This window comes from Stegodyphus dumicola, chromosome 2, assembly GCF_044657685.1.
Source record: "Stegodyphus dumicola isolate Sdum_Otavi_A_Nest chromosome 2, ASM4465768v1".
Classification (NCBI taxonomy): Eukaryota; Metazoa; Arthropoda; class Arachnida; order Araneae; family Eresidae; genus Stegodyphus; species Stegodyphus dumicola.
In genome coordinates, this window is record NC_140769.1 from 13,338,809 (window position 1) to 13,410,897 (window position 72,089).

A 72,089-nucleotide genomic window follows, 5' to 3' on the forward strand; every position below is an offset into this window, starting at 1 on the left:
AAAGGCCCAGGTGAAAGTCATAACAAATAAATGTGGGTTTTTTAGTGTTAATTATCAGTCAAAAATTAGTTCAAGTTGTGATATAGATTATAATGTAAATGCTTATTTTAATCATATTGATTCTTGTAATATTATTTTGCCTAGCACTAGTTTGAATTCTTTGAATAAGGGTAATGTTAATACACTAAAAATGTTTCGTATACTGATGCTGACAAATAAAGTTTGAATATTCAAAATCCTAGTAACCCCTTCCCTCTTTAAGTTCAAAGCTCATACTGGTAAAAGCCAGGCTAAGATATGTATTCCTGTATCACATAAGAAAATGACAAATTTAAAATCCTTGATAATAAGAATATTGACTCTAATAATCCTGCTGCTAATAGTGAACCCATGGCTAAGAATGAAGTCCCACGACGAGCGGAAGTAGTTAAGCCTAAAGTAAAACCTATAATGGTATGTAATATACCTTATAAAAATTTACTGGTTAGGTAAAAAAATTGAAAGAGGATACCAATACCACATTTAAAGTTATAATTCCTGGTGACTTCCTGAAAAATTTTCCTTCCACTCCAGATGATCATAGAATGATTTCGAAATATTTATCCGGAAACCAAGTTCAGCACTATGCATGTAGCCTCAAAAGGTAAAGCCTATTAAAGTGGTTCTATGAGGAACTTCTTCACACTGTTAGACAGAGATGAATTACTGTCAGCTGAAAGATATGTTCTTTCTCAAGACGACCCACTTGATCTGATTTAAGACACAGTACCTGTGCCTCCGTTCCAGGCTCAGTTACTCAACGATCGAGGGGAAGAGTGCATTTATCATACTGACAAAAAATTTGCTGAACTTCTACATTTCTGTGGAACCGAACAGGATCAAATGTAGTGTGACCCAGTATCATAACTGTCAATATTTCTTTCACCCCTCAGATGAGTGTAAACTCTTTTCGTGGTGTGTCAAATGTGGACTGTTTCACAAAAGAGAGGATTGGGAGGCCAAGCGTATCCCTAAGCCCACCTGTCGCTATTGCGGTAGGGAGCATTGAGCTAACTTAAAAAAATTCTTAAAGAATCCTATAAATCTCAGAAATAAGAATCGTGAACATAGTCTTGCTTCAGTGTTTAGACCACGTGGCAGAACACCGGATTTTGGCACATCTGGTCAGACTGTTCTAAATTGAAACAAGACTCCTTACAAAACTACTACTTCCGATAAACAGACCGAATCTATACTATTAAAATCTGTGTGCCTCTGTCTGTTTGTGTGTTTGTAACATCATCTCCTCGGGAACGGCTGGGTGTAGAGCTTAGCGGAAGGTACCGTTGGATTGAGAATGCCCGTGGCTCGCCGGATTGACCATCGGCATCTTCGTGCGACTTTAATTAGCCGAGATATTAATGAAAAACTGATTTTCTCCCTACATTTCCCTACGTTTTGCACTTTCTTTCACGGGTTTCCCCTATTTTAGGGATTTGGCCGAGTGCCAAATTCGTTTTTCTCGAATATCTGCGGAACGGCTTCGAGTTGCGATTCGAAACGCATATCCCCGTATTCGAAAAAAATCAACGAATCCATCGATACCGGTCCCATCTTCGTACGACAATAATCGGCGGAGTTATTAATTAAAAACTGCGAAAACGTTATTTCATTTTTCGGAGTGGCAACCGTCTCGGAATTAGCTGAGATAAAATTGCTTTTTCGAAAGCGCCGGGGGGGATGACAATTGCTTCCGCTCGAGATTTGTGCTGGCGAAAGGTCACGTGTCAATTTCTTTTTTCTTAAATATCTATGGAACGGCGCTGAGTTGGAATTCGAGGCAGGTGTCTGCGGATTCCAAAAAATTCTACGAATCCAATGATACCATTCTCATCTTCGTAGGACGTTAATCAACTGAGATATTAATTAAAAACTGTGAAAACGCTAATTTTCGGGCTCATTTTTCCGATTGCAACAGTTTCTTGAATCGCCGCAGATACAAATCAAGGTTATATTCTAAAGTTGAATAAAGCACGCGATTGCATGTTACCTAACTGTATTTTAAAAATATTTCGTTAATGTAGGCATTTTAAATAAACAGCTGCTTTTCACAATTTTTTTTTAATTTCAGGTTAGGATGATTGTCACGTTAATTCTTTTATTGATATTCAATAAAAGTTATTATATTACATTAAATTTAAATGATGACGTTCTTGAAGTTGTACAACTTTAATCAGCTGGGATATTAATTAAAAAATCTGAAAAAGCTATTTTTTAAAAATATGTTGTTATTTTTTTAATAATAAATTTGATTTTTTGGAATAATATATTTTTTTATGTTATTAGATACGTGCACTTAATTTAGATATTATCTTTTAATGCAAATGATATTTTAAATAAGTTCGCACCAATAAAAATTAAATTCAAACTTTTTTTTTTTTTTTAGATTAAAGATTTTTCTTTGCTCCTTTGAGATGGTATACGGTAACTTTCGAATCCCGGTGAGCAGGCAGGCTACACTCATGTTTTTTGTGATTTTGCGCATATCTGTTGTGTATGCAGTGTCTTCTGGATGCATAAATGAATAAAGCTGAACTCTGGTAGTTCGGTCCTAATTTCGAATCCCGGCGAACGGGCTGGGTCCATGGGTGTTTGCGTGATTTTACGCATGTGCCTCGTGTACGCAGCATCTTCTGGATGCATAAGTGAATAAAGCGGCCGAAATTGGCTCAAAACCTCTGATTACTGGTAGTTCGGTCCAACTTTCGAATCCAAGCGACCGTGTTGGCTCAATGTGTGTTTTCGGGATTTTTCGCATGTGTAACGTGTATGCGGTATCTTCTGCATGCATACTTGAATAAAGCGGGAGCAGCCCGCGCAAAACTACAGAACACTGGTAGTTCGGTCCAACTTTCGAATTCCGGGGTACTGTACATAAAATTTGGTCGCATACGTGAATACAGCGCGCGGATACCGGGTAAAACCGCTGAACACTGGTAGTTCGGTCAAACATTCGAATCTCTGCGAGCGGGCTGGCTGCATGGGTGTTTTCCTGATTTTCCGCATGTGTATAGTGTATAAAGTGATTTCTGGATGCATATGTGATAAAAGTGGGCGCAGCCTGCTCAAAACCTCTTAACGCTGGTAGTTCGATCCAACTTTCGGTGTCGGCGAACGAGCTGGCTCCCCGGGTATTTTCTTGCTTTAACTCATGTGTATCGTTTATGCAGTATCCTCTCCATGCTTATGTGTATAAAGCGGGCGCAGCCCGGTCCACAAAATCGCTGAACACTGGTATTTCGGTCCTACTTTCGAATTCCGGGGTACTGTATATAAAATTTGGATGCATACGTGAATACAGCGCGCGGATACCGGGTAAAACCGCTGAACGCTGGTAGTTCGCTCAAACTTTCGAATCTCGGCGAGCGGGCTGGCTGCATGGGTGTTTTCGTGATTGTTCGCATGTGTATCGTTTATAAAGTATCTCATGGATGCATACGTGAATAAAGCGGGCACAGAATACTGGTAATGCAATTCTGGTAATGCGGTAATTTCGAATCCCGACGAACTGGCTGGCTCCATGGGTGTTTTCGTGATTTTACGCATGTGTATAGTGTATGGAGTATCTTCTGGGTGTATATGTGAATAAAGCGGGCAGAACCCGCGCAAAGCCACATAACACTGGTAATTCGGTCCAACTTTCGAATACCGGCGAACAGGCAGGCTCCATGTTTGTTTTCGTGATTTTACGCATGTGTATCGTTTATGCACCATCTTCAGCATGCATACGTGAATAAAGCGGGCACAGCACGCGCAAAATCGCTGAAAAATTGTATTTCGGTCCAACTTTCGAATCGGCAGCGGGCTGGCTGGAGGGGTGTTTTCGTGATTTTACGCATGTGTACGGTGTACGCAGTATCTTTTGCATGCACACGTGAACACTGCTTTGGGCGGGCTCCCGCCCAAAAGCGCTGAACACTGGTATTTCGGTCCAAATTTCGAATAACCGCGAAAGGGCTGGAAGCATGGGTGTTTTCGTGATTTTCCGCATATGTATAGTGTATGCGGTAACTTCTGGATGCATAGGTGAAAAAAGCGGGGGAAGCCCGCGGAATGCCGCTAAAAAATGGTAGTTCGGTTCAACTTTTCAATACCGGCCAAATTTAACATAGGATATCTTTTAAAAACGAACAATGATAAGCGGGCTTCAGCCCGCTCAGCTGGCGGGCTTGCCCGCTAGTCTATACTATTAAAATCTGTGTGCCTCTGTCTGTTTGTGTGTTTGTAACCTCATCTTCTCAAGAACGGCTTTATGGAGAGCTTAGTGGAAGGTACCGTTGGATTCAGAATTCCCGTATCTCGCCATATTGACCATTGGCATCTTCGTGCGACTTTAATTAGCCGAGATATTAATTAAAAACTCATTTTCCCCTACGTTTTTAGCATTTCTTTCGCTTTCTTTGTTGGGTTTTCAACTATGAAAGGGATATTTCTCCGCGGCAAGGGGCGAAATTAAGGTATTGGAGCATTTTTAGGCATGCCGCTAATTAAGCGTCTAATTGGCGGATCGACTTGGGGCAAACGGCATCCGTCATTTGAAGATCCGCGAATTAGAAGTTTCGAAATTTCAAGAAAATTGGATGATTGGTTCCCAAATTACGAATTTTCCTTAATTAAACTAAATGAGTCGGAAAAATGCACAAAAAATACGTATCTCCGGATCTTACCGACCGATTTTTTTCAAATTTTGAATTTTGCACTTCTTGGATGCTCAAATGAACGTTAGCGTTGATTGTAAACTGTTTTGCTAATTAGGAGCCTAATTAGCAGGTTCATTAAAAAAGCGCTACTACCATTATCTCCCTTTCCTAACTCTTCGTTGACGGCCTTCGACTCGGAAAGCGACGGGTGTCGGGGGGGAGAGATGGTATCCTCTCGACTGTTGGAATCGTCAAGGCCATTTTGCAGGGGTTGAAATTAGCGTAGTGGCGCTTTTTTATTCATTATGCTAATTAATCATCTAATTTGCCAATCCATCTAAAACAAAGAGAATCCTTCATCTGACCATCCATCGGTTGTAAATTTCTAAATTTGGAGCCGATCGCATGATTAGTTCCCGAGATACGAATATTTAGTGCATTTTTCTTAATAAGAGAAATTGAGCCGGAAAAATGCACAAAAATACGTAACTTTTGAAAGAATTAACCGATATCGTTCAAATTTTGAATTTTGCACTTCCCGGATGCTCAAATGAAAATGCGTTGATTGTAAAAACTGTTTTGCTAATTAGGAGCGTAATTAGCAGGTTCATTAAAAAATCGCTACTACCTTCATTTCCCCTTCCAAACTCTTGGTTGACGGCCTTTGATTCGAAAGCGACAGGTGTCCGGGAGGGGAAGATGGGTGTCCGCAAGACTTTTGGAATCGTCAAGGCCATTCGCCATGGATGAAATTAACGCAGTGGAGGATTTTTATTCATTATGCTAATTAATCTTCTAATTTGCCAATCTCTCTGGAACAAAGACCAAACCTCTTTTCAAAATCTGGCAATTATAAGATTGTAAATTTCGAGCCGATCGGCCCGTTAGTTGCCGAGATACGTTAATTTTGTGCATTTTTCGAACAATTCGTGATTTTGGGATCTGAATAAGAAAAGCAACTTTGAATAATACAAATTAATATCTCTAATAGCTTAAATCAGCGTGCTCATTTGTGTTACTGAGCTACGTAATCATTCACTGCTTTTGTTATTATATATAAGTTCATTAATATATATATACTGTCGTATTTTTGGTAACAAATGTTTCTGTTCGCATAAAGCTAATATTAAATATAATTTTCATTAAGAAATTTTAATTGCAAAAAGATAAATATAAATATAAATAAACTATTTATTTAAATTCCGACTAATTATTTTTTCGTTTAGAATTTTAAATTAAATTATTGTTGCTTGAACATGGTATATGGAAAGTTTTCTTAATATAAATAATTATTGTCGATTAATTACATTAATATATATATTGATGCACTTTTGTGTGTGATTATGTTGAAGTTTATCAAAAGGAGTTTTAATAACGAATCTACTGTTTGAATATTAAACCCGAAAAGTTTTGCGGTTACACTTGGCAAAACGCCTGAGCAGTAAAATCGCTGAACACTGGTAATTCAGTCCAAATTTCGAATCCCGGCAAACGGGTTGGCTCCAGAACTGTTTTCGTAATTTTGAGTATGTGTAATGTGTATGCAGTATATTGTGAATGCATACGTAAATAAAGCGGGCGCAGCCCGCGCAAACCGCTGAACACTGGTAGTTCGGTCCAGCTTTCGAATAAAGGCGATCTGGCTGGCTGCATGGGTATTTTCGGGATTTTAAGTATGTTTATCGTGTATGCAGTATTTTCTGGACTTATATGCGAATAAAGCGGGCGCAGTCCGCGCTGAACACTGGTAGTTAGGTTCATCCTTCGAATTCCAGCGAGCGGGCTGGCTGCATGCGTACTTTCGTGATTTAACGCATGTGTATCGTGGACGCAGTATCTTCTGGACACATATGTGAATAAACCGCTGAACACTGGTTAACTGGAACACTGGTTAATCGTTAAAATCGCTGAACACTGGTAGTTGGGTCCAACTTTCGAATAGCCGTTAAAGAGCTGTATGTATGGGTATTTTCGTGATTTCACGCACGTGTATCGTGTATGCAGTATCTTCTGGATGCATACGAGAATAGAGCGGGCGAAGCCCGCGCAAATCTGCTGATCACTGGTAGTTCGATCCATCTTTCAAATCTCGGCGAACGGGCTGCCTCCATGTATGTTTCATGATTTTCCGCATGTGTAACGTGTATGCAGTATCTTTTGGATGCATACGCGAATAAAGCGGGCGCAGCCCGGGTAAAACCGCTGAACACTGGAACTTTCGAAAAAAGGCCAACGGGCTGGCTCTATGGGAGTTTTCGTGAGTTTCCGCATGTGTGTCGTGTATGCAGTATATTCTGGATGAATAATTTAATAAAGCGGGCGCAGCCCGCTCAAAACAGCTAGACACCGGTAGTTCGTTCCAACTTTCGGCAAGCGGGCTGTGTGCAAGTTCTTTTCGTGATTTTACGCATGTGTAACGTGTATGCAGTATCTTCTCTATACATACGTGAATTAAGCGGGCGCAGCCCGGGTAAAACCGGTGAACACTGGTATTTCGGTCCAACTTTCGTATACCGGGGAAATTTAACACGGGAACTCTCTTACACACGAGCAATATATAGCGGGCTTCAGCCCGCTCAGCTGGCGGGCTTGCCCGCTAGTCTATACTATTAAAATCTGTGCGCCTCTGTTTGTTTGTAACCTCATCTTCTCAAGAACGGCTTTATGGAGAGCTTAGTGGAAGGTACCGTTGGATTCAGAATTCCCGTATCTCGCCATATTGACCATTGGCATCTTCGTGCGACTTTAATTAGCCGAGATATTAATTAAAAACTCATTTTTCCCTACGTTTTTAGCATTTCTTTCGCTTTCTTTGTTGGGTTTTCCCCTATGAAAGGGATATTTCTCCGCGGCAAGGGGCGAAATTAAGGTATTGGAGCATTTTTAGGCATGCCGCTAATTAAGCGTCTAATTGGCGGATCGACTTGGGGCAAACGGCATCCGTCATTTGAAGATCCGCGAATTAAAAGTTTCGAAATTTCAAGAAAATTGGATGATTGGTTCCCAAATTACGAATTTTCCTTAATTAAACTAAATGAGTCGGAAAAATGCACAAAAAATACGTATCTCCGGATCTTACCGACCGATTTTTTTCAAATTTTGAATTTTGCACTTCTTGGATGCTCAAATGAACGTTAGCGTTGATTGTAAACTGTTTTGCTAATTAGGAGCCTAATTAGCAGGTTCATTAAAAAAGCGCTACTACCATTACCTCCCTTTCCTAACTCTTCGTTGACGGCCTTCGACTCGGAAAGCGACGGGTGTCGGGGGGGAGAGATGGTATCCTCTCGACTGTTGGAATCGTCAAGGCCATTTTGCAGGGGTTGAAATTAGCGTAGTGGCGCTTTTTTATTCATTATGCTAATTAATCATCTAATTTGCCAATCCATCTAAAACAAAGAGAATCCTTCATCTGACCATCCATCGGTTGTAAATTTCTAAATTTGGAGCCAATCGCATGATTAGTTCCCGAGATACGAATATTTAGTGCATTTTTCTTAATAAGAGAAATTGAGCCGGAAAAATGCACAAAAATACGTAACTTTTGAAAGAATTAACCGATATCGTTCAAATTTTGAATTTTGCACTTCCCGGATGCTCAAATGAACGTTAGCGTTGATTGTAAAAACTGTTTTGCTAATTAAGAGCGTAATTAGCAGGTTCATTAAAAAAGCGCTACTACCTTCATTTCCCCTTCCAAACTCTTGGTTGACGGCCTTTGATTCGAAAGCGACAGGTGTCCGGGAGGGGAAGATGGGTGTCCGCAAGACTTTTGGAATCGTCAAGGCCATTCGCCATGGATGAAATTAACGCAGTGGAGGATTTTTATTCATTATGCTAATTAATCTTCTAATTTGCCAATCTCTCTGGAACAAAGACCAAACCTCTTTTCAAAATCTGGCAATTATAAGATTGTAAATTTCGAGCCGATCGGCCCGTTAGTTGCCGAGATACGTTAATTTTGTGCATTTTTCGAACAATTCGTGATTTTGGGATCTGAATAAGAAAAGCAACTTTGAATAATACAAATTAATATCTCTAATAGCTTAAATCAGCGTGCTCATTTGTGTTACTGAGCTACGTAATCATTCACTGCTTTTGTTATTATATATAAGTTCATTAATATATATATACTGTCGTATTTTTGGTAACAAATGTTTCTGTTCGCATAAAGCTAATATTAAATATAATTTTCATTAAGAAATTTTAATTGCAAAAAGATAAATATAAATATAAATAAACTATTTATTTAAATTCCGACTAATTATTTTTTCGTTTAGAATTTTAAATTAAATTATTGTTGCTTGAACATGGTATATGGAAAGTTTTCTTAATATAAATAATTATTGTCGATTAATTACATTAATATATATATTGATGCACTTTTGTGTGTGATTATGTTGAAGTTTATCAAAAGGAGTTTTAATAACGAATCTACTGTTTGAATATTAAACCCGAAAAGTTTTGCGGTTACACTTGGCAAAACGCCTGAGCAGTAAAATCGCTGAACACTGGTAATTCAGTCCAAATTTCGAATCCCGGCAAACGGGTTGGCTCCAGAAGTGTTTTCGTAAATTTGAGTATGTGTAATGTGTATGCAGTATATTGTGAATGCATACGTAAATAAAGCGGGCGCAGCCCGCGCAAACCGCTGAACACTGGTAGTTCGGTCCAGCTTTCGAATAAAGGCGATCTGGCTGGCTGCATGGGTATTTTCGTGATTTTAGGTATGTTTATCGTGTATGCAGTATTTTCTGTACTTATATGCGAATAAAGCGGGCGCAGTCCGCGCTGAACACTGGTAGTTAGGTTCATCCTTCGAATTCCAGCGAGCGGGCTGGCTGCATGCGTACTTTCGTGATTTAACGCATGTGTATCGTGGACGCAGTATCTTCTGGACACATATGTGAATAAAGTGTGTAACATATGTGTGTAATATTAAAACCGCTGAACACTGGTAGTTTGGTCCAACTTTCGAATAGCCGTTAAAGAGCTGTCTGTATGGGTATTTTCGTGATTTCACGCACGTGTATCGTGTATGCAGTATCTTCTGGATGTATACGAGAATAGAGCGGGCGAAGCCCGCGCAAATCTGCTGATCACTGGTAGTTCGATCCATCTTTCAAATCTCGGCGAACGGGCTGCCTCCATGTATGTTTCATGATTTTCCGCATGTGTAACGTGTATGCAGTATCTTTTGGATGCACACGCGAATAAAGCGGGCGCAGCCCGGGTAAAATCGCTGAACACTGGAACTTTCGAATAAAGGCCAACGGGCTGGCTCTATGGGAGTTTTCGTGAGTTTCCGCATGTGTGTCGTGTATGCAGTATATTCTGGATGGATAATTTAATAAAGCGGGCGCAGCCCGCTCAAAACAGCTGGACACTGGTAGTTCGTTCCAACTTTCGGCAAGCGGGCTGTGTGCAAGTTCTTTTCGTGATTTTACGCATGTGTAACGTGTATGCAGTATCTTCTCTATACATACGTGAATTAAGCGGGCGCAGCCCGGGTAAAACCGGTGAACACTGGTATTTCGGTCCAACTTTCGTATACCGGGGAAATTTAACACGGGAACTCTTTTACACACGAGCAATATATAGCGGGCTTCAGCCCGCTCAGCTGGCGGGTTTGACCGCTAGTCTACTCTATACTATTAAAATCTGTGTGCCTCTGTCTGTTTGTGTGTTTGTAACATCATCTCCTCGGGAACGGCTGGGTGTAGAGCTTAGCGGAAGGTACCGTTGGATTCAGAACGCCCGTGGCTCGCCGGATTGACCATCGGCATCTTCGTGCGACTTTAATTAGCCGAGATATTAATTAAAAACTCATTTTCCCCTACGTTTTTGGCGTTTCTTTCGCTTTCTTTGTTCGGTTTTTCCCTATGAAAGGGATATTTCTCCGCGCCAAGGGGCGAAATTAAGGTACTGGAGCATTTTTAGTCATGTCGCTAATTAAGCGTCTAATTGGCCGATCGACTTGCAACAAACGGCATACGTCGTTTGAAGATCCGAGAATTAAAAATTTCGAAATTTCAAGAAAATTGGATGATTGGTTCCCAAATTACGAATTTTCCTTAATTAAACAAAATGAATCGGAAAAATGCACCAAAAATACGTATCTCCCGATCTAACCGACCGATTTTTTTCAAATTTTGAATTTTGCACTTCCCGGATGCTCAAATGAACGTTAACGTTGATTGTAAACTGTTTTGCTAATTAGGAGCCTAATTAGCAAGTTCATTAAAAAAGCTCTACTACGTTTATCTCCCCTTCCTAACTCGTGGTTGACGGCCTTCGACTCGGAAAGCGACGGGTGTCGGGGGTGGGAGATGGTATCCGCTCCACTGTTGGAATCGTCAAGGCCATTCGCTGGGAATGAAATTAGCGTAGTGGCGCTTTTTTATTCATTATGCTAATTAATGATCTAATTTTCCAATCAATCTAGAACAAAGAGCATCTTTCATCTGACCATCTATCAGTTGTAAATTTCTAAATTTGGAGCCGATCGCATGATTGGTTCCCGAGATACAAAATTTTACTGAATTTTTCTTAATTACAGAAATTGAGCCGGAAAAATGCACAAAAATACGTAACTTTTCTTCAGGGTTTTAAATTGAATTTCTATTGGTCCGTGGGTGTTTGCGGGATTTTACGCGTATGCATAATTGAATAAAGCGGTCGAACTTCGCGCAAATCCGCTGAAGACTGGTAGTTCGGTTCAACTTTCGAATCTCGGCTAACGGGCTAGCTGTATCGGTGTTTTCGTGATATTCCGCATGTGTATAGTGTAGGCAGTATTTTCTGGATGCATATGCAAGTAAAGCGGGCGCAGTCCACGCAGAACCGCTGAGCACTGGTAGTTTGGTCCTACTTTCGAATCCCGGAAAACGGGCTGGGTCCATGGGTGTTTGCGGGATTTTACGCATGTGTACCGTGTATGCAGTATCTTCTGGATGAATTGGTGAATAAAGCGGATGAATCCCGCGAAAAAACGTTGAATGCTGGTAATTCGGTCCAACTTATGAATCCCGGCTAGCGGGTTGGCTGGTTGCGTGTTTTCGTGATTTTAGGCATGTGTATCGTATACGGAGTATCTGCTGGATGAATAGGTGAATAAAGCGGGCGTAACCCGGTCAAAACCGTTGAACGATGGTAGTTCGGTCCAACTTTGAATCCCAGCCAACACGCTGAATCTATGTGTGTTTCAGTGATTTTTCGCATGTGTAACGTGTATGCATTATCTTCTGGATGCGCACGGGAATAAAGCATAGGGAACAAGCTCAAAACCCCTGAACACTGGTAGTTCGGTCCAACTTTCGAATACCGGCGAAATTACAATGGACATTGAACAATGAACGTTGAACAATGAAAAGCGGACTTCAGCCCGCTCAGCTGGCGGGCTTGCCCGCTAATATATATTAAAATCTGTCCGCGTCTGTTTGTTTGTAACCTCATCATCTCAAGAACGGCTTTATGGAGAGCTTAGTGGAAGGTACCGTTGGATTCAGAATTCCCGTATCTCGCCATATTGACCATTGGCATCTTCGTGCGACTTTAATTAGCCGAGATATTAATTAAAAACTCATTTTTCCCTACGTTTTTAGCATTTCTTTCGCTTTCTTTGTTGGGTTTTCCCCTATGAAAGGGATATTTCTCCGCGGCAAGGGGCGAAATTAAGGTACTGGAGCATTTTTAGGCATGCCGCTAATTAAGCGTCTAATTGGCGGATCGACTTGGGGCAAACGGCATCCGTCATTTGAAGATCCGCGAATCAAAAGTTTCGAAATTTCAAGAAAATTGGATGATTGGTTCCCAAATTACGAATTTTCCTTAATTAAACTAAATGAGTCGGAAAAATGCACAAAAAATACGTATCTCACGATCTAACCGACCGAGTTTTTTCAAATTTTGAATTTTGCACTTCCCGGATGCTCAAATGAACGTTAGCGTTGATTGTAAACTGTTTTGCTAATTAGGAGTCTAATTAGTAGGTTCATTAAAAAAGCGCTACTACCTCTATCTCCTCCTCCTAACTCTTCGTTGACGGCCTTCGACTCGGAAAGCGACGGGTGTCGGAGGGGGTAGATGGTATTCCCTCGAATGTTGGAATCGTCAAGGCCATTCGCGAGGGTTGAAATTAGCGTAGTGGCGCTTTTTTATTCATTATGCTAATTAATCATCTAATTTGCCAATCCATCTAGAACAAAGAGCATCCTTCGTCTGACCATCCATCGGTTGTAAATTTCTAAATTTGGAGCCGATCGCATGATTAGTTCTCGAGATACGAAGGTTTAGTGCATTTTTCTTAATTAGAGAAATTGAGCCGGAAAAATGCACAAAAATACGTAACTTTTGAAAGAATTAACCGATATCATTCAAATTTTGAATTTTGCACTTCCCGGATGATCAAATAAAGGTTAGCGTTCATTGTAAACTGTTTTGCTAATTAGGAGCCTAATTAGCAGGTTCATTAAAAAAGCGCTACTACCTTTATCTCCTCTTCGTAACTCTTGGTTGACGGCCTTTGATTCGAAATCGACGGGTGTCGGGGAGGGGAGATGGTTTCCGCACGACTTTTGGAAACGTGAGGCCATTCCACAGGGATGAAATTAAAGTAGTGGACGATTTTTATTCATTATGCTAATTAATCTTCTAATTTGCCAATCTGTCTGGAACAAAGACCAAACCTCTTTTCAAAATCTGACAATAATAAGATTGTATATTTCGAGCCGGTCAAACTGTTAGTTGCCGAGATACTTTTTTTTTATGCATTTTTCGAACAATTCGTGATTTTTGGATCTGAATAAGAAAAGCAACTCCGAATAATACAAATTAATATTTCTAATAGCTTAAATCAGCGTGCTCATTTGTGTTACTGAGCTACGTAATCATCCACTTCTTTTGTTATTATATATAAGTTCATTAATATATATATATATATATATATATATATATATATACTGTCGTATTTTTGGTAACAAAGGTTTCTGTTCGCTTAAAGCTAATATTATATTTTATTCTAAATAAGAAATTTTAATTGCAAAAAAATAAATATAAATATAAATAAACTATTTATTTAAATTCTGACTAATTATTTTTTCATTCAGGGTTTTAAATTGAATTTCTGTTGCTTGAACATGGTATATGGAAAGTTTTCTTAATATAAATAATTATGGTTGATTAATTACATTAATATATATATTGATGCACTTTTGTGTGTGATTACGTTGAAGTTTATCAAAAGGTGTTTTAATAACGAATCTACTGTTTGAATATTATACCCGAAAAGTTTTGCGGTTACACTTGGCAAAGAGCCTGAGCAGTAAAATCGCTGAACACTGGTAGTTCAGTCCAAATTTCGAATCCCGGCAAACGGGTTGGCTCCATAAGTGTTTTCGTAATTCTGAGTAAGTGTAACGTGTATGCAGTATATTGTAAATGTATACGTAAATAAAGCCGGCGCAACCCGTTAAACACTGGCAGTTCGGTCCAGCTTTCGAATAAAGGCGATCGGGCTGGCTGCATGGGTATTTTCGTGATTTTAGGTATGTTTATCGTGTATGCAGTATTTTCTGGACTTATACGCGGATAAAGCGGGCGCAGTCCGCGCTGAACACTGGTAGTTAGGTTCATCCTTCGAATTCCAGCGAGCGGGCTGGCTGCATGCGTACTTTCGTGATTTTACGCATGTGATTTTGTCTTTTGGATGCATACGCGAATAAAGCGGGGGCAGCCCAGGTAAAATCGGTGGACACTGGTAGTTCGGACCAAATTACGAATAAAGGCCAACGGACTGGCTCTAGGGGTGTTTTCGTGATTTTCCGCATGTGTGCCGTACATGCAGTATATGGATGCATACGGGAATAAACCGGTTAAAATCGCCGGAAACTGGTAGTTCGGTCCAGATTTCGAATGTAGGCGAATTTTAACATGGACATTCTTTTAAAAACGAACAATGATAAGCGGGCTTCAGCCCGCTCAGCTGGCGGGCTTGCCCGCTAGTAAACCTAAATTTTCTGAGAGGCACAATGCCTCGATGATGAATTTATGAAATAGCAATGACTAACGAATGATTATTCTGTCTCGTGACCTTTCGTCATTATCTTCTTCACTTCTGTCATCGCAATGCAAAATATTTACAAAAAAAAAAAAAGGTTAACATTTTAGAATTTGGAAAATATCGTCAGCAAGTATATTTGAATATATGCAAATTTCCATCCATTAAAACGTTGTTCACGAAGCTGTCTCTTCACTGGCAGGGTAACGTTCTCGTGCTATTCGATATATGGCTAATGAAATACGCTGTTATTGTGACTTACTTCACTCGTCGGCTCAGGCAAACTTGAAAACGTTCGCAGAAAAGGGTGCCCGCGTATGATCGCTAACCCGGCAAATTGGTAGTCGATTTTCGATTCCTTGAGTTGTACGAGCACTTGGAATCGGAAAATAACACACAAAAAGTCCAACCGGATGTCAAAGTCAATATATGCGGTGTACCATATGGGTCTCACTCACCTCACTCGTCTGACAGTATCATCAGACAAGTACATTAATTTTATCATAGAATAGCATCTGTCTTTGGCATGGGCCTTGGACACTTTATAGGTGACTTTATAGACGATTTTCTCCAGTTCTGTTCCACTCTGGAAAAAGATTTTCGGGGAAAGATATCCAAAGATCTCCCATTTCTTTCCTCCACCACTAAACCACTCGAGAAGACATGTTAATCTGCATGAGACATTTAATGAGGTCAAGACATTTTCAAGGATTTTTTTTTTATTTTGAATGTTATACTACTTCTTCTATAAAATACTATAAAACTACTACTTCCGATAAACAGACCGAATCTTCTATACTATTAAAATCTGTGTGCCTCTGTCTGTTTGTGTGTTTGTAACATCATCTCCTCGGGAACGGCTGGGTGTAGAGCTTAGCGGAAGGTACCGTTGGATTCAGAATGCCCGTGGCTCGCCGGATTGACCATCGGCAGCTTCGTGCGACTTTAATTAGCCGAGATATTAATTAAAAACTGATTTTCTCCCTACATTTTCCTACGTTTTGCACTTTCTTTCACGGGTTTTCCCTATTTTAGGGATTTGGCCGAGTGCCAAATTCGTTTTTCTCGAATATCTGCGGAACGGCTCCGAGTTGCGATTCGAAACGCATATCCCCGCATTCGAAAAAAATCAACGAATCCATCGATACCGGTCCCATCTTCATACGACAATAATCGGCGGAGTTATTAATTAAAAACTGCGAAAACGTTATTTCATTTTTCGGAGTGGCAACCGTCTCGGAATTAGCTGAGATAAAATTGCTTTTTCGAAAGCGCCGGGGGGATGACAATTGCTTCCGCTCGAGATTTGTGCTGGCGAAAGGTCACGTGTCAATTTCTTTTTTCTTAAATATCTATGGAACGGCGCTGAGTTGGAATTCGAGGCAGGTGTCTGCGGATTCCAAAAAATTCTACGAATCCAATGATACCATTCTCATCTTCGTAGGACGTTAATCAGCTGAGATATTAATTAAAAACTGTGAAAACGCTAATTTTCGGGCTCATTTTTCCGATTGCAACAGTTTCTTGAATCGCCGCAGATACAAATCAAGGTTATATTCTAAAGTTGAATAAAGCACGCGATTGCATGTTACCTAACTGTATTTTAAAAATATTTCGTTAATGTAGGCATTTTAAATAAACAGCTGCTTTTCACAATTTTTTTTTAATTTCAGGTTAGGATGATTGTCACGTTAATTCTTTAATTGATATTGAATAAAAGTTATTATATTACATTAAATTTAAATGATGACGTTCTTGAAGTTGTACAACTTTAATCAGCTGGGATATTAATTAAAAAATCTGAAAAAGCTATTTTTTAAAAATATGTTGTTATTTTTTTAATAATAAATTTGATTTTTTGGAATAATATATTTTTTATGTTATTAGATACGTGCACTTAATTTAGATATTATCTTTTAATGCAAATGATATTTTAAATAAGTTCGCACCAATAAAAATTAAATTCACACTTTTTTTTTTTTTTTTTTTTTTTAGATTAAAGATTTTTCTTTGCTCCTTTGAGATGGTATACGGTAACTTTCGAATCCCGGTGAGCAGGCAGGCTACACTCATGTTTTTTGTGATTTTACGCATATCTGTTGTGTATGCAGTGTCTTCTGGATGCATAAATGAATAAAGCTGAACTCTGGTAGTTCGGTCCTAATTTCGAATCCCGGCGAACGGGCTGGGTCCATGGGTGTTTGCGTGATTTTACGCATGTGCCTCGTGTACGCAGCATCTTCTGGATGCATAAGTGAATAAAGCGGCCGAAATTCGCTCAAAACCTCTGATTACTGGTAGTTCGGTCCAACTTTCGAATCCAAGCGACCGTGTTGGCTCAATGTGTGTTTTCGGGATTTTTCGCATGTGTAACGTGTATGCGGTATCTTCTGCATGCATACTTGAATAAAGCGGGAGCAGCCCGCGCAAAACTACAGAACACTGGTAGTTCGGTCCAACTTTCGAATTCCGGGGTACTGTACATAAAATTTGGTCGCATACGTGAATACAGCGCGCGGATACCGGGTAAAACCGCTGAACACTGGTAGTTCGGTCAAACATTCGAATCTCTGCGAGCGGGCTGGCTGCATGGGAGTGTTCCGGATTTTCCGCATGTGTATAGTGTATAAAGTGATTTTTGGATGCATATGTGATAAAAGTGGGCGCAGCCTGCTCAAAACCTCTTAACGCTGGTAGTTCGATCCAACTTTCGGTGTCGGCGAACGAGCTGGCTCCCCGGGTGTTTTCTTGCTTTAACTCATGTGTATCGTTTATGCAGTATCCTCTCCATGCTTATGTGTATAAAGCGGGCGCAGCCCGGTCCACAAAATCGCTGAACACTGGTATTTCGGTCCTACTTTCGAATTCCGGGGTACTGTATATAAAATTTGGATGCATACGTGAATACAGCGCGCGGATACCGGGTAAAACCGCTGAACGCTGGTAGTTCGCTCAAACTTTCGAATCTCGGCGAGCGGGCTGGCTGCATGGGTGTTTTCGTGATTGTTCGCATGTGTATCGTTTATAAAGTATCTCATGGATGCATACGTGAATAAAGCGGGCACAGAATACTGGTAATGCGGTAATTTCGAATCCCGACGAACTGGCTGGCTCCATGGGTGTTTTCGTGATTTTACGCATGTGTATAGTGTATGGAGTATCTTCTGGGTGTATATATGAATAAAGCGGGCAGAGCCCGCGCAAAGCCACATAACACTGGTAATTCGGTCCAACTATCGAATACCGGCGAAGAGGCAGGCTCCATGTTTGTTTTCGTGATTTTACGCATGTGTATCGTTTATGCATCATCTTCAGCATGCATACGTGAATAAAGCGGGCACAGCACGCGCAAAATCGCTGAAAAATTGTATTTCGGTCCAACTTTCGAATCGGCAGCGGGCTGGCTGGAGGGGTGTTTTCGTGATTTTACGCATGTGTACGGTGTACGCAGTATCTTTTGCATGCACACGTGAACACTGTTTTGGGCGGGCTCCCGCCCAAAAGCGCTGAACACTGGTATTTCGGTCCAAATTTCGAATACCCGCGAAAGGGCTGGAAGCATGGGTGTTTTCGTGATTTTCCGCATATGTATAGTGTATGCGGTAACTTCTGGATGCGTAGGTGAAAAAAGCGGGGGAAGCCCGCGGAATGCCGCTAAAAAATGGTAGTTCGGTTCAACTTTTCAATACCGGCCAAATTTAACATAGGATATCTTTTAAAAACGAACAATGATAGCGGGCTTCAGCCCGCTCAGCTGGCGGGCTTGCCCGCTAGTTATACTATTAAAATCTGTGTGCCTCTGTCTGTTTGTGTGTTTGTAACATCATCTCCTCGGGAACGACTGGGTGTAGAGCTTCCGGAAGGTACCGTTGGATTCAGAATGCCCGTGGCTCGCCGGATTGACCATCGGCATCTTCGTGCGACTTTAATTAGCCGAGATATTAATTAAAAACTGATTTTCTCCCTACATTTCCCTACGTTTTGCACTTTCTTTCACGGGTTTCCCCTATTTTTGGGATTTGGCCGAGTGCCAAATTCGTTTTTCTCGAATATCTGCGGAACGGCTCCGAGTTGCGATTCGAAACGCATATCCCCGTATTCGAAAAAAAGCAACGAATCCATCGATACCGGTCCCATTTTTGTACGACAATAATCGGCGGAGTTATTAATTAAAAACTGCGAAAACGTTATTTCATTTTTCGGAGTGGCAACCGTCTCGGAATTAGCTGAGATAAAATTGCTTTTTCGAAAGCGCCGGGGGGATGACAATTGCTTCCGCTCGAGATTTGTGCTGGCGAAAGGTCACGTGTCAATTTCTTTTTTCTTAAATATCTATGGAACGGCGCTGAGTTGGAATTCGAGGCAGGTGTCTGCGGATTCCAAAAAATTCTACGAATCCAATGATACCATTCTCATCTTCGTAGGACGTTAATCAGCTGAGATATTAATTAAAAACTGTGAAAACGCTAATTTTCGGGCTCATTTTTCCGATTGCAACAGTTTCTTGAATCGCCGCAGATACAAATCAAGGTTATATTCTAAAGTTGAATAAAGCACGCGATTGCATGTTACCTAACTGTATTTTAAAAATATTTCGTTAATGTAGGCATTTTAAATAAACAGCTGCTTTTCACAATTTTTTTTTAATTTCAGGTTAGGATGATTGTCACGTTAATTCTTTTATTGATATTGAATAAAAGTTATTATATTACATTAAATTTAAATGATGACGTTCTTGAAGTTGTACAACTTTAATCAGCTGGGATATTAATTAAAAAATCTGAAAAAGCTATTTTTTAAAAATATGTTGTTATTTTTTTAATAATAAATTTGATTTTTTGGAATAATATATTTTTTATGTTATTAGATACGTGCACTTAATTTAGATATTATCTTTTAATGCAAATGATATTTTAAATAAGTTCGCACCAATAAAAATTAAATTCACACTTTTTTTTTTTTTTTAGATTAAAGATTTTTCTTTGCTCCTTTGAGATGGTATACGGTAACTTTCGAATCCCGGTGAGCAGACAGGCTACACTCATGTTTTTTGTGATTTTACGCATATCTGTTGTGTATGCAGTGTCTTCTGGATGCATAAATGAATAAAGCTGAACTCTGGTAGTTCGGTCCTAATTTCGAATCCCGGCGAACGGGCTGGGTCCATGGGTGTTTGCGTGATTTTACGCATGTGCCTCGTGTACGCAGCATCTTCTGGATGCATAAGTGAATAAAGCGGCCGAAATTCGCTCAAAACCTCTGATTACTGGTAGTTCGGTCCAACTTTCGAATCCAAGCGACCGTGTTGGCTCAATGTGTGTTTTCGGGATTTTTCGCATGTGTAACGTGTATGCGGTATCTTCTGCATGCATACTTGAATAAAGCGGGAGCAGCCCGCGCAAAACTACAGAACACTGGTAGTTCGGTCCAACTTTCGAATTCCGGGGTACTGTACATAAAATTTGGTCGCATACGTGAATACAGCGCGCGGATACCGGGTAAAACCGCTGAACACTGGTAGTTCGGTCAAACATTCGAATCTCTGCGAGCGGGCTGGCTGCATGGGTGTTTTCCTGATTTTCCGCATGTGTATAGTGTATAAAGTGATTTCTGGATGCATATGTGATAAAAGTGGGCGCAGCCTGCTCAAAACTTCTTAACGCTGGTAGTTCGATCCAACTTTCGGTGTCGGCGAACGAGCTGGCTCCCCGGGTGTTTTCTTGCTTTAACTCATGTGTATCGTTTATGCAGTATCCTCTCCATGCTTATGTGTATAAAGCGGGCGCAGCCCGCTCCACAAAATAGCTGAACACTGGTATTTCGGTCCTACTTTCGAATTCCGGGGTACTGTATATAAAATTTGGATGCATACGTGAATACAGCGCGCGGATACCGGGTAAAACCGCTGAACACTGGTAGTTCGCTCAAACTTTCGAATCTCGGCGAGCGGGCTGGCTGCATGGGTGTTTTCGTGATTGTTCGCATGTGTATCGTTTATAAAGTATCTCATGGATGCATACGTGAATAAAGCGGGCACAGAATACTGGTAATGCGGTTCTGGTAATGCGGTAATTTCGAATCCCGACGAACTGGCTGGCTCCATGGGTGTTTTCGTGATTTTACGCATGTGTATAGTGTATGGAGTATCTTCTGGGTGTATATGTGAATAAAGCGGGCAGAGCCCGCGCAAAGCCACATAACACTGGTAATTCGGTCCAACTTTCGAATACCGGCGAACAGGCAGGCTCCATGTTTGTTTTCGTGATTTTACGCATGTGTATCGTTTATGCACCATCTTCAGCATGCATACGTGAATAAAGCGGGCACAGCACGCGCAAAATCGCTGAAAAATTGTATTTCGGTCCAACTTTCGAATCGGCAGCGGGCTGGCTGGAAGGGTGTTTTCGTGATTTTACGCATGTGTACGGTGTACGCAGTATCTTTTGCATGCAGACGTGAACACTGTTTTGGGCGGGCTCCCGCCCAAAAGCGCTGAACACTGGTATTTCGGTCCAAATTTCGAATACCCGCGAAAGGGCTGGAAGCATCTGTGTTTTCGTGATTTTCCGCATATGTACAGTGTATGCGGTAACTTCTGGAGGCATAGGTGAAAAAAGCGGGGGAAGCCCGCGGAATGCCGCTAAAAAATGGTAGTTCCGTTCAACTTTTCAATACCGGCCAAATTTAACATAGGATATCTTTTAAAAACGAACAATGATAAGCGGGCTTCAGCCCGCTCAGCTGGCGGGCTTGCCCGCTAGACTATACTATTAAAATCTGTGCGCGTCTGTTTGTTTGTAACCTCATCTTCTCAAGAACGGCTTTATGGAGAGCTTAGTGGAAGGTACCGTTGGATTCAGAATTCCCGTATCTCGCCATATTGACCATTGGCATCTTCGTGCGACTTTAATTAGCCGAGATATTAATTAAAAACTCATTTTTCCCTACGTTTTTAGCATTTCTTTCGCTTTCTTTGTTGGGTTTTCCCCTATGAAAGGGATATTTCTCCGCGGCAAGGGGCGAAATTAAGGTATTGGAGCATTTTTAGGCATGCCGCTAATTAAGCGTCTAATTGGCGGATCGACTTGGGGCAAACGGCATCCGTCATTTGAAGATCCGCGAATTAGAAGTTTCGAAATTTCAAGAAAATTGGATGATTGGTTCCCAAATTACGAATTTTCCTTAATTAAACTAAATGAGTCGGAAAAATGCACAAAAAATACGTATCTCCGGATCTTACCGACCGATTTTTTTCAAATTTTGAATTTTGCACTTCTTGGATGCTCAAATGAACGTTAGCGTTGATTGTAAACTGTTTTGCTAATTAGGAGCCTAATTAGCAGGTTCATTAAAAAAGCGCTACTACCATTATCTCCCTTTCCTAACTCTTCGTTGACGGCCTTCGACTCGGAAAGCGACGGGTGTCGGGGGGGAGAGATGGTATCCTCTCGACTGTTGGAATCGTCAAGGCCATTTTGCAGGGGTTGAAATTAGCGTAGTGGCGCTTTTTTATTCATTATGCTAATTAATCATCTAATTTGCCAATCCATCTAAATCAAAGAGAATCCTTCATCTGACCATCCATCGGTTGTAAATTTCTAAATTTGGAGCCGATCGCATGATTAGTTCCCGAGATACGAATATTTAGTGCCTTTTTCTTAATAAGAGAAATTGAGCCGGAAAAATGCACAAAAATACGTAACTTTTGAAAGAATTAACCGATATCGTTCAAATTTTGAATTTTGCACTTCCCGGATGCTCAAATGAACGTTAGCGTTGATTGTAAAAACTGTTTTGCTAATTAAGAGCGTAATTAGCAGGTTCATTAAAAAAGCGCTACTACCTTCATTTCCCCTTCCAAACTCTTGGTTGACGGCCTTTGATTCGAAAGCGACAGGTGTCCGGGAGGGGAAGATGGGTGTCCGCAAGACTTTTGGAATCGTCAAGGCCATTCGCCATGGATGAAATTAACGCAGTGGAGGATTTTTATTCATTATGCTAATTAATCTTCTAATTTGCCAATCTCTCTGGAACAAAGACCAAACCTCTTTTCAAAATCTGGCAATTATAAGATTGTAAATTTCGAGCCGATCGGCCCGTTAGTTGCCGAGATACGTTAATTTTGTGCATTTTTCGAACAATTCGTGATTTTGGGATCTGAATAAGAAAAGCAACTTTGAATAATACAAATTAATATCTCTAATAGCTTAAATCAGCGTGCTCATTTGTGTTACTGAGCTACGTAATCATTCACTGCTTTTGTTATTATATATAAGTTCATTAATATATATATACTGTCGTATTTTTGGTAACAAATGTTTCTGTTCGCATAAAGCTAATATTAAATATAATTTTCATTAAGAAATTTTAATTGCAAAAAGATAAATATAAATATAAATAAACTATTTATTTAAATTCCGACTAATTATTTTTTCGTTTAGAATTTTAAATTAAATTATTGTTGCTTGAACATGGTATATGGAAAGTTTTCTTAATATAAATAATTATTGTCGATTAATTACATTAATATATATATTGATGCACTTTTGTGTGTGATTATGTTGAAGTTTATCAAAAGGAGTTTTAATAACGAATCTACTGTTTGAATATTAAACCCGAAAAGTTTTGCGGTTACACTTGGCAAAAAGCCTGAGCAGTAAAATCGCTGAACACTGGTAATTCAGTCCAAATTTCGAATCCCGGCAAACGGGTTGGCTGCAGAAGTGTTTTCGTAAATTTGAGTATGTGTAATGTGTATGCAGTATATTGTGAATGTATACGTAAATAAAGCGGGCGCAGCCCGCGCAAACCGCTGAACACTGGTAGTTCGGTCCAGCTTTCGAATAAAGGCGATCTGGCTGGCTGCATGGGTATTTTCGTGATTTTAGGTATGTTTATCGTGTATGCAGTATTTTCTGGACTTATATGCGAATAAAGCGGGCACAGTCCGCGCTGAACACTGGTAGTTAGGTTCATCCTTCGAATTCCAGCGAGCGGGCTGGCTGCATGCGTACTTTCGTGATTTAACGCATGTGTATCGTGGACGCAGTATCTTCTGGACACATATGTGAATAAAGTGTGTAACATATGTGTGTAATATTAAAACCGCTGAACACTGGTAGTTTGGTCCAACTTTCGAATAGCCGTTAAAGAGCTGTCTGTATGGGTATTTTCGTGATTTCACGCACGTGTATCGTGTATGCAGTATCTTCTGGATGTATACGAGAATAGAGCGGGCGAAGCCCGCGCAAATCTGCTGATCACTGGTAGTTCGATCCATCTTTCAAATCTCGGCGAACGGGCTGCCTCCATGTATGTTTCATGATTTTCCGCATGTGTAACGTGTATGCAGTATCTTTTGGATGCACACGCGAATAAAGCGGGCGCAGCCCGGGTAAAATCGCTGAACACTGGAACTTTCGAATAAAGGCCAACGGGCTGGCTCTATGGGAGTTTTCGTGAGTTTCCGCATGTGTGTCGTGTATGCAGTATATTCTGGATGGATAATTTAATAAAGCGGGCGCAGCCCGCTCAAAACAGCTAGACACTGGTAGTTCGTTCCAACTTTCGGCAAGCGGGCTGTGTGCAAGTTCTTTTCGTGATTTTACGCATGTGTAACGTGTATGCAGTATCTTCTCTATACATACGTGAATTAAGCGGGCGCAGCCCGGGTAAAACCGGTGAACACTGGTATTTCGGTCCAACTTTCGTATACCGGGGAAATTTAACACGGGAACTCTTTTACACACGAGCAATATATAGCGGGCTTCAGCCCGCTCAGCTGGCGGGCTTGCCCGCTAGTCTACTATATATTAAAATCTGTCCGCGTCTGTTTGTTTGTAACCTCATCATCTCAAGAACGGCTTTATGGAGAGCTTAGTGGAAGGTACCGTTGGATTCAGAATTCCCGTATCTCGCCATATTGACCATTGGCATCTTCGTGCGACTTTAATTAGCCGAGATATTAATTAAAAACTCATTTTTCCCTACGTTTTTAGCATTTCTTTCGCTTTCTTTGTTGGGTTTTCCCCTATGAAAGGGATATTTCTCCGCGGCAAGGGGCGAAATTTAGGTACTGGAGCATTTTTAGGCATGCCGCTAATTAAGCGTCTAATTGGCGGATCGACTTGGGGCAAACGGCATCCGTCATTTGAAGATCCGCGAATCAAAAGTTTCGAAATTTCAAGAAAATTGGATGATTGGTTCCCAAATTACGAATTTTCCTTAATTAAACTAAATGAGTCGGAAAAATGCACAAAAAATACGTATCTCACGATCTAACCGACCGAGTTTTTTCAAATTTTGAATTTTGCACTTCCCGGATGCTCAAATGAACGTTAGCGTTGATTGTAAACTGTTTTGCTAATTAGGAGTCTAATTAGTAGGTTCATTAAAAAAGCGCTACTACCTCTATCTCCTCCTCCTAACTCTTCGTTGACGGCCTTTGACTCGGAAAGCGACGGGTGTCGGAGGGGGGAGATGGTATTCGCTCGAATGTTGGAATCGTCAATGCCATTCGCGAGGGTTGAAATTAGCGTAGTGGCGCTTTTTTATTCATTATGCTAATTAATCATCTAATTTGCCAATCCATCTAGAACAAAGAGCATCCTTCGTCTGACCATCCATCGGTTGTAAATTTCTAAATTTGGAGCCGATCGCATGATTGGTTCCGGAGATACGAATATTTAGTGCATTTTTCTTAATTAGAGAAATTGAGCCGGAAAAATGCACAAAAGTACGTATCTCCCGATCTTACCGACCGATGTCGTTCAAATTTCGAATTTTGCACTTCCCGGATGCTCAAATGCACGTTAGCGTTGATTGTAAGCTATTTTGCTAATTAGGAGCCTAATTAGCAGGTTCATTAAAAAAGCGCTACTACCTCATCTCCCCTTCCTAACTCTTTGTTGATGGGCTTCGACTCGGAAAGCGACGGGTGTCGGAGGGGAAAAATGGTATCCGCTCGACTGTTGGAATCGTCAAGGCTATTCGCCAGGGTTGAAATTAGCGTAGTGGCGCTTTTTTATTCATTATGCTAATTAATCATCTATTTTGCCAATCCATCTAGAACAAAGAGCATCCTTCATCTGACCATCCATCGGTTGTAAATTTCTTAATTTGGAGCCGATCGCATGATTAGTTCTCGAGATACGAAGGTTTAGTGCATTTTTCTTAATTAGAGAAATTGAGCCGGAAAAATGCACAAAAATACGTAACTTTTGAAAGAATTAACCGATATCATTCAAATTTTGAATTTTGCACTTCCCGGATGATCAAATAAAGGTTAGCGTTCATTGTAAACTGTTTTGCTAATTAGGAGCCTAATTAGCAGGTTCATTAAAAAAGCGCTACTACCTTTATCTCCTTTTCGTAACTCTTGGTTGACGGCCTTTGATTCGAAATCGACGGGTGTCGGGGAGGGGAGATGGTTTCCGCACGACTTTTGGAAACGTCAGGCCATTCCACAGGGATGAAATTAAAGTAGTGGACGATTTTTATTCATTATGCTAATTAATCTTCTAATTTGCCAATCTGTCTGGAACAAAGACCAAACCTCTTTTCAAAATCTGACAATTATAAGATTGTATATTTCGAGCCGGTCAAACTGTTACTTGCCGAGATACTTTTTTTTTATGCATTTTTCGAACAATTCGTGATTTTTGGATCTGAATAAGAAAAGCAACTCCGAATAATACAAATTAATATTTCTAATAGCTTAAATCAGCGTGCTCATTTGTGTTACTGAGCTACGTAATCATCCACTTCTTTTGTTATTATATATAAGTTCATTAATATATATATATATATATATATATATATATATATATATATATACTGTCGTATTTTTGGTAACAAAGGTTTCTGTTCGCTTAAAGCTAATATTATATTTTATTCTAAATAAGAAATTTTAATTGCAAAAAAATAAATATAAATATAAATAAACTATTTATTTAAATTCTGACTAATTATTTTTTCATTCAGGGTTTTAAATTGAATTTCTGTTGCTTGAACATGGTATATGGAAAGTTTTCTTAATATAAATAATTATGGTTGATTAATTACATTAATATATATATTGATGCACTTTTGTGTGTGATTACGTTGAAGTTTATCAAAAGGTGTTTTAATAACGAATCTACTGTTTGAATATTATACCCGAAAAGTTTTGCGGTTACACTTGGCAAAGAGCCTGAGCAGTAAAATCGCTGAACACTGGTAGTTCAGTCCAAATTTCGAATCCCGGCAAACGGGTTGGCTCCATAAGTGTTTTCGTAATTCTGAGTAAGTGGAACGTGTATGCAGTATATTGTAAATGTATACGTAAATAAAGCCGGCGCAACCCGCGCAAACCGTTAAACACTGGCAGTTCGGTCCAGCTTTCGAATAAAGGCGATCGGGCTGGCTGCATGGGTATTTTCGTGATTTTAGGTATGTTTATCGTGTATGCAGTATTTTCTGGACTTATACGCGGATAAAGCGGGCGCAGTCCGCGCTGAACACTGGTAGTTAGGTTCATCCTTCGAATTCCAGCGAGCGGGCTGGCTGCATGCGTACTTTCGTGATTTTACGCATGTGATTTTGTCTTTTGGATGCATACGCGAATAAAGCGGGGGCAGCCCAGGTAAAATCGGTGGACACTGGTAGTTCGGACCAAATTACGAATAAAGGCCAACGGACTGGCTCTAGGGGTGTTTTCGTGATTTTCCGCATGTGTGCCGTACATGCAGTATATGGATGCATACGGGAATAAACCGGTTAAAATCGCCGGAAACTGGTAGTTCGGTCCAGATTTCGAATGTAGGCGAATTTTAACATGGACATTCTTTTAAAAACGAACAATGATAAGCGGGCTTCAGCCCGCTCAGCTGGCGGGCTTGCCCGCTAGTAAACCTAAATTTTCTGAGAGGCACAATGCCTCGATGATGAATTTATGAAATAGCAATGACTAACGAATGATTATTCTGTCTCGTGACCTTTCGTCATTATCTTCTTCACTTCTGTCATCGCAATGCAAAATATTTACAAAAAAAAAAAAAAAAGGTTAACATTTTAGAATTTGGAAAATATCGTCAGCAAGTATATTTGAATATATGCAAATTTCCATCCATTAAAACGTTGTTCACGAAGCTGTCTCTTCACTGGCAGGGTAACGTTCTCGTGCTATTCGATATATGGCTAATGAAATACGCTGTTATTGTGACTTACTTCACTAGTCGGCTCAGGCAAACTTGAAAACGTTCGCAGAAAAGGGTGCCCGCGTATGATCGCTAACCCGGCAAATTGGTAGTCGATTTTCGATTCCTTGAGTTGTACGAGCACTTGGAATCGGAAAATAACAGACAAAAAGTCCAACCGGATGTGAAAGTCAATATATGCGGTGTACCATATGGGTCTCACTCACCTCACTCGTCTGACAGTATCATCAGACAAGTACATTAATTTTATCATAGAATAGCATCTGTCTTTGGCATGGGCCTTGGACACTTTATAGGTGACTTTATAGACGATTTTGTCCAGTTCTGTTCCACTCTGGAAAAAGATTTTCGGGGAAAGATATCCAAAGATCTCCCATTTCTCTCCTCCACCACTAAACCACTCGAGAAGACATGTTAATCTGCATGAGACATTTAATGAGGTCAAGACATTTTCAAGGATTTTTTTTTTTTTATTTTGAATGTTATACAAACCATTATTGGTAGATCAGGCGAAATTAAACAAGCCCGAAATCCTATTGATAAAATGTTCGTGTTTATTAATATATTTGAAGAAATATTTAGTAAAAGCTGCCCAACTGAGAACAACTAATTTCACCTGTGTTAATATTTTGATTACATTTGTTGGTATACTTTCTGAAAGCTCTGATGTATTTTTGCATAGTAATGTATTCTTGGATTGCAATTGTGTAATTATCTAAATGTTTTGGTTAAAATAATTTTGGATTTCACTATGACTGGTATGATGTCATTTTAACTTACACTTCCTCTTGTCTTTTGCTATTATATCTACTCTGCATCTGTTCTATGACACTTACCAGCTACTCGACGGCTCAGGTCTCGTTTCTTTAACGAATTTTACGACTGTTCTTTAATTTTTAATAACTCTTTCTACTACTTAGTCCATAAGCTTACAAGAACATTATTTCTCGATGGAGGTAGGTTACTTTGAACTAGACACTCCAGTGACTGCATCATTCGTAAAGGAGAAGAATAATATCTTTGCGGCCTGGAGACACTTAAAATACACGGTAAGTGAAGGTCTTCTCGAGTGGTTTAGTGGTGGAGGAGAGAAATGGGAGATCTTTGGATATCTTTCCCCGAAAATCTTTTTCCAGAGTGGAACAGAACTGGACAAAATCGTCTATAAAGTCACCTATAAAGTATCCAAGGCCCATGCCAAAGACAGATGCTATTCTATGATAAAATTAATGTACTTGTCTGATGATACTGTCAGACGAGTGAGGTGAGTGAGACCCATATGGTACACCGCATATATTGACTTTCACATCCGGTTGGACTTTTTGTGTGTTATTTTCCGATTCCAAGTGCTCGTACAACTCAAGGAATCGAAAATCGACTACCAATTTGCCGGGTTAGCGATCATACGCGGGCACCCTTTTCTGCGAACGTTTTCAAGTTTGCCTGAGCCGACGAGTTAAGTAAGTCACAATAACAGCGTATTACATTAGCCATATATCGAATAGCACGAGAACGTTACCCTGCCAGTGAAGAGACAGCTTCGTGAACAACGTTTTAATGGATGGAAATTTGCATATATTCAAATATACTTGCTGACGATATTTTCCAAATTCTAAAATGTTAACCTTTTTTTTTTTTTTTTTTTTGTAAATATTTTGCATTGCGATGACAGAAGTGAAGAAGATAATGACGAAAGGTCACGTAACAGAGTAATCATTCATTAGTTAACATCAGATACATATGCATAATTTTATTAGCATACTATATCATAATCTTAAATGTTGAAACAATTAAAAATAAGTAACAGAAAATTGCACAACGAGAATAATTTCAGAAATGTAATTTTGAAGGTGAAATAGAATTCCCTCCTTTTCTGGTGGTAACAAAAAGGAGGGAATATTTATAAGACGACAAAAGAGAAAAATTCGAGAATATTTTAACTGAGAGGAAATGAAGCTTTTGGCGCCATCTACTGAGAAAAAGGTAAAATAAGTGTGATTAGGAAACAATTTTTTGAAAAGCTGAAGGTAAAGAGAGATCAGATATCAGATTTGGGATAATTAACCAAGTCCTGAAGAAATTTCTGGAAGTGGAATACTACCACTTCCAGAAATTTAAATACTACTACTTCCATAAATTCCACAGCAAAGGGAATTCACCAATAGAAGACGTGCTTGTGAATAATTTTGACTGCAAAGAACCGGAAAATGATTTTTTGACCAGTAGTCATAAGGTATGGAGAGTTTATTACTTTAATTTTTAACTGCATTATATTCTCTTTATTAATATTATTATTTACTTTTATTAAAATATCATACTCATATTTTAGTTTTTCACCTAGAATCCTCTTAAAGTTTGACTAGAAAAATCATAAAAGAGATGCAATTTGAGGACAAGGCACACAAATCCTTTAAGCAAAAGTTTCTTAACATCTAACTATTAAGATCATCAAGATAGTTCCAGTCCTCGAGATTTTCTATTATACTCCTATCTCAAGTTTACCACTGTAGAACCCTTTAAATGATCTTTCATGGTTTATTTTAGGTTATATATCACACAAAACCGAATCTTTTGATCCTTTGTCAACATGTCTTCAACATCAAATGCTTTGTGTTTTGGCTGTGTTCAAAGGAAAAGTTCCAAAAAAGCAATTAATCGCATTTCATCAAAAAAACCCAGAACTTCAATAAAGTTGGAGAGGAGGGGGGATCTTTTGAAATTTAAATATACGACGGTTCTATTGTTGCCAAATAATGCGAAATGTTTGAAAGAAAAAAATCATCGTTCTCGTCTGCTTTTAATCTGAGACATCATTCATTCTTAAAGAGCGTCTATTATGTTGGAGAAAAAGATAAGGAGCTGATTTTTTTTCAATGTGGTTATTAAAAATGCATCTTTTGTTCTCCGGTCTGTTCAGTAACGTAAATAAAACACATCACGAAGGAGCTTAATGTTATAAATTGTTTTCTATGAAAAGATATTCTGATTATCGCAGTAAATATTTACTTGTTATTCAGACAGATGAATTTTAATAGTTAGCTTATTTTTCCCTCTCAGACAATGCAATATTTTTCCTTTCATACTTTTTGATGATTACAAACATCATTTGAAATTCAACCCAGTTGATTAGAAAAAGGAAGTTCATTTTTATTTGAAATATATTTTCAATTACGTACTAAATTAAAAAAATTATCTAGTTATAATTTTTTAAAAATATATACGGTTTTTTTCCCTCCGCATATTTCCCTCCCTAATCTTCTAATGCCAGACTTTGAAAATTTTTAATTTCTCCCTTCTTCAATGCTTTCAGAGAACAAGCTCCCCTAAACGTTAAATTGCTTTCGTCTATGTAGTGATTGTTTTCGTCTTACTAATACAGACAAACCTCGTGATTTATCTGCAATGGTGACGTCTGAAATTTTTCTCCTGATCGTTGATACCAGAACTATCTCATTACAGCAAAGCCAATATAAACTGATATTCAGTTCAGGATGGTTAGATGCGAAAACATCGTGGATGAAAACGTCGCAAAGAAAATAACGCAAGACGAAAGCATCGTCGCACAAAACATCGTAGGAGAAAAGAAAGGAAAAAAAACCTCGCAATTTTAAAACATCGTGGTATAAAAGATCATCGTCGAAAATAAAGCTGTTCGAAAACGTCGCAGTTTTTTAAAGCATGGTAGTAAATATATCGTGGTAGAAAATAAAGCACCTACAAATCGTCGCATGACGATAATATCGCAGATATGCGTTTTTCAGTCTTTAAAAACTGTAAATGCCTCTTCGCATAAGGATTTGTAAGCTGAAGTAAGAATTAATCTACAATTCATACTTTATTGAATTAATTAATAATTTTTTGCAAAAAATAGCAAGTATGAAACTTTAGCATTCAAAAGCACAAAATACGAAAATTAATGTTAGCAGTTAATATAATTTTAAATTTATGTACTTAACTTTTAAAAGTCATTATTTAATTAATGTCTTTTATAAAATAGTGCTGACAGTTTTTCATGAAAAATATAATCTAAAAATTAGAAAAGGAATGATGAGTAATTGCATGAGGTTACCTGCATTACAATTATTTGATTATCTATCAAACTGTAAAATTATTTTCTGTTTTGCTAGAAGAATATCACATTTACAAAAGTAAAAGAAAATAATTTTACAGTTTACAATGCTCCTGAATAGTTTGTTAATAATAAAAATGTCGACGAACTTAGTGAACTAAGTAGCGACTTATCGCTGAGTTCACGTAGACAAAGTAGACACGAGGAAGGGTTAAAATACCCTTTTATTCATTCACAAAAATGATAACAGATGGCCCCTTCTCGAGCTTACAGAAAAGCCCCACTCAGGTTCTTAAATTAGGATAAGGAAATAGAAAACATAGCTAATATTAACTAAAATAGACTTAGCCGAAGCCATACACAAATATCTAACGTAATTAGCCCTTAATTTACACTAGCCAGCGAATATCAATAGGCACGTACAATACTACGGCCGAGCCTGATAGACTCAAGAATGAAATAGCCAGAAGGCAAACACGCGCCACTAAGCACTCCTAAGCACTCCTAAGCACTCTCTCTCCAAGTAATTAGAACTTTAAATACTATTACTAACTCATATGCTTTCAACGCGATCCTAAAACCTCATTCTTGTAGGGAACTGTAAGTAAGAAACAAGAATTGAAAGAAAAGAGTTTCAAAATTAAAAATAACTGTTATAAAATTAAAATACACCTTACAAGTTTGTCAATTAATTAAACAATTTTAGTTTAGGTAACCTGATACAATTCCTCTGTTCTGATACTCATTTTCAGCTTTTTAATACCTAAGTTTCTTTCTTGCTTTTTAGCAAAATAATTATTAAATAATCCATAAATATGAAATATACAGATACAATTAGTCCTCATTCTTACTTAAGCTTACGAATCCTTATGCGATTATGCACTTGTAAATTTCAAAGCCTAAGAAACACACGTCTGCGATGTTATCGCCACGTGATGATTTGTAGGTGCTTAATTTTCACCATGATATTTTTAGGACGATATTTTAAAACTGCGATGCTTTTGAACCACTTTGTTTTTTGACGACGATGTTTTACATCGCGACGTTTTAGAACCGCGATGCTTTTTCCTTGCTTTCTTTTCTCTCATGATGTTCTGTACGACGATGTTTCCGCCTTCCGATGTTTTCTGAGTGACATTTCCGTCCGCGATGTTTTCAGCGGATAGAGTTTGGTGTGTGTTGGTGTATTTAATTATGGCAAAGCACACTAGGGCTATCTGCCTAAGGGAAGGGATGCCTTCGTGGAGGACGTTCTAAGGGAAACTGGCTCGTATACACGTTACACATGGGAAAAACCATGGATAGAGTTTGGAATTTCGCCTAGTGAGCTGCATATTCACTATCTCTAAATATTCTGTTGGATTTTGAGGCTTAAAGAATAGCTGAGACTGTAGAGACATTAGAAAATTAATACTACTAATCACTCTATTAAGATTACTACTAAGCACTCTCTCTATTAAGATTATTATTCTTGATGGAAAGTTCCGATTTAATGGCATACAGCTATTTAATACTCTTAGACTGCATGAGCAATTGAGCGTAACATCGCTGAACAATGGTAATTCGACTCGTGTTTACTTCCTTACTGTGCGGTCTCCAAGACAGATGGACGGCCTGTGCTTTCCCAAAATCTAAATAACCCAATCTATGCCAATCGAATGAAGTCTTTAGTAATTTTGGAGTCTACTAAAGTAGAAAGCCACTGTTGCTGCCAAATGTTATCGCCTTGTCTTATATTTAAAGAAATTAAACAACGAAGAAGCTGCATGAATGTATGTATTTTTGTTGCGCTGTTAGAAAACAATCGTACCCTGGATTTATCAAATTTAAATAACTTTTAACAAATTTAAATAACTTTACTCTCAAAAGATTTATTTACAGCGCAACACAATATGGGAAAATTAGCTTAGGTAAAAATTATTTTGCACTTACGTTTTTCATATACTGTACTGGAATATGTTTCAATATACGGTGAACAGGTTTTATGTATAGATTAAAATTTAGAAAAACTTGTTTTTATAAATTTTGATGAGTAATTTCGTATAAACATATTTTTTCTTAAAATATACACTCAGGAAAAGTCTCTTAACTTATTTTTCGACAGATTACCAGCAATATTTTCAATAACCTTTAATTCTATGTTCTCAGTTATATTAATATGTAAAATGATAATTTGATTGTGCCACCTGATAAGCTATTGCAATTAATTAAGCACACTGATGAAATTTGTCTGATTGAGATCAGGATGGTAAGTAACAGAAATGGCAATATAATTCACGTTATTGAATTCGAAATTAATATTCAACCCGTTTTATGAGCATATCTTGCTCGTAAATAATGAACTGCTCATAAAAACTAAATTTCTTTGATCGTATTTTAATTTAATTAATCTATTTTAGTACTGAATATTTATGCATATCTAAACAAATTTCGAATAGCATTTTTGCTTTCAGAATGCATGGTGATTAATAATTAATATTACATTTACAACAGCTTTGTACATTTGTAACAATTAGGAGCAGAACGTGCTACCATTTACATTGAAAAAAGCACGCACGAGTAATTATTATCATTTGCTGGGTAAAAAATTAAACATTCAAACTTATACCGTTTTTCTTCGCGCACATTTTCCCTTTTTAATTAAATTTTCATTTGGAAATTCAGGGATAGAGATAATTATGTGATTAATTTAATTTCTGAAGAACGCGGTTACAGTAACAGCATGCGAAATGAAAAGTAGTCTTAGACAAATTACTGGCAACTATCAAAATAATATTTCTTTAAAAAAGATTGCATTCGAATAACATAGTAAAGTTTAGATTACAATATCTTGTAAAACCCCAGGGCGAAAAAATGGTGAACGAAAGATCCGGATTTCGAAAACTCGAACACATCAGCAATAGATAAGCTACACTGAGTTGAAATGTGATAATAGAAGCAAGGTAAAAATCACATGTTTGGAAAGTTTCCAAACTGTGACGGGGGCTACCAACGACCGAGGGTAAAGTTGCTAAACACTGGTAGTTCGGTCCGAAGTTCGAATCCTGCGAACGGGCTGAGTGCATGGGCGTTTTCGTGGTTTTCCCCGTGTGTGATGTGTATAGGAGCCGGTTGCCCTTATAAATTCCTCCACGAAGGGATACGTTTCCTTAGGAGGATAGCCCTAGTGTGCTTTGCCGTAATCTCAATAAACCAAACCAAACCTAAGTGTGAGAACGCTTGCGAGGTCCGGGTAGCTTAACAAAGAATCTGCACAAAATACGTTTCAAATAATAAATGCAAGAAAAAAATAAAATGAATTAAATGCTAATACAAAAATGCAGATTCAGTTTCAAAACACTGGATAAAAATAAAAACAATGAAGGGACTGCAGTTTACCAATAAACTGGCACTACGTACGACAGAGGAAGAGGAAGGTTGTGCGAATATTTTAAGAATTTTCAGAACTTAGCTAATTGTAAAGTTCGGACGGAAGTTAGAAAGGAAATAAGGTATTAAAAATTTTTGTCACATTGTATAACAACACTTTGTATTTTAGGAGGCAAGACGAAAGTTAAATTAAAGACATTATATTTCATAAAATGAGTGTATTTTACAAGTCTCGTGAATGACGGCGTATGATAAGAAAACATTGAAAGGTTTGTTAAACACGTTTCTAAAGTCATAGTTATTACGTAATCAGAAATTGCACACATTTAAACTTAATACGTCAAATTTTTCATAGTTCATCTTAACACTCTCTAAGTTACTAATATAAAATATATGATGTGGACACCACATGAGTTCATTTCAACTTATTTTCTCAAATTTGATTAGAGATATATTTCTCATTGAATCAATTAAGAATCCTTTCGCGACTAGGTAAAGATATATATAAAAATTTAAAGCATCTTTGTTAAAAATTGTAAAATACAGAGAAATTTAAAGCACCAAACACCGTTAAAAAATGTTTTACACTTAAAATTAAAGTTTCCAGGAAAAAAAAAAAAAAAAAAAAAAGAAAAAAAAAAAAGAAAAATTGGCGAACGGGTAAGAAGACTACATTCTTAGTGCACAAAACTAAAAGTTTACTTTTGGTCCCACTAGGCATGAAGATACTGAAGTTGCTGCACCAACTGACTGACTTCTTGATCTACTAAGAGTTCCAAATGTAAACAAATGTCGGCCTCGTTAGGTCTATCACCCCTTAAGCCTTTAAATTGCTGATAATTCTGGAATTATAGCATGCAGATTAACGAAAGGCAAAAATCCGTAACCGGAACACATAATACAACCATTTGTAAAGCAAAAAATGCACTATTTACGAACATATAAGAATCAAGAAACTGAGCTCACTGAGCTGAGTAGTATAGTGGCTATATATATTTATATATTTTGGGGTCACCGATTGCAACAAAAAAAGGGAGGTGCACAATTAGAAAATCTAGCAGACTCATATACAAAATTTCAGCGTCCTACTTGGTTTTGAGTTATGCGAGATACGTATGTAAGTACGTACAGAAGTGACGAAACAAATCTGTTCCGAATCCGTTTTAAATCCGTTTAACAATCCGTTTTGGAAACAACGGTCCTTTATTCTGTCCGTAGGTACAGATGTCAGGTAAAAAATCGTTCAGATGAATTCGAGAGCAGTCAAAATCTTAATTTTCGTTGAAATGTGATACCCGAAACCTTTCGCGATTGCAATACTTCCTTTACTTCGTACTAGGAAGTAAAAATCAATTTAGAGAGCACGAATCCGTATTGGCCTTAATTAAAATGAGATTCTAATATCAGAAAATGATGCACTTAGATTTCAATGAAGTCTTCTATTCTATCCAAATATACTGTCTGAGAATTTTGCAACAGAAGCCATTAATTAAAAAAAAAAAGAATCTTTCTGCCTTTTTTAATTAAATTTTCCTTACCTTCACTATTTTTAGACCAACTGTATTGCCAAGTTCCTAAGTACGTGTAAGTGCAAACAGCGTTTAATTTGATGAGCTTAGCCAAGAGCATTGTAACTATGAAGTTTCGCTAAATGAAAATCGAGAAAGAATAAAATAGCACAAGTTTAACTATCAGTCGTTCTAGCGAGGGAAAAAATAGTGTCAATACGAACTAGTCCCGTAAAAGACCAAATGACTTCTAGATGCAGTTCTCTTTTTTTTTGACCCTACAGCGAAGCTTTTCAAAGCCTTTACGTCTACGAAATAAAGACAGCACAAGGTTAAAACTCAAAGAATAAAGAAAAGTATTTCTTTTCCTTTTCTCTCACTTTTTTTGACGCCATAACTGACGCATGTTGCCATTTAAACAGAGTGAAAAACTGTAGTTTCTTTCTTTATATCGCTCTTCTTTTCTTTTAGATTGATAAAGGTGACTTTTCTTCTTTTACGTTTCGTGATCTTTCGTACGTTGAAATCAGAGAAATATAACTGAACATTTGATGTCTCTATTTAAAAAATTTTAGAGCAGAAGTTTTGTCTTATCTATTATAAATGGTATAAAATGTAATAACTTATCACATTAAATATACGAATTGAAATTTAAGCATTAAACGAAAGGAAATGAAGAGAATAACTTTTGAAATATTATTTCCTATTATTTCTCTTTAAGTTATTTTTTAGTTTCTTTTTGTTACAAAATTGATTAATATCAAGGAATTGACGTAATGCAAAATGCTCGTTAGTGAAATAAGAAAGACATGATAAAATAAACCGCTTGTTAGCACCAAAACAATGAAGGCGCAGCAGTAAGAGCTATGTAATTCTGAAATAATAACGTATTACCAAAGCAAGTATTATTTTGTATAATTAAAATACAATTGCTCATAAAGAGTGATATACAAAACCTTTACTCATTTTTTTTTAATTTTAATACAGTGTAATTTGTTGATCCATTTTGTTTTTATAATCATTTCTTTATCGAGTAGCGTATCACAATTACTGAATACCCTATGTTCATGAGTAAGACGCCGCATCAGTGCATAACGCATACCTGTATTTTCAAACTATAATTTTTTAATTTTAGGTATATTTATCATATAACGCGCACCCTTTCCTTTGCACAGAAACCTGAAAGATACTTGTGTAGTGCTTTTATCTTCCAAATTCATTCATTCGAAGATTTTTCCCAGGCGTCTGAACAATGCTAAGTGGAACAATATGAACATGAGAGGAAATGCTTAAGGGGATAAATAGTTCTGCAAAGAGGATGATTTGTATTGAATGCAGGTGTACACAAGAATATTATTCTAGTGTTTCGAAAGAAGGGGAGAGAATTTGGAGTAGGATTGCTCCTCCCGAATGAATCGCGGAATTAGGAGTCAGATGTTTCCTCCTGCTGTTGTCATTTAAAGCCGTGATTTTGATGTGAGCGTCGAAGGCTTTAGCAAATAGCATTTGACTTATTGAAATACAGTTAATCTAGTGCTTTTTGTTTAGTAGTAAATATGGTTCCTGCCAAGCGAAATAACACAGTGCTGGTTTCAAATGCAAAGTAATTGTATGAAAGAAAATAGAAATCGTATTGCAGCAAGGATGTTTGGTGTTGGTGAAAGCTGGAACCAGAGTAACAATGACGGTGAAGACGAAACAGAATTCAATGATGTGCTTGGAGATATAACGGAATTGCGCCTGTCGTTTTGAAGAGCCTTGAGCAGCATACAGGTGACAGTACGACTTTGTTCCGCCCTAATTTTTGACAGAGAGCACCCCAGAGGAAGACGGGTCCAAGGGTCTTCCAGTCCTCTTTCCCTACTTACAATCTCTCGAGAGCAATTTAGGCTTGCAGCATCTTTAGAGAGCCCCATGCCTTACAGGCACTATACATTTAACATCCGTGCCTTCTCCAGGTTTCAAACTTGAGCTCCTCCAGCGTCGCAGTCAGCGTCGCTAACCACTATACCTGCTAGGCGATATATTTTCTGTAAAGTACCATTAAATACAGCATGCAAAAGCTTAAGTCAAGAAAATGAAAAGTCTTTTCATCTTTTTAACTCAAATTAAAATAGCTTGTTAACTAAACTTGTTAGATTAATCTTAAAATTTTTGAGTTTCAAAATCTTATTGAAAATAACGTCTGGAGGAAGGGGTTTAATGACTTACTAGATTACCTTTGAGATGGTGCAGCAACATTTTTCCGATTGCCATGGCTGCGCGACTGTCCACCTGAATAAGACTGGATGTTTCAACACAACAGCCCTTGTGTTCTGTCTGCTGTTCTGGCTCTACGGTTGGTGATCCTTTCGTTCCTTGTCTTGGTGCTAATTTATGTGTTGTAAACTTTTTATTATGCTATGCTACATTTTTTTATTCTTATACTGTATTGCATACATTTAATTTTGTGTAAGTTGCATAGTTTTTATTCTTGTGCTTCAACTCACATTATTACTTGTGTAGTGGTCTGTTAAAAAGCTAGAGCCTCCCTGCACAAAATACAGCAGCAGCAGAGGCATAGTTTTATCGATTTTGTTTATCTATATGGTTATAATAGTGGAACGTTAGTCCTACAACCCTAACAGACATGCAGCGAGTTATCGCTACGTCTGAGATAGCACGATAGTCTTAGGATGGCTTTAAAACAACCTTTTTATTTGAACAGAGTTTTTATTTGAACAGAACTTGAATGGAAAGACATGACATTGTGCTAAAAACAATCACGGCTTGTGGAAATGTAAATTGAATATAAGAATGGTCATTTCAAATTAAACGTTAATCCGTAGTCTAGGACTATGCAGTTAAATACTAAGCTACAAGGTAGTTCAATAATTTAACGGTGCGTCAGTTTAAAGTATCATTGACAAGAGAATGCAAAGCCGAGATAGTTATAACTAACTGAAAATGGCAGAATCTAAGCCAAGAACTTTCATTTTCACTTTCATTTAAGCTTAAATAGGAAACCAACTAATTTGCATTCTGTTTAGGAATATGGAAAGAAGAAGTGAAGGTAAAGATCCAAATCATAATAGCTGATTGGTTTAAAATAAGAATCTTACATAGCTTTTGCGATTAATGAAAGGCAAGTTTTTGCACTGCTTATAGTTGCTTTATTTTACCTGAAATTTTTAGAAGTAAATGTTTTGAACTGCGAAAGTTTTGCTGCCTTTTTCTTTTGCTTGGAGATTTTTAATTCAGAGGAAATTGTGTTCTTCCTTTTTCTACTGCTTTGCATTTGCCTAGGCAATCGTTTATTATACCGGCATATATCTATGTACTATGACTTGAAACCGGGAGTACATAAAAACGAGCTAGAGATAACCGGACACCTCGGTGTCCTTTGCAGATGCCCCAGACATGCCTTGCTGATCAACGAAGCTCAGGGCTTTACTTTTCTATTTCTTTTACAAGCCTTTACTTACTCAACTAGAGAAGCTTCATTTTTTGACTTTTACATACGTCAGGACCATAAGAGGACTCATTTAGGAATCTGGAAAGAGCAGGAATAGTGCATCTCCAGCTGCATGCCAGAATAACCAACAAAGTATTAAAGTATCAATAACCGGTGGGAGATGGGAAAGCCCTTACACTGTCGGTAACAGGTTTGGTCTACAAGCCAGATGGCCCCAAACCCTTGTATTACAGGAGGATGCAGTCTCACGACCAGTCAGATCTCCAGTTTCATAGGCCTACTTAATCGGCATCTCTGTGCCCATGGAAGTTCTAACACTGGGCAACCAGTTTAACTGTGTGGCATTAGAGATAACTAGAAACGTTCGTCGTCTCGGGAAGTGTAGGACCCGGAGTGCGGTCAGAGAAAATATCTAATTCCGCTTAAAGAGCGTTTCTGGCTGGCAGTCCCAATTCCCACTTGATCCGATGGTTCTCAGTTGGGCTAGTCCACGTAGTACCTTGATAGCGGCAGAGCATGTAGACAAATACTTGCTTATTTACTCCTCTGGGCAGCGATTTTTTCCTTGCTATTGTTTACTTAAGAATGTTTTATTGGGGTTCAAAAAGTAGACGTTCTAGAATGGAATGTTTAATTTAGGCGTACTAACGTAGACTACCTGCCTAAGAATGACTTCATCGTTGGCTGCGAACTTTCTGGAAAGTAAATTAAGCTAAATTTGATGCCTTATTCTTTTCCTTTAACCTTTATAGAATGTTTTTGATTCAAGATATTTAAAATTTCTTAAACGATATTGAAGTAAAAAAAAAAAAAAACGCCCACTAGATCAAGAAGAATTATCCGAGATTTGAAAACGCACCTAACGCCCTGAGGATCAGTCAGCAATCTCATAAATTCTGCAGGCAGTTTCGATAAATAAATTACGCAGTGCTAGATGTAGCCATACTTAACAGATTCTCCTTTTAGAGAAAAAAGAGTGACAATAACTGTGGAATGTCATACTACAGCTATCTACCTAAGAGGAGAAATGTCTTCATGAAGTGATTCCGCTGTGCATCAAAATATATATGAATACGTCAAGACGCAAGCTTTTCGCCAGAAGACGTATCCAGGATTCATTATCAGTATTCAATGATATTGCTCATTCGAAATCAGGATAATGAAAGATTTATTTGTAAGAGATTTTATTTGCTCTGAGGTTTGCACGCAAGTGTTTGTACTTAAATTTCGTTTTAAATACATTTTGATAGTAATACGACTATCAAAGTAGCCGGCTATTCAAAATAACCCGAGGACACTTATGCTGTTTTTATACAAATATATGGTCTAACATGCAGAATATTCAGAAGAGAAACAACGGCAAAGTGAAACTTAAAATTAGCAAAGAAACAACCTTGTAATTGACGTAGATTTAGATAAAAACTCAAACGATTTCGAGGGCAAACTGGACCTTCTTCATCAGGAGCCAAGAAATTTGCAAGATTAGAAAGCAGGGGTCGTTTATACCCCACTGTAGTAAAGCGAACAGGAAGGTATCGCCATCTGTCGGCAAAATTAGTAACGAAAGTTGAAAAATTAAGTTAATAGAATTTCAAAAGCGTCAGGAGTGACCGAATTAGACTTAAATTCATTAAATAAACAAGCTGAGTTTTTGTGATTGTGAAAAGCTTCAAGAAAATCTAATTTACCAATGTCAGAAACGTTTTTTGGATAATTTTTGCAGACCCAAAGTAGAAATTATGACTAAACTCCCAATTATGATAAGCTATCGAAGAATTGTTAATTTCGCTTTTTTAAAACATATATAAAAGAAAGTTAGGCAATTAAAATTTTCATTGAGTTCATTGGTTTGAAGAAAAATATAATATTTATAAAAAAGAATTTCATATCTGGGAAAAGGATTTTGAAACGTTTCTTTGTTCGATACACCAAAGACTTTAGCAAAAAGTGGTAGTGACACCCGAAAAATTGCAGTTTTAGCGATCAATCATTTCTAAACACGCCAATTCATCGAAGACAAAAACATAAAAGGCTTAAGAAAAAAGTAAATATTTGGCTTCCATTATTCATTCTGCAGAGTATGAAGCAGAAAAATGAATCAAAGCAGAGAATGAAGAATTGAAAGGAATTTCAATTTCTTCAGTAATTTTCTATTTGTACTGACACAATAGGACGATGTTGAATGGACTTTGTATTTGAACTTTTTATTTTCAGGTGAAGAATTTAAGTTAATAGTTATACTTTTATCAGTTCTTTTACATCTGTAAAAGTGAAAGATTAAAGCTAAAAAATAAAATTACACTTACAAAAATACATAGACATCAAAAGCAGAGCATACAATAACGAAAAAAAGTTTTTTTTAACGTTCAGGTTCTTTGGATTCTTACGTAAAAAGGTTTTATGATTCTGAAACAGATACATTCAACGCAAAATGGTAGACGTTTTGAAATTCGAAGTTCTTTCTAATTATTTCTTTGTACATTTCAAAGCTATGGACATGGAAAATTGTTTTAATTAAACGGGAAATAAAAAGCGAAATTATATCAATGGTTTTAGTTATCATTTTTAAGACTGTTAGTAAAATCCGAAACAAATTATAAAAGGCAATTTTTTAATTTTAGACTCAAATTATCTAAAAATTAATCCAAGAGATATTTTTTGTAACTAAAATCTAAAACCTTTTATTATTTTCTCCCTTTTATTCGTATTTTTATTGTATGATATATGCCTTACAAGATATTTGCGATAAAAAATTATTTAACAGTTTTTGCTTCTGCTTTTAGTTCCAATACAAAATGATAGATGTCTGAAAAATTTGAAATTCTTTCGGTTTTTGTCCTTATTCACTTATCATTTCATTTACCTTAATAATTTAAATACGCTTTTACAAAAAATGTTTTAAATTTAATAAAGCAAAATGTAAGAAAATGTCAGTAACTTATTTTTTCACTTTTTTTAACAAAATTTGAAGCAAACCCTAAGAGATGATTTTTAAATTTCGGACGCAAAATCGTTTAAATTTAATATGAACGATATGTTTTACATTCTCTCAAATTAATATCAAGTTATTTTCTCTCTTCTCATTTTACATTTTTCAAAATCTGTAATAGATTTTTACAAAATATTTATGGCAAAAAAACTATTTAAACTTTCTACTTCTGGTTTTTGATGATTATCTCTGATATACAGTCATTGAAGATACACGATAATTCAAAACCTGCATATTAATACAATGTTTTGCATCTCGGCTTTCGTTATTTGTAAATATTATATTCAATTCAAAAGTTGTAAAGTTCACTTTTCCGTAAATGAAAAGTTACATGAAAAGATGTTCGAAAAATATAAATTTTATAATAATGGTGTAAATATCTGATTATTTGATAGTATTTACTTTTCAGGAATGAGATTTAATCAGAAATTTTCATACAGTTGCATACTTTCTTATATACTTAATTTATTCCACCTCTCAGACCTTTTCCCTTGTTTTCTCAGCACTTGATTTAGAAAATTCTGATTTATGGCAAGTGTAAAATGCGTACGCAATAGGAAAGTATTTTGCGTGAGTAATATGATTAATACTGGGATAAGTAAACCCTTTGAAATACATAATAATAAAAAAAAGAAAATCTGAAAGCTTTCAGATTTTACATTACGCCCAAAAGGGCGCTTTTTTTACCGTTTTGTGTGTTATCTTTATTTATTAAATATCACGTTCTTCGCACTTAAACCATAAAATTCAATTTACTAGCCGTAAGGCAAAGTAACTTTAAATGAGCATATTCTTAGAATTTCCGATACACAATCTGGCGCGCTGGAGATAATTTTTTTGGGGGGGGGGCGGGTACAGTGTTGCCTTTCCTCGCTTTGAAGTCACTGAGTTTGCTAATTAAAAATTCGTTAATGTCGGACAAAGTATGAAATTGATAATAAAACAAGTACCAAATTCCAGCTTCCAGATGCTCATATTTGGTGGAGTACTACGTTATTCAAAACTGGATAACTCAAGGTACTGTTGTTTTATTACAATGAGAGAAACCTGCATACAATATGCAGATTCTTTATTATTTAATTTCTTTAAATATAATAGAAGGCTGTAATATTTGGTGGCAACAGTTTGAAAAGTCAATGAATCACAGAAAAATGCTGTTATTCTACTTTTATACATCATAGAAAAATGCTGTTATTATTTCAGTTAATTAGTAAATCAGATGCTTAAAATGTAAGTTTCAATTTGATTAAGGTTTCTGCATAGAATTTTGTTCAAAGGCCATACATATATTGGTTAATCTTTGGTTTATGGTAACTTGGCGATTTTTTTGGCGAAAATTTGGCGACCAACCCTACTACAACAATCTGCTAGTTTTTGTTTGGACACCATTTTGTTTTCACGAAGTAAAGGAATTTTTTTTTTTTTAACTCAACAATTTTTTTCCAATAATCTGCTAGCCGAATTACACTTATGCTAGAACTTTTATGGAACAAAAGTCCTTAATCATGACGAAATTGGGAGAAAGTGCAGAATCGCCCACTGCTTGCCTCGTTTTTAAGAATTGCACATACACGGTATCATTCTTGTACACGTCCACCCACCTATTTTCACTTACAAAAAATATTCCAGAATTGCACAAAAATTGCATTGCGCACACTCTTGACTTTATCCATGTACACTGCTAAAGTCCTAGCTAGTAACCTTTATCGCCTTACCAAAATGTCTCCAAACTACCTGTTACCATATTCCAGCCCATATATTTACTTCCTTATACGAAGTAAAGAAAGTAAAAATTACATAAAAATTTCGGGTATCATATTTCAACTAAAATATCTATTTTAACCGCTCTCAAAATCTGAACCATGTTTATGAGTGACATCTGCACGTATGGGCAAAATAAAGTTATTTAGTAACTTTATTTTGCTCATACGCATAGAATTTACCTAAATATGTTTCTTTTCTATAATGAGCAGTTATTTAGTAAGCTTTGATTCCGCATCAGTAATCATTTAATAAACTTTGATTCCTCTTTGATCTGTACTAGCTACAGATTTAAATTAACTGTTAACTTGTTGAATTAAAAAAAAACTATATTGGTTCATTTTTAAATTACCTTATTCTTCTTTGAGAGTTTTTTCGAAGAAAGTTGTCATCTGTTTCATTAGAATAAACGATAGGATCTCGATTTTTTTCTCATCTATTTTGAATTCATCTGAAAATTTATTCTTAAAATGTGAAAATTACTATATTTGGAAATTCAAACGGTAATAAATTTATAAGAGTATAGGAATTTATTCCCGAATATAAAGTAAGTTATATGACTTACGCTATGTGTAACGGTATTCCGAGCCAACTTTCTATGCAGTATATGACTAGTTGAGTGATAAAAATTACTGAATGAGTTGCCCGAGGGGAAGCTTCCTGGTTTTTCCACATATGCGATGAGAATACCAGGCGATTTCCATTAAAAAGTCTTCCATTAAACCATCCCTCCTTAGAGGCAGAAAACCCTAGGATGTCTCTCCATAGTTTGGAGAAACCATTCAACGTTAGTTAAGAATGTTACTAGCATCACATTCAAAATTAGTTACTTATTCTAAAAATGCTTTTTTTCTTCTATCCATAATTAGTTAATCACCAATAAATGTTTAGATAATTATAACAATAAAATCAGCGCGCTAATTAGTAATAAAAATAAATGTGTAACATGTGTTTCATAAAGAAATTAAACTTAAAAATTTTTAACAGACTCAAGAACAGGTTATAATGGTATTTTAATATATGTACTTGCTAGAGATGGTTTCCATAAAATGATAATATATAAATTTTTTTATAATATCGTGGTTATGATTTAATGTCCTCATAACGCAACTAGTGGTCGAATGGGTAAGGCCGCTGAATACTGGCAGTTCGAACTGCTGCATGGTTACTTTCGCCTAACGTAAATACGAACCAGTTTCCTGCTGAAAGTCTCCAAGAAGGCATCTCTTCTGTAAATCATAGAACCTTCTCGGCTTTGCCATATTAAAAAAAACCTAATCCTAACCTGGTATATTAGGCTCTTTAGAAGTGGATTTATGACAGATTATTTAAAATGTGACGTTAAAAATGTACGAAAATTCATATTATGTTGACAAACCCAATCCCTGCATAAAATGAATGAGCGTTTTGCTTATGCTCGGTTTTCTTGTTTTTAATTTTATTTTATATGATTATAGTATACATCTAAATGTATCAAAATATGATGTAACGAAATTTTTGGATAAGTTCGATTGAAGGCTTTTCAGCATTTTAGTAGAAACTTTCTCAGAATGCCTGCAAGTTTGAATCAAAAAATTATTACCCTAAAACAGTCCAAGTTTAGGTTAGCAGGGTAACGAAAGCATCTTTACGTTACTGTGCTTTCTTATTTTCCCTCTGCGTTTTCTCTGCACTGTAAACAGAGGCTTTGCGAGACTTATGTAACTCTCTGGTCTTCGGAAACCAGGATACATAATATGTCCATCTCAAGAGGTGATATTCTGTAACTCCGAATGTGGTTACCTAAAATAACGGGTAACAAAACTTCAATGTGTGACATTAATAAATTTTCATTACCGCACGAATTGTAGAACCAAAAGCGGCCCAGCAGTAAAATCTCTGAACACTTGTAGTTACTGTGGGGGGGGGATTTGAATTTCGGCGAACGAATTGGCTCTATGGACGTTCCCCCCCCCCATGTGCAGCTGAGATACATCCCGGTTTCCAATAAAAGTCCTCCAAGCGGCATCCCTTCCTTTAGCAGATAGTATTGTGTGGGTCGCCGTAATTAATTTTTTAAAAAAAGGTGACGAGGTCTTTCTGGTTTAGATAAAGCTCTGGATAAAATGATCTTATGATCTGCATCATGCCACAAAATTTATGGATTATTTTTACATTCAGATGTTACGTAAAATTTAATTCATTAATATTTGTTGTTATTTCACATTAAAAAAAAAAAAAAAAAAAATCTGAAATGTTTCAGATTTTAAATTACGTCCAAAGGGGCGTTTTTTAACATTTTGTGTGTTACCTTTCTTTATTAAATATCATGTTCCTCGCACTTAAACCATAAGATCCAGTGCAACAGCAATATCGCAAAATAGTTTTAAAACGAGCATATCTTTAGAATTTCCGATACAGACTCACGCGCTGGAGATAAAAATGTTTTTTCTGCACAACGTTGCCATTGCTCGCTTTGAAATCCTTGAGTTTGTTAATCAAAAATTCGTCAAAGTTTTAAAAAATAGGAAATCGATCATAAAACAAATTTCAAATTTCAAATTTGGTCTTCCACATGCTCATATTCGTTGGAGGATTACGTATTTCAAAATTCGATGACTCTATGTACCGTTATTTTATGACAATGTGAGAAATATACATACATTTACGCAGATTTTCATTATTTAATTTCTTCAAATATAATGCAGGACTGTAACATTTTATGGCAACAGTTTGAAAAGTGAATCGACATTTATCCGTCCGACGCAAAATGCCAAAACGAAACTAATAGTCCTTCGGGATTCAAATCACTTTGGACTAAAAATACTAAATACAATTAAAAAAAATACTAAATACAATAAAAAACGTTCTATTCTTATTTTTCTTTCAAATTTATTATATTATCATTTATTTATATTTCATTTTTCATCAACAATTTCTATTATTTTTTATTAAGGAGATATCCTGTAAAAGCAATTATTTTCGTTAGGCGCCATTTCGTGGCCATTAACATATTTATTTGAGGGTGGTAAGATTTCATAACTTTGGGCCCAGTGTATTTGAAGAAGACTTTTCCATTTTTGGCGAAAAATAGCGTAGTTTGGAGTCTTTTCTTCAATAGGCAAAAATGGTCGACGGGATTTTCCATAAGTACCCTCGTATTTATAAATGCACTTTTTATTTATGTCTTGGGTCGTTAACTTGTAGAGTCGTTTAAATCCCGCAACTTGAACACCGGACCTCTGGATTACTAGCCAAACGTGTTTCCATTAACATCAAGAAGCCATGCGGTAAGGAGGGAAAAATATTTATATGCTAAGCAATTTATCGTGTAAAACTATTGACGTATGTCGAAGCTAAAAAACACACACACACACAAAAATAACTAATTGGAACTAATAATAATTGTAATAAATCTTCAGTATTATTTTACAAACTGGTGTTATTATTAAAATATTTTGAAGATGCGATAGTGCTAATGCATCTAGTTGGCGACAATCTATGAGGCAGACCATTTTTCTTTTTGGATCCCATATAGCAAGCCATGATATAAAAGCCAAACTTTCGAGTCTTTAAATTTCGTTACAGTGGATTTCGATTCATATTCTTGTTAATATTGATAAATTCCAAATTCTGCTTCATTGATTTCAAGAGTATTCCAAGATTCAGTTCATTCCAAGAGCATTTGCTTGCGTATATACTTTAGAACTCTAATTCTATTTCAAACACTGGAGGTGTTAGAGCAAATATTTAGGTATACAAATATAGAGTTATCACCCAAGACGACCAACTCGAGTTTAATCTTTAATGTATTCGGTTGGAATTCTTACTGATAGATTCATATAATAAGTGGACGTTGATTCAGTTATCTATTTCCATTTCCGATTGGTTTGTTTATAAAGTTTTAAATAGTTTGATTTCATGCGCAAATTGGTTACGTAAGGCTCGGATATAACTTTCTAATATATATAATGGATAATTCACTTTATAAGTAAATAAATCCACATCAGTGTTTACATGCATAAATTTCCCAGCACTTTACAAATCACATTTAATTCCAGTCACTGTAGAGAAGTAGACAATTGATAATGCTTTAAAATGTGTAAGAAATTATACTATTTCTTTATCAAGAGATTTCGTGTTGTAATTAGATGTGCGTCCGGCAATTGGTTGAAAGTTCCGAATTTCGAATTCGGCTAGCATAGCTGATTTTCGGCGTTTTTTAATTTACCAACTCTAATAGCACTTGAAAGTGGCGCTAACTGAAATTTAGTCGACGATTATTCTACGCCATTTGAATTTGGCAACTGGAATCCTTCCTTCCCAATCGCCGTTTAGAAGGGGGAGGGAGAATATGATGAATTTTCTCTTTTCTTTCTACGTGCCTTCGTGGAGTAATTAGTAGCACGTTCGGCTAGTAACAAGGAAACTACGAAGCTTGAATTCGGACTAAGTATCGCTGGTTTTTCAAGTTTCTCGTTTTGACATTCCTAACAGATTCTAAAAATGAAGTATCAAACACTTCTATTTTAAATCCGCTCCCAATAATTTGAACTACTAGTCGAACTACCATGGTCACTGATGAGTCCCCAGTAACTTTGAGATAATGAATGAAAATCTGACATTCTAAAGCTCATTAATTACGTAAAAGGCTAATTTGAGACAACTATAATTCATTGGCATTTCCCATTACTGATTGCTTTAAAATTGTTCTTTATTTTATGTAGCTTTTGGAAATCGTTTTCCTTTTTACTCAATTCTCATATGTTCTGTTGAAATATGTAACTCGAATGTTTTCTTGCAAAAATGTTTTGAACGCGTAATTAAAATATACTTAATTATATAAAAGTTTAACCTAAGTCATCTCCTGTTGTACTTATTTTGAACATCATCTTTTTCAAGAATGAATTATTGAGTGTAAATTTATAAGCATTTTTAGGATGCCAAAGAACTTGAATACGAAACATTTCGTTGTAAAAGAGTTATATGTTTGAAGAATAAATCCAATAAGAGGTGCAAAGTATAAAGTATTAAACAGAATGTTGCATCTAATAGTTTTACAGTTAGGAGTTATTAGGGAAGCCTATTACGGTACCGAAGGGCCCTGGTTCGAGTCCGGAGAAGACACGAATATTTGTAAGTGTGTCTTTCCAGCATGAGGGCACTCTAAATGTATGCCGAGCCGAAAGTCCTCTCGAGAGGTTGTTGATAGGGAAAGAGGGGTGGGAGACCCTCTGACCCGTCCTCCCGGGCTGCTCTCCATCAAATTTGGGGGCGGAATTAAGCGAAATTTTAATGTCACCTGTACGGTGCTCAAGGCGCTTGCCAACGACAAGTTTAATCTTGCTTTCCTTGACACGATGAATTTTGTGGGCTCATTCTGATGTTTCTGTCAGACGAGTGAGATAAGTAACAACACGACAGGGTTTCAAAAAGCAAAAAGTTCTCTCGTAATCGGCCGGGGTTTACTTAACAAAATTTCATGTAAGCTGAACTCGTCTGAACATCCGAAATACGATGTGTGTTTCGAATGCGAGCTGAATTTATTCATGTATGATTCAATTAATGATTATTCTAAACGATATACGCTTAAATATTACAATTTACATGAGTAAAGTTTTAAAAACTATTTTATATTCTGATTTTCCATAAACGGTAGCACAGTAAATTTCTCCAGGCAGGTATAGTAAATACGATCGAGAATGTAATAAAAGTGTCCGAAAAGGCCTCTTACCAGAAAATAAATAAAATCGAGGTTCTTTTCCGTTTCGCCGGCCCAAATCTCGCCAAGCAAATTCTATTGGCGACAACATACAGTATACACATAAAAAATGTTAACAAATGTTAGTTCTATATACACATAAAATTGCTAACAAATGTTAGTTCTAAGATTTTTGTTTTCTTTTGAAGGCATAAGCATTTTAATATCGTTAAAAATTTTGTAAAAAGCCAATAAATAAAGACAATAAATTTGTAAAAAGACATTAATTTACTATGCTTTCATGGTTCAACATCCTGATTCGCCTGTTCATATCACTTGACCCCAAGTGATCTCATCTCACGTAAACTAAGCTACAAAAATCTAATTCTCTCAGTAATTTTCTACATTAATTTCAAGTTGAATCTTAATTTGGAATACAAGTTTAAATGCAAGAATTATTTCAATTCGTACGAATAGTTTTCTCAGAAATTATGTAAAACCGCAGTGCCTTTACTTCGTTAGTGCATTCTCATTAGAATGGATGAATTTAACCCTTGACTTTGCCTTTTCTATATTTTCGCCATTGGGTGAGTAGTGTCATTGCATTATAATTGACTTAATTACCACCCGCGAATGCCACTTAGGGCAAAAATCTGGTAAACATTCTATGTAATTGGTTGTCAGTATTGAAAGAAACAATCGATCTGATAAGAAATGGTTGCGAGGTTTTTGAAAATGATGAGTAAAAGGTTACCAGCGAGGATATTCCGTTCGGCATCGGTTGTACCATTATTGGCGACCTTATCGCCTGCGCCAGCGAAACGGAAAAGTACCCATAAAAGTGTTCTGAAAGGCCTTTTACCAAAAAATAAATAAAATCGATATGATAAAGGTAAAACATGAGAAATTGTGAATTGTTTTGAATTTTCATTCATTCTACATAACACATTTTAAGTTGAAGCGTAGTATAAACTTCTTAAATCAGTGATTCCTAATGTAAGCGGTGAAAGGAAAATTTTGTCAATTTAAATTTTTTATTTAAAATTATATGTTTACAAATGATATGCTTAAATAGGGTTTATAATATGAAAATAGTAAAAAAAAATTGATTATAATTATTTAAGGAAAAGTAAATCCAGTTACGCGTGGATATGAGACAATACCTGTTAACAGTTAGTAAAGTCCTGGTGTCCCTTATTCACTTATTCATCATCAATTGAACTAATACATATTGCTCTATCTTTATTTATAGTAATATTTGGTGTTTTGAATGCAGGTTTAATTTGTGTAGCAAAATAAACGTTTCTTTCAAATTAAAATGCTTGGAAATACGGGTAAATCTTTAAGAGTAATTTTAATTTTTAATTTAATTTAAGAGTGTTAATCGTAATATGGGTTTCTGTGTTGTTCTTAATTGCCTTCGGTTTGTCATAATTGCTCGTTTTGAATATTATTCTTCATATCGCGGCTTGATAGTTCTCTTTGTCTTATTCCTAATATCTGTATTTTCTTCTTCTACTTTTGGCACTACAGCTGAGGCTGGTCCATGGCTTTACCAATAGAACCCTGTTCCAACGGCTCTTCTTTTGGCCAAAGTTTCCCATTTGGCAATTTTAATAACGTTCCTTATTTCGCTTCCCAAATTTTTACAGAGATAGTAGTCTGGTTTCTTGTTTCCTTGGACTTCCAGACAATGGAATTTTACTGGGTACGCATTCTACCTGAAACCTATCATTCAACTCGGACATCTATATTTATAAACCTCGTAGAGAAATGGGCATCCAGCTATGCCTCAATACTGGGTTGGTCAGTTTCGTCACCATTTATGATATGTTTGGACAACACTGGGATTATTCTTACAAATCACACGTAATTATAATAATTATCTATTAATTTTTAATAAAAAACTTCTAGAAGGAAATATATTACTAGTAATACTAATATTTATATATATATATATATATATATATTATAATACTTATGCATATAGTACTTATCTAAGTACTATATATCATTACTTATATATATATCGTTCATCTATATCTGTACATCTTTGTTTATATCTATATATTGCTTCTTGGTGTATCTATATCTATTATATCTATTATTTTTGTTTATCTATATCTGTTTACCTTTGTTTTTTCTTAACAAAAACTTTATTTTTGTTTACTGGTAAAATATATTCTACTAGAAATCTTTATTTTACTTCCTCGTTCGAAGTAAATTAAGTAATGTAATGATGCAAAATTTCGGGATACATGATTTCAAAGGAAATATCAAGTTTGATAATTCTTGAATCTATTTGGACTGCTTTTTTGTGTTACATTCGCATATACGCTCAGAATGAGGGACTCGTTCTGCCAATACGGACTGTAAAATGGATTTAAAAGGGAATTTTACGTGATTTCTGTACGTACATACTTAAGTCTGTACGTATGTATCTTCCATTAGTCAAAAACGTAACTTCTGCACTACTTACTTCTGTATATACTCTGCGCCTTCCTTTTTAAGTGCAGTCAGCAATAACAAGAGTATATATATATATAATATATATATATATATATATTATATATATATATTAACAAACATGTTTGTTAATATATATATATATATATATATATATATATAAACAAACATACGTAAAAAAGCAAATTTAAAGTTAAAATAATGTGCAAATATATTTTCAAACTAATCTACAACATCATTTAAATTCAGATAGCATAAGTAAAAAACTGCGAATTTAAATGTTACTGCTAATTATTTCACTAAAATTAATTAAAATTGAACTATTGTATTAAACTATTTAAATTAATTAAACTAAATTATTTAGAGAACTAGTTTAAAATTAGAATTAATTAAAAAGAAAACAAAAATATTAGAATTTGAAAATTGTATTTAAAATTTATAATAAAAAGAGAAACAAACTAGGTAATTAGCGCTAAAGCTGCTAAGTACAAATACAATTGTTTCAAAATAATAAATTGAATAAATACATTGAATAAATACAAATTTAATTAATTCTTTGCGGCATTGCTGCAAGGAATGAAGTTTAAATTTTAACAAACATGTATATACGTAAAAAAGCAAATTTAAAGTTAAAATAATGTGCGTTTTTACTTATGCTATCTGAATTTAAAAGATATTTTAGATTAGTTCGAAAATTAAATCCTTTATATATTTGCACATTATTTTAACTTTAAATTTTTTTTTTTTTATGTATATACATGTTTGTTAAAATTTAAATTTCATTCCTTGCAGCAATGGCGCAAAGAATTAATTAAATTTGTATTTATTCAATGTATTTATTCAATATATATATATATACACACACACATCCAATCCTTACCTGGTCTTTTTACAATCGCTGGTCGTAGTCTTATGCTTCCAGTTACAGAAGTGTTTTAAATGACAAAAATAATTTTATTTTGACAATGTCAAAATAAAAAAGATTAGTTTTCAACAAATAACGAAATCTAACTTTTAATGCGTTCTTCTAGTTTCTGTACTTATATTGGAGAAAGTTTTATACTCGTCGTGAAGAAATAAAAGTAGAAGAAGCTTGACTTCTCTACGACAAAAAAATTGACCAGAAAATTTAATTTTTGAAATTTGCAACTTTTGATGTCATTTTCAACTTGCTTCCAGAAACTAGTTAATTAAGGTAGAATAATTAAAGGAAATAAGTTTAAATTAAGTGCAGGAAAAATGTGCATAATTTAGCAAATCATACAAGAAAAGCATGTGGTGACCCCCTCAGAGTTTTTTAAAGAGCTACACCGGATAAATTAGTAACTGATATATCGCTTCTGCCTTTTTAAAAACAGAGCCGATCTCGCCAGGTTTAAAGTAGGCCCAGCTCGTATTCTGGCGAGATGCTAAGTAGTACTTAACCCTCAGCAACCGTTTTGCACTTCACCTTACGTTTCCCATTCGGATAATGAAATCGGTAATGGCTAAATTATCGAGAAATTTGCTGGCTATAAAAAAATTTTTCCCCCTAAAAGCGCTTTTCAACACTTTGCTTTTTACCTCATAAAATAGCATTTAGAGCTGGCCCATTAAAAGGAAGTTACTGCCCTAAAAGTAATGCAGTTTCAATGGTAAATGGCTCAAGTTTTGAATATCGTCGATTATGTTGCATAACCGAAGTTTTTATAGAGATGCGTGTTTATATCTATATACACATAAACATGAAATCTCCCGGGGATTATAATTATTCAAAATTTTTTTATTTGTTGTTGTTAATTTTTTTTTACTCCTACTCGTTACGCTTCATCACTGTCAAACGAAGGGGCAGATAAAAACATTAAAAGGGGGATGCTAAATTCTTCTCATTTTTTGCAAGCTTATTTTTGTTTGTTATTTTTGAGTATCGAGAAAATTTTTGCCGTGTCGCCTTCGCTTAAAGAATTGTACGCGAGAGAAATGGCTTGCAATTTTTTTTTCTTTTATTCATCCTTAATGATTATTTTATTTTATTCGATCTTAAATAGAACAGGGAGAGAGAACCAGAGGAAGTTTTGGACCTCATTAATTTAACGTCGGTAAAGATTTAATGAGTTTAAAAATACACCATTTAAAATAATGAGTTGAAAAGGAGTTGGAGAAATTAGTAACTGGCTTCATTTACTTTTCATCTAGAAAACGTTGAACTTTTCTTTCGTTCTTTAACTGAGGTTTGCACCACCAATATAAAATTTAGACTCATACCAGACTTCATTATATTAAATAGTAAAATAAAGAAGTAAAACTCAGTTTGTCTTCACATAGGGATCTCAATTTAAAACTTTAAATAGTTTAAAGCGAAATATATATATATCGTTAAGTAATAAGTGGACTACACTCACTGTTTGGTTTGGTGATGTGAGTATGGCAAAGCGTCTCGCCTAAGAGGAGGGATGCCTTCATGGAGAACTTTCTAAGGGAAACTGGCTCGCATGCACGTTACACATGGGCTCTTATACACGAAATCGCCCATGCAACCAGCTCGTTCGCGGATTCGAAACACAGACCGAACTACCAGTGTTCAACGATTTTACCGCTCGGACGCTGGTGAGTGCACTTCACTCACGATTGCCGCAAAAGTGATATTTTTGACATATTATCCATGGTTTTTGCGACAACGGATGCAGACAGGACATCTAACATGGTTACAGCCAAAAACTTCGCGGCGAACGTCACGGAGAAAACAACGCAAGGCGAAAATGTCCGTCTACAAAACATCGCAGTTCTAAAACATTGTGGAAAGAAGGATAATTTTTACTTTCCTATTTTTCATATTTTCATATTTTCGAGTAAATCAGAGATAACGACTTGGCTTTCAGGTAGGCAGAACATGCTCTCTCTCTCTCTCTGTCCTTCTCTCCATAATCAGGTTTCAAAATATTCCCTGAAATACTAACTTCTTTCTATTGCATTTGAATACACGTGAGCTAACTCATTTACATTCTGGCAAGAAAACGTGGGTTGAAAACGAAAGTAATAGGAGAGTTGCTTCAAAATATGATTAACTGTTAGATAAATAAATTTCCACAACCTGAATCGAATGACCTAGACGTAGGAAATCCGCTCCCACGCCCCAAATCTTCGTCCTTGTACACCGCATTTAGCTGACAGACAACCTTTGTTGGCTGCACATTTTCAACATAGTTGAGCTAGAACCACACCCCATTGCATATACCTGAAGGAAACTCTCACTCATGTTAGGGGAGCGAATGGTCTATTTGCAAGTAAACACAGACGACTAAACATGTTCATGTAACTGCTACAACAGACAAGTGTATTAAGGAATATTTAATGTACTCTGGAGATCACAACCTTAGTCTATTTTTACTCAAGCAAATGTTTTAGTTAAGACTGAATCTCCACACATCCGGTGCGCAAACGATAAAACCCGTATTTGTACCTATATAAGCTGTTAAAAATCTGTCATGCTAAAAGTTAGAAAAGAAACTTGCTATGATTAGTGCCATCTCGAAATGTTTCCTTCAGTTACAGTAAAGAAAATAATGAATTGTTCAAGACACAGCTTTGTTCTTTTTCCCTGCTGAATCCGTTGCTCATGGGTCTTGTAAAAACACTTTCCGGCAAATGAAGCGGTTGAAACTTCTATGCTTCCAGGACACTTAATTCGCCCAACGAAAACAATAAAGCCATCTTAGTGTACCAAAAGCTCACATTTCTTTATACAAATTAAATTGCAATTTGGAAATCTCAGATTACCGTCTTAACTCTTGAAATTTATATATAAATTGTTTAAACATTAATAAAATATTTAAAAAAATTTAAACGTATGAAAACAATAAAATTTCAAAATACGCAGCCAATCTTCATATCCTAATGACAGTTTAATATATATTAATGTTAATTACATTTAAAATTATTTAAAGCAAATCACTTATGATTAGGTTATTAGTTTGAAATCTAATCTTCCTGGAGCATAAGGTATGTAACACCAATTCATATATTAGAAATGAACTGTCAAATCTGGCAGTACCAAATGGTAGGAAAAATTTCCTGTGATATTATTTAAACGTAAATTAATTCCACGTTGAAATTTATGCACTTTTATGTTAAAGGAAATATGTAATTAACCAAGGCAGCTTTTACCTTGTTGTTTGAGCACGAAGCATGCAATAAATATTTCATATGTAGCATTATGTATAAACTATATTCTTCAGAGTGTTGGCGGAACGAGTGAAATAAGTGGATCAACCTCATTTTGAGCTGTTAATGACACAAATTAATAAAATTTAAAACTACAGTTAATTGCTAAACAAATTGAGTCTTCATTAGTGCATCTATCTCAGGTTGATGTGTGAAAGGCAATTTGCTCAAAATTCTTACAAAGCATAATCCATTATGATGCGAAAATATACATTCTTAGACAAAAAAAAAAAAAAAAAAAAAAAAAAAAAAAAAAAAAAGATATAAAGCAAGTTGGACACAAATTGATGTGCATACAGGTTTCGACGGAAAATGCAAAATTTTACATTTTGGCTGCCAATGAATGAACGGTTGTCGTTACAGCGCATCTGATCTGCGCAACTGGCAGGATATTTAAGAGGAGAAATTACGATTACAGGTCGTAAATCCTTCACGAATTTCATTCCATGTACTCTGGTAGACAGTAACTATGCTTCGCATGTAGGTGCGCGAACGATATGAGCAGATGTCAGAATTTGAGGGAGGTCGTGTAGTTGGATTCAAAGAAGCCGGTTGGTCTTATCGCGAATAGCTCGACATTTGAGCAGGAGCGATACCACTATTAGATGATGTTGGCAGAAATAGGTGAACCATGGTCGCACACAGCGTCAAAAAGGAAGCGGTAGGCCTAGAGAAACGACAGAACGTGAAGACCGAGCAATCATCAGAGTGGCAGTCACAACCCCAGATGCATCATTATCATCGACTGTACGTGCAACGTACAACTGTACGTGTTTCAGTGACAGCAAGGACCATTCATAGACGGCTCAAAGAAAGGCGGATGAGGTCATGCGCCCCTTGCGCCGACTACCATTGACCTCTGCTCAGCGTCAAGCCCGTTTGCAGTGGTGTCAGGCTCATTCGCACTGGAATGTCATTGACTGGAGTAGAATAGTCTTCAATGATGAGTCCCGCTTTGAACTGAGCCCCGTTGACTAGCGAAGGCGAGTATGAAGACGCCTCGGATAGCGGTGTGATACCAGTCTGACTGCCTTCCGGCAGACAGGCCGACAACCAGGAGTGATGATCTGGGGTGCCATTTCATTTCATAGTAGGACCCTGTTCGGTATCTGAAAGAGTATTGCTTGGCAGCATTGTTTTTCGCTAAGCAGAGTTTGGCTTTAGTGTAACCCTAAAGTTATTTCTTTTTTGCCTTATTAGTATGTATGATTTTTGACTTGATGTAAGAGCATACGGTTGCTCGCATTTAGCTGAGTTGCATAGGTAACTGTAAGCACATGCATATGCTAGTATTCAATAATGTTGTTTTTGTTAAAATAAATTTGTTATTGTTAATATTACAGTCGACTTATTGAAGTTGAGTTTCATTAAATAAGTTTGAGCTATTTTCGGCAGGAACAGACCCCTTTGGTTGTCATTCGTCGCAACCTTACGGCGCAGCGGTACTTCGACAAAGTTCCGCTGCGCTGTAAGGTTGCGACGCTGCGCTGTAAGGCCCGTTGTGTTGCCCTTCATGTTACGCCACCCTGGGCTTTCATTTCAGCAAGATAATGCCCGTCCCCACACTGCACATGTTTCTGCTGCTTGCTTTAGTGCTTGCCGATCATTACCTTGGCTAGCAAGGTCGCTGGATCTCTCTCCCATTGAGCACGTTTAGAGCATTACGGGCAGGGCCCTCCAACCAGCTCGGGATGTTGACGATTCAGTTGGACAGAATCTGGCACGATATCTCTAAGGAGGACATCCGCAATCTCCATCAATCGATGCCAAGTCGAATAACTGCTTGCATAAGGGCCAGAGGTGGACAAACGCGTTACTGACTTTTCCATTTTGTGAAGCTCTATCACTTCAATAAATCATCCAATTTTTCTCAAACTGTAATCATTTGGTTTTCTGTACATGTACATCACTTCTACCGATTTTCGTCCCATTCGGATAAATACTTCTTGGTGCGTCTTTTTTTGTCTGTGTATAATCAGTGCCAAAATTATCCATTTGATTTAAGAAATGCAATGCAAATCAAGTCAAAAAAAATAATTCATTAAACAAAAATACTATGCTCAAAATAGTAAAAAATGTGATCTGGAGCTATGAAGCCGTTCATCCTAGAAAAGATGTTTATATATACTTCTTTTGATACCCAGTCCTATCAAGTACCGGTAGATGTTAAATTCCTTTTTTTTATTTCATTAAATTTTTAGGTTTTGCATTTGTTATTTATTGAATCTCAAAACTGGGCTCATAATGGTAGTTATTCATAATGGTTTAATACTCGGCTCGTAATGATATTTGTTCATAATTCATAATTGCTTTATGAATTATGAATGCTTCTCAAAACTGGGCTCATAATGGTATTTATTCATAATTGCTTTTGCAAAACAATTCATTTATTGCTATGAACTCTTTACTCCAAGTTGAATATGTGTGAAATTTAAGTTTTCATTGAAAAGGAAATTCATTTCCCTTTGAAAAGTCAGTTTTTCTTTGGCAAATAAATTTAATTATAGTTATAATCTTAATATATATAATAATTAATATAATTTTAATATTTATAATAATTTAGTTATAACTTTTACATTTTCTTTCTATTATGAATTTTTTTAAATATTTCTGTCTTATTTGCATAATTTCATAATGTATCACACATATATTCAATCCTATGAATCCTATATCCTACATATATTCAATCCTATCATATATATTCAGGTAAACTTTAATAGCTTGTTAAATGGTTACCATTCATCAGCGCAATTTGAATTTTATTTTTCACACTTCTAAATTAGTTGAGATGCATATTAATTTAGCTTACTTTATTTAAGTTACAATAATATTAAAATACTGTTCCTAGGAGGTAATAATTAAATTTGTAATATTACACTATATATATTAGACAAACGGACAAATGTTTCCCATATGATCTTTTATTCTTAATTTTGCTGGTTTTTTAGAAAATTTTCTTTTTTTCAGTTTTGTAATTATGTTTTCTTCGATTATTTTTTTCAGTAGTCTGTACTTCTATTTTACATTTGTTTTTACTCCTGCATGATTTATGTGTATTTTTATTTTCTTTCAGTACAAATGCATGCAGGGAAAGATATGAACACATTTGAGGCTCATATTTATTTTCAGAATGATAGAAATGTAAAAGCGGTTTCAAGTACCAAATGGTTCAGAGGAACGAAACATGTATTCGGAACTCCTTAATCGACTGCGTTAAGTGCTTCAAAACATTTTCCCCTTGAAAAGTTTTGTTTGAAGCTTTAAACAAAGGAGATTAATTTCCTTTTGTCGTGCATTTTTATCACACATTTTATTCATTTCCTGCAAATACGTTCGAGTGATTATGCTGTAATTTTAATTGTTTTGCTTTGTATACTTTTAATTTTAGAAGATGAAAAATGAAGAAGTGATGAAAAATGAGCAAAAACTTCGCCGGGAATCGAACCACGAACCTCTCGAATACGCGCCCAGCATGCAGACCACCACACTACGAAGACATGCCAAGAAGGCAGGAGAAATACCTTATATACTCCCCTCTTTAAAGGGTGCCTGAAGATTTTAGGGGACCCAGTCGCCAAATCCTGTGTTTGGAGAATCATCATCCAACACCCTTTTAGTTCGAGCGCCACTGTAGAGACATTAGGTATTTTTTTTTGGAACCATAAGTAGTGAAAAATGGACAACACTTTGGCCGGGAATCGAACCACCTACCTCTCTAATACGCGCCCAGCCTGCAGACCACTACACCGGGAAGGTACGCTAAGTAGGAGGGAGAATTACCTTATAGCCAACTATTCTTAAAGCAGCTACCGTAATTTATTTTTTCTTACACACACGCACACACACACACATACATGTATAAATATATATATATATATTAGAATTTAATTATAACCTCCCAGGAAAAATATTTCAATGAGTCATGTACATAATTACATACCGATTATTCCTTATTTAATAATACAGGTAACGTTAATTATCCATTGCCTTAAACTTTAGATTTGATTTGAGCGTATTTTAGTTAATTTCAATAATGAATTTAAATGTATAGAGAGAAAAAGGTTATTTGGTCTTCGAAGAATCTGTTTGACTTGCCCTGCAGGTTTTGCGATAAAGAGGGAAAAATGTATTTCGACTTTAAAAAGTCAGATTTATAACGAAATGGCTTAAAGCAGGTGTCTGAACTTTAATCCGTAGCAGGTGAAACTACAGTCAAGGGAGAAAACATCCTTCTTATCTGTGCTAAATACTTGTGTCAGCCCAATTATGCAAAATACCCATCTGCTATGTTCAGATTTACGAACTTTCTACCCTTGCTTTGTGCTTTCTACCCCCTCTTCAGTGATTCCTCGAATCTTAGCCTCATTTCGACACAGCCAATTCCATTGCCCACTTCACGTTAATTAAAGAAGACTGTGGACTCGTGCATGAGGATATATGTCGGCTTTTCCAAAAGATTTCTGGGCTGCGGATATGTCGGAGGCAATTAATTTTGATTCATAGCGTCGCATTTGGCTCGTTCTAGAAGAACAAGATCCCAGCACCACGCTTTTGTGTGCACGAGAGAAGGAAAGAGAGAGATTTTAAACTTGTTCTTTCTCAGTGGGGAGAATTGGTAATTATGTTAAGTTCCTTTCAAAGATTCATTCTTCCGATTGGTTTATCAAAAGCTATAAGAGGGAAGAGATATTTAAGGTAAGATTTACGTCTTGCCAAATATCGTGTATGATATCTAGATACTGATGTCTTTGATTAAATATGTATGCTAGCGTAGCAGTACTCATTAAGCATTTAGACTCAGGTATTGCGACCTTTCTCCCCGCTTTCTACGACACCTGATACCTTACCTTCGTTTCCAGTTACCTGCAGAGAATACAAAACTCATTAAGGCAAGATTATTACTACATTATTGAGTTGATATGTTTGCTTGCTCTTTTTGGTTAAATTTTGGAAACTAATTTTGGTTAGCTTCTACACAACCGATTTTTTTTAAAGCTGCACTCAAACTCGAGAAAAGTTTTGTAAATATTTGAGTGTGCTTGTAATTTAAGTTTTTGCAGCGCTGTGCAATTATTTTTTTATTTATTGTTTTAAAATTTTTTCAGTTCATTTTGTATGATATTTTTATTGGGAGTTTCTTTGTTTGACGGAAGTTTTGCTTACATATTGTGTTTGTAAGAGTTTATGTCATGTGTTACGTTGCCATGTTTGTTTTGTTGTCATGTGTTATGTTGTTAAGTGTTTGTATCATTACGTATGCATTATAGTGCACAAAAACGTCCTGCTGAACTTTCTCAATCATTTTCATAGCCTAGGCAACCACCATGATTATGTATGCATTTCTCAATTCGCAAGCCACTAATTTGAATTGCAAGGCCAGTTTAAGTATAACACGAGATCTGTGCAAAAACTTCCTCCTGAACTTTCCAATCATTTTCATCACCAAGGCACACATCCTTGGGAAATCTGGCGACATTTTAGAAATTTCAGGAAAGTGTATTTTCGAAATTCTAAGAGAGATTTTCTTCGAAGTTTCCGTACGTTCTTACTCTTGTAGAATGATAATGTGCCCGATACTATCAATAGGAAGCTTTACGACAGGGTCGGCCACGAGATGCTCGCGGAGCAAATTTAAAGTACTCGCTGCTCAAATGCATAAATTAAAAAATTTAGATATTTGGATAAGAATCACTCGTAATTGTAATGAATAACTTTAGTAAGTTTAAAAATTTTTTTAAAAATCTTCTCCTATTTAAACACTGCCACATCTTTAGCCACACGTACGAAAGTATTGAAGCTTGGTTAGGAAATGATGTCACATTCCCCACACAGCCCCTACATTGCGCCGTCGGATAACCTTTTATTTAGAAGTTTGCAAAATATCTTAAATGGTAAAAATTTCAGTAATAAGGATGACCTCATATCACACTTGGTTGAGTGTTCTGCTGATGAAGTCCGGACGTTTTAGAAGAGCAAAATCATGAAGTTGTAGAGACATTAGGTATTTCCTGAAAGCAGGAGACATGAAAAATGGGCAATGCCCTCGAACCAAGGACCTCTTGAATACTCTCCAAGCGTACTGACCATTACACCACGAAGGCATGCTGAGAAGACGAAATGCCTTATAAAGTTACTACAAAGGTAGCAAAAAAAAACATTGTACAGAATGGGATATTTGACTCATTACGGTTAATTTTTTTGTATAGAAAAAACTGAGTTTTATTACACACTATAAAACTGAAATTACCTTCTTGCCAATCCGATGTATTACAAAACGTCATAAAATATTTTAAAGATACAGAATTTTAAAGAATTTGCATGGCATAAAAATGACGGATATGAAATCCTGAGCATTTTAATACATGTTTATTTAAATGCATCACATTAAAAAGTAGAAAAATATATTTTTAAGAACTGTTTTTATTGCTTTTAAATCGCTTAGTAGTTTATTACTCAATATTCTTAAATCTGAAAGTATCTTAGGCTTTACTGAATGGTAAAGCGCTCGCGAAAGGAAGATAATAACATATCCGGGGTTTATAGTTTTTCCTTAAAGGTGCATATGTTCGGTAGGAGGTCTATGTTATTCAAAATTTGATGTTTGTAGGTATTTTTTGACAGTGCATCGTTTAATCACAATGCGAGGAACATATCTCCACACATTCAGATTCTTTATTATGTAATTTAATTAGAAACAATACAGGTCGATAATATTTGGGGTAATAATTTGAAGTGCGATAAGCATTTATAATGAGCTATAGCCAAATCCCATTTCAAGACTAAAAGCCACTTTCGGTCTGGGAAAAAATTTGAAAAGTTCAGATTTTAAAGATCAGCCTTCAGATAATATAGGTTATCAGTAGACATCATCAACAGACATGGCCAATCTGGAATAAGGAAACATTTTATAGGATATGAGATGATATGCATTTACACTGATATAAGAACGTCATATATATCTTGTAATTAGTTATAGAGGGAAAATGTGTAATGTAAATCTAAAAAAAAATACTGAATCCCTCTAGTTGTATATAACATGAATGCATTTTTATTTAAATCAAAGAGAAATTCAGATTAAAAATTAAGAAACTAATACTTTTAAGGAACTGCATCTATTACTTTTAAGTAATTTAGTTTATTAACTAATAACAGACAGTTTAAACTTGAAAGAATAATATCTTACTTTCTTGCGAATGGCAACAGACGCGAATGAAAAGTGAGCGAACGCGACATCGTATTTCGAAGTTAATAACATTTTTACTGCTAAAAAAGTAAAAATAGTACAATAAAATAAAATAAAATTTACAAATTTACAGATACAACGTAAGAAATAAATATACAGATGGAAAAGAATGCCATTTTATCTTGAACAAACACATGGAGAGGGGGAATTAATATTTAGAGAATTTGACTGGAAAAGGAAATCTTTTTTTTCTCTGCGTAAGCTTAGAGCAGTAGAAGAACAAATGCTCAACATTTTCCGCTATATATACGCAGGCGCATATGAGGTAGCCCAAATCTCTTCCACATGAATTGAAATTACCGTGCCCCGTTAGAAATTTAGTAATTTCAAACTCGCAAAAAAACAACATTTATTACTAAGATTAATTCTTAAATAGATTTAAATAAATTTAAAAAACAATAATAAAAAATCTGAAAGATTTAAGATTACATATTACACCTAGAACGGCGTTTCTTAACGTTTTGTGTGTTATCTTCATTTATTAAATACCATGTTCTTCGCACTTAAACCATAAAATTCAATTCAACAACAATACCGCAAAATAACTTAAAAAGATCGTATCTATCTTTAGAACACAGTCTCGCAAGCTGGACATAAAAATGTTTCTTTCTCCGTACATTCTCACTTTGAAATCGTTGAGCTTGTTAATAAAAAATTTGTTGAAAGTTTACAAAATATGAAATAGGTAATAAAAGAAACTCCAAATTCAGATTTTAGGTTTCCAGAGGCCCATATTGTTAGTGGAAATTAATGAATGTTATTTTAAAAATTGGATGTCTCTAGGTACCGTTGTTTTTCGCAATGCGAGAAACATACATACATTTATGCAGATTATTCATTATTTAATTTCTTTGAATATACTTCAGGGCGATAATATTTGGTGGCAACAATTTGAAAAGTGTATAATGTATTTCTCCTATCTTCCTAGCATGCCTTCGTAGAGTAGTGGCCAGCACGCTCCGCGCATATTCGAGAGGCTCAGCCCGTGGTTCGAGTCCCAGAGAAGGCGTTGCTCATTTTTCACATTTTATGCTTTCAAACTAGTCTAATGACTCTATAGTGGCACCCGAACTAAAAAAAAAGGTGGTGGATGATGAATTGTCCACCACCAGCATTTGGAAATTCTGTTCCCTAATCCCCAGTCGCCCTTTAAAAGAGGGAGTATATAAGGTATTTCTCCCGCCGCCTTTTTAGCATGCCTTCGTAGTGTAGTGGTCAGCACGCTCGGCTTGTATTCGAGAGTCCCATGGTTTGAGTCCCGGCGAAGGCGTTCCTCATTTTTCACATTTTCTGCTTCCAAACTAGCCTAATGACTCTACAAGTGAAACAACGCTTATAGTGAATCAACGTAAAATCCCTTTGAGTTATAAACTAGTTAAACCATTAAAAATTGTTTCATTATTTTATTCTGCGGTACTTGCAAAATATACATCTACCAAATATAAAGAAGCAGCGAATTATGTTTCTCCATTACAAAAACTCGCATGCTGAAAATAATATAACATTCTTATGAGGTATTAATAACAGATTTAAAACATTTAGCACATTTTACACTTTGACTCTGTAAATTAGTTATTACAAGAAAATGTATAAACTTATTGCGAACCTTTAACAAGGCAGTTTTAATATAAATTATGTCTATTATTACGGTAGCTTTATCTAAAAATGTAAATTTGCGAGCCTGTATCCCCCCAAAAAAGGACATAATTTGCAATGTTTTTAATTTGATAATCTACGACCTCCATGCTATGCAAAGCAATTTTGATGTTTTTCTAAATAAGGGAACTGCTGCGAAAGTAACAAACAGCATGGGCAACTAATGATATTTTAACTCATTGCTGTAACTCAGACGAACATATTAAACGATGCCGAGGCAAAATAATAATAAGCACTATGTGCTTCCCCTGCCAACTCACGTTCAGCTGACGAATATTAGATATGGACCACAGCCGGTACTTCGTCAGACTATTTTGGTAATGCCTATGTCACTGCAAACATAAATTCTCCCTTGATATTCTTTGAAACGCGCAGAGTTATTAAAATGTTTGAACGAAAACAGAAATGAAAAAGCAACCAAAAGCTTAAAAACCACATTATCCATTTGTGTGTATTTTTGTCCTTTACTGCTTTTTAAATTCTTTAGCCGCCTATTTGGCCAGCCGCCTGAAATTGTTATTATAAAAAAAAAAAAAAAAAAAAAAAAAAAAAAAAAAAAACGCATACCTATTTTACAGAAAATGTTTGCACATTTTTAGAACGATTTCGACAAAGAATTAAAAAAAAAAGTGTTTTGGAATAAAAATTTTTAATAAGAGGTTATTATACTAAATGAGAAATAGTCCTGCTCTTATATACACTGAGGAGATAATAGTGATAGGATACCACCTAATATCGTGTCGGACCTCCTTTCGCCCGGCGAAATGCAGCAATTCGATGTGGAATGGACTCGACGAGTCATTTTAAGTCCCCTGCAGAAATGTTGATCCATCTTGTCTCTATAGAGGACCATAATTGCGAAAGGGTTGCCGGTGCAGGATTTTGTTCATGAACTGAATTGTCGGTTATGTCCCATAAATATTCGATGAGATTTATGTCAGGCGATCTAGGTGGTCGAAACTTTCACTAGAACTGTCTAGAATGTTCTTCAAACAAATTGCGAACAGTTGTGGCGCGGTGATATGGCGTATTGTCATCTATAAGAATCCCATCGTTGTTTGGGTACATGAAGTCCATGAACGGCTGCAAGTGGTTTTCAATTAACTGAACAAACCATTTGAAATCAATGATGTTTTCAGTTGGATCAGGCCAGGCCAGTTGGAACAGGATCAGTTCGATCAAGGACCCAGGCAAGGACATGTGAAAACTGCCCACACCATCATGGAGCCACCACCAACTGGCACGGTGCCTTGTTGACAACTTGGGTCTATTGCTTCGTAGGGTCTGCGGCCACATTCGAACCTTACCATCAGCTCTAGGCAAAGTCGCCTAGGATCCAACCGACATGGTCACGACCCCACGAGAGTCGCGGCAGGCGAGTCGTTCTGTTAGTAAAGGCACTCGACTCAGCCGTCTGTTGCCACAGTCCATCATAGCCAAACATGGCCCCACTGTCCTAACAGATACGCCCAACTACCTGCCAGATTGATTTTTGCTATTATTTCAAGCAGTGTTGTACTTCTGAAATGACCATCTATACAGACGGGTCTAGATTGGACGAAAGAGTGGGATGCGCCTATGTCGCCACGAAACAAGACAACGCAATCGAGAAATGGAAGGGACAGTTAAGACAACATAACAGTGTCTTTCAAAGCGAAGCAGTGGCAATTGCACAAGCGATTCGCTACCTGCACTCGCACCACCATACCATGTCACCATTAAAACGGACAGCTTATCATCGTTATATGCCATTTGGAATGCAGATCATCCCTCGGAGATTATACAGGGAATCCAGAGAGATCTTAGAAGTAACCCCCAGTACCGCACAAAATTAGAGTAGATAAAGGCTCATGTTGGCCACTATGGCAATGAACTTGCCGACCAACTCGCCAAAGAGGCAACAACTGACCCGCCTGATGCACCAATTATCATCCCATGGCCGCATTCGTATTTAAAGAAGACACTACGCCTAAGGGCTACTGGCATGTGGCAGAACGAATGGGACCAAATCACCACAGGGAGAAGGACCCACTACTTCATCGGCTACGTGGACACTAGCCGAAATGTAGCGAACGCACAGTTGGTAAGGTTCATTTCCGGGCATGGGCCCTACCCGGAATATTTCTTCAAGCGTGGCATAAGTCACACAAGTCAATGTGCATGCGGCGACTCAGGCTCACCAGAGCACTATCTAACGTCATGCCCATTAACAGAAGGACTGCATATCAATCTACCTGAAACAAATCGCCAGCCGTTCTGTAAATATATGATAAAACAGCGGCACTTTATTAAAAAGCTGGTACAGTTGATGGACAGACTGTCCGACTTAGATACAGACTTGTGTCAGCCATAGAACAACCCAGCATGTAAAAACAATTTAAGCATTTTAAAAAGGACATGTATTGCAATGTAGGAAAACTGTCATTCAAGTGAATTGTAAGAAACTATAATGTAGACTAGAAACTCACAGTATAAAGACTGCCTGTATTCATACCTGGAAAGTCAGTTGCATTTAACAATGTGCATGTACTGTGTAAATAAATTTCGGCAAATTATACCGTAAGACCATATATAATGAACCGATATATAATGTAGGCATAACGAATGTATGAAAGTGCATATATCTGTAAGCAAAGTAATGTAAGGGAGTGTAATATATAAATATTTTTGTGTATCAGTAAGCTATGTATAAGTAAGTTATGCAATTTAAAGTAATGCAATATAAATGCAGAAATGTCTAATAAAAATGCATGGGTAACATATACGTTTTGTATTATGAATAAGGGATATAGGATGTCTAACGCAAAGCAATGTATGTATTGGAATGTCTATTTCATGTACTGGAAAATTATGCAATAAGTACCCAAATAACATGTAATGTAAGTAACCTGTAAGACTAGTATGTTTGTAAATATTTGTATCTAAAAAATTAATCAGAATGTATCTGCATGTATCTATATGCAACTGCAAGTATATGTAACCTAAGGTTAAGCAGTGTAGGTAAAATTAAGCAATATGTGAAGCAGGCGTGCCTGACTATGTATGTATATAAAAATAATGTAACGCAAGGCACATGTAATATTGGCATATGTAACTGTACATGCAAACTGTATTTATATGCAATCTACAAGTAATGTAGGTATATTTATTGAAATTTACAGCTAAAAACTGTAACTGTACACAAAAGTAATCCAACGCAATGTAAGATTAATGTAATTCAGGTAATGCATATGCATTGTATGCCGGAAATGAGAGACAAAGTCAGTATGTAAATCTGTAAATCACGTTATCCATAGAATATGTTAACCAGCAAACAAGAATGTAATACTAAATATTAACAGCCCTTGTATGGCCATGTAATTGCTCTTTTGAAAGACTCAAGGTTCAACTCTAGATATTGGTGGACGTGGCGCTACACCAATTAAACGACGGTAAAGGGGTGGTGCCCACGTCCCCCGTCGCATGTCGCATGTTAACACTGACAATTCTACGTACACGTCACCGGTCTTTGTCATTAAAAAAGCAGGCGATCGGCCACTGCGTTGTTCTTGATGGAAAGTTATGCCTGAAATGAATGAACAATTATGTATTCTGGGCACACTCTTGACGCTTTGGATCTTGAATTCACTGATGATTTCCAATATGGAATGTTCCATGCGTCTAACTCCACTTTCATTCCGCGTTCAAAATCTGTTAATTCCCGTCGTGTGGCCAGAATCATGTCAGAAACATTTTCACATGAATAAATTGAATATAAATGAAAGCAATGCAAATGCACTGCACATTTATACAATTTGTATGTGATTGCCATCAGTATATTTGCACTTTGCTATCCGACGACTTTTGTCACCTCAGTGTATCTTTTTTTTTCAAAATGTCCCCTGTAAAATAGCTCTGGATTGAAGGATATGTTCTTGCGCTTTCCGAAGAAAAATATTTATATTCTATAATTTAAAAACATTTGAAATTCATGATATTCAAAATTCTAAATGCAAAATAAGCAACATTATTAATCGGAAAGGGAAAAAATCGTCTATAATGTTACTAAAGTTAAAACGTTGGCAATAAAAGAAAACTACTGCAACGGAGAATACATTTGCGTAGTTTTAGAATACGTCTGTAGCAGCAATAAATAAAATAACTAACCAAAATTTGCAGCTTAATAAAGCTAATAAACACGATGTTCCCAAGGTTTTTGCCAATAAATTTGGCTCAATGCAGAACAATTTATCCTATAGGAAAACAATATAGCTGGAAATACATCCTGACACATTCACGAAGCATGTGTTTATCTGAATGACTGTAATAGAGAAATGTCTATTTATTATTGAAAACGAAGGGAAAAAAGACACAGACCTGGTTCCATTAAAGGAAAGAAAGCTTCAGTGAGGGGCATAAGATTTTCTCAGGATTCTGTTACAGTGGGAATTAAAAATAAGAAGCGTGAGAGAAAAAATATTAAAATTAACTCAGCGTACTATCAAAGGAAAGTTATACGTCAGATATTTAGAGAAATTTTTTTTTATCCCAATGACTTTCAAATAGTGAAACGTCACCAACGCAAAGCAACAAGTCATACTTCGAAAAGTACCACTGCGTTCGTTGAAAAAATTGAGACTAATACATGTATTGTATATATATATATATATACCTTTGCAGTTTATTTTTACAAAGTTCCATGATTTTTGACCTACGGGCTGTTATGCCTTTGGTCTCTTGAAAAGAGCTCTTTCTTAGCGCAAACCAACCACGATTGATTAATTCTGAAAAGCTGTGCAAGAAGAATAGAAATCAGTACGGCTGGAAATTTTACAAAACCCATTCTCTCACGAAACTCCCGATGCAGACTTATAGAACGGAGAAAAGGTGATCAGATCGAACATTTAGAAAAGGGTACTTTTTGCATTTTAAACATTAATTAAAGGCTCCAAAACCATCCTAAAACTGGGTAAATACAGTCCATATTAATTTCTGCTCGTCTAATTTCATATATTGAGCCGGGAGTTAATAATAATAAAGAGGAAGAACTACGTTTATCGGTTCTAATATCTTAGTTTGTTAATCAATAACAGACAGATTAAATTTGAAAGAAAAATTAAATACTATGTCTTAGGGCTTGCGGAATGGCAATACACTGGTGAGTGGAATATAAAAATATCCTGTTTCAGACATCGCAAAAGAGTTCTTTTAAATCTCTGAACTTTTTTGATTAAATATGGAAGACAAATAGCTTTCCGCTTTCCTCGGTGGCAACATATTGCTTTTGTATAACGTTTAAACACATTACTTTTTAAGAATGTTAATTAATTTCATTTTGATTTGAACAAAACATAATTAAATTAAAAATTTAAATTCTGTCTGCCAGGTGCATATTAGTAGAAGACAATATGTATTGTATTTTAATGCGAGTACCAAAATTGGATGACTCTAGAGACCCGGCATTTTGTTTACAGTGTGAGAAACAATCATAATTCGTCTGTACAAATTCATTAGTTCAAAGATTAATATGTAGAAATATTTATTGCATTAAAAATTAGAAAGTAAAATAAAAAATTAGAAGAATCTTTTCGCGTTAACTTTCAGACTCTCAGAAAAATTTGCCAACTATAGAGAAATTTTTTCCACAGTTTCAAAATAAATTTTTGCTTGAATACATGACTGCACTTGGCATTAACAAAATATTGAATTTTAATTCGACAAATTTTTATTAAAAATATTCCGCAATATAAATGTTTCATATTGCATTCCAACACCATAAAGAA